Here is a 72,089-nt window from a genome sequence, read left to right as displayed (position 1 = left end):
ACAATTTTGTTTTGATTGCTATATATATAATATATAACAATGCGGTGATATGTTATAACTGTAGCCACCAATGCTGTCCGTTAATTTATAACCATTTTCCATTAGGTTTTCTCATCCGGAAACATTGTTGCAACCATTAGTTGTAATGTTGTTTACAATAGTCGGCCGCCGTTTAATATTAACAATGTTTTAAACTGCTTCCAATTAATTGTTGACAAAATAGTGAACTTCCAATGTGGGTTGACCAAGTCAATTTGGACAACCGTAGGGTGCCATGTGGCACCATTTGATTAGGCCACATGGCCCTATCCCATTGGGCCATTTGTCCCATCACTAACTTTGGTGGGGTGTTGCCATATTTGGCAGTGCTGTTAAATTTAGCACCAACTAAAATCCTCGCCAAACTTAGCCGAGGTCTACCAACTTTAGTTGCTAATTTGGCCTGATCTCCGAATTGGCATTGCACCAAATTTATTTGGCAACCTGCTAAATTTATCGCTTGGGCCAAGTTTGACTAAAACTTTGAATGCCCATAACTTCTACAGACAAATTCGGATTGAGGCACCATCTGCTTTGTTGGAAATATTGTGATGAGCTCTTCAATAAGGTACTAGTTTTGATACAATATAAGGAATTTGATTTTTTGGGCCATTAGGGATCCACTTAGATCATTCCTCCTCACTAAAGGACTTTTGGTCCTTATTGAGTGCAACCCAACTTGGTCCAAGGTTTTGGTCTAAACCCCGCATTTTAAGGAGCGGAGTGCACAATATCGCATAGCTATATATCGCGCAGTGTTTTAGGGGCTTCGGGGTGGGTTGAAGCCCCTTATTTTTGTAATATGTTTTAGGCAATAGTTGCTTTTTTTAGGAGAACCATGGTATATGGATCGTTGTATTTTTTTATGTAATTAGTATATAGAGAAAATATGTAAGTCGAAGTAATATGTGTAATAAGATAGTAACAAGTGAATATCTCTATTTGTTTTTGGGTCTTGAAGAAAAGGCTCCACAGCTAAGTGTGCAGAGGCCTAAAGTTTGCAACTGAGTGCGCATACAACTGCAGCTAGGTGCATAGACACCCGCAGTTGGGTGTGCAGGCTGAAGGGATTGCAATTTGTTTCAAAGGATTTATATAAAGAAGTACAATTCTGAAGGGCATATCTTGTGTATGATTATTATGTATCTTTGCTTTCTGTTCGGTATTTCAGTTATATTTTACTTCCGCGTAGTATTGTTTTAAGTTGTTTATGGCATGGTTAAGTAGATAAGTCAAGTACCATGAAGTAACGAATAAAGTATTAAGTGAAAATATGGTAAAAAGCCACATCATAGTATCCCTTGGGGCTCCAAAAACTTGGTTTTGCAACTTCCCATAGTTACTTCGGGTGAGACTGCGATATGCTTGTAGGTCACTGCTGAAAGGGCCAACGATTTAAGGGATTTGTTGGTGCATAATAAAGAATCAAACCTCGGTTAGCGCAACCTAAGCCAACAAATGGTTCCTTTTCCGGGACCAGGATCTGTATGAGGGATATGTTTATATGGAATTCGTCGAAGAAGGAGATCGAAGAGTGGGTAGAAAAGAAGGAATGAGAATTTTCATATCAGGGGAATAAAAACCCTCAGTTGTCATCTAAAAGGTGGTTACATAATTATATTTTTGAAGAATAGTACAAAATATTCTTCGATTTGTTTCATGTGGAGCTATACAAGTGGATTTCAAGGTTGACTGAGAGAAAAACTTGTTTTAAAGGAGACAAACCTAAGGAGTGGACTCCTGAATTGATACAACGAATCAAGAACACTGGCATAGGATCTCAAGAGTTGTTAATTTCTGGATTGATAGCATCTTGGGAGGATTCATTATTGAATTCGCGGTAGACTCGATTGTGTCATATAGCGAAGGAGAGGACCACGAGGTAAGATCTTAAGATATCTAAAACTCTTGATTAAGATGCTTTTGTGTGAAAAGGGGATTTTACGAATGTAGTTAGATTATTAATTACTTAAGTTTGGGAGAAGATCCGAAGAAGAAACCAGAACAATGTGAAGTGGAAAAATATATAGAATAGACACCAAGAAGAGATCTCATCACCAATATTCGAAGACTTTTATAGAAACTAACTATAACCCTCTTTTAAGTTAGTCTGAAAGTGAAGAAAACTGCCCTGAGAACCCTAAAGTAACTCCACAGTATTCACCCTTCTAGCCTAAAAGTTCTTCGAAGCCAGAATCAAGTAGTAATCAAGGTGCTTTCGGTTTTCCCTATCCCCCTACCCTCCCTACCCCGCATCCCCCGCCCCTTACAAATCTGCCTCCCCCCCCCATCGAGAAAAACTATAGCCGATGATATTAAGATACCTAGCTTTAAAGGGACTGGATCAGAGGATCCATATCAGTTCTGGTTTTTATGCGAAGTAGTATGGACAGCGAAGCAGGTCCATGATGAAAATATGAAGAAAGCGTAACTTATCATGACATTTCGAGATAGAGCGTTGACATGGTACATGAAGTATTCAAGCAATCAGATCAGATCATTTGCAGACATTAAAACAATGCCGGTAAAAGAATTTAAGAAACCGAAGTTTGAGTCGTAGTGTATCACAGAGTTAAAAGAAATCAAACAGAAGCCTACTGAGTCTATTTGGGAATTTAATCAAAGATTCAAGATATTATTGGATTAGGTGAGCTTTGAAATAGCTCCGTAGCAACATAAAGAATGGTTTATAGCTACGCTGCTTCCACATATAAGATTTCCTTTGTCGCAACAGAAGATAGAAACTCAAGTTGAAGCTCTGGGGCTTGCAATGAAATTAGAAGCTTCACCGATATGAGATACCAATGCAGGTATGCAGCAGATTCAGAGTTAGCTGGTAAATTTGACTCTGCAATTACAAGATATAAAGAAAAGTAAAGAAGTTCGCAAAGAGGTCTGGTGTACGACATGCAAATCAAAAGGCCACTCTAAAGTGAAATTCCCTTTCTTCAGAAATTACATGGCTACTGGAGCACTTCATCCTTTGAATGTCAGATCTAACCTACGGTGTGAGATATGCAAAACTAGAGGTGAACATCTCTCTGAAGATTGTTATTTGTTGCAAAAATATGTGTAGGCTCCAAAGAATTTATTTTGCAAGTTCGGTAAATCGGTGGGACATGATGAAAATAACTATTGAGCTTATGAATTGATGATGGATCGTGGTGTTGACACATATAGAATGCAAGCTGAAGAGAAAGGACATGAAGGAAGAGGATAATGCGATGGTCGCGGTGGCTATCAAGGACGAGGTTGACGTGGTGGAGTTGGTTGAGGTCGTGGACATATTATCTTCTACAACTGTGTCTAGGTAGATCACTTCACAAGAGGCTATTATAATCCTACCACGATGTGTAAGTATTGTAAATCATTTTATCATGTAATTGAGGAGTGTCTGGTACTTATAGAAAAAATTCAAGAAAAAAAATCAACAACTGACACAAAACATTCATATGATGAATGTGGAACTAAGGATAGATGAACCTCACATTAATATTGTAATACGGAGTGAAGTTGCAGCTGGAAATGATAAAGCAGATGGAAAGAAGGAAACTGAAGCCACATGGCTAAGAAATACTGTGGAGAAATCTCTTGCCTTTGATGTTCAGAAGGAAAAGGAAGTGTTAATAGAAGCATAACAAAGCTTTATGGATACTGGAGCTTCGACCTCTAGCGTGCAGCCAAAACAAAAGAATACCAACGACATAATAACATCTGCAACGCAATATCAAGAGCCTGAAATCAACAGACGTCCTGCAATCGAAAGAATCATACACAATGTGCCAAAATTAATCACAGCGGAGCACAATGAACTCCTCCTCCGTCCAATTCAAATACAGGAAGTGGACATTGCTATGGCTCAGCTTAAAGAAGGAAAAGCTCCCGGCCCAGACGGCTTCACCACCACTTTCTTTCACAAGTTCTGGGAATTGATAAAGTTGGAAGTCTAGGAAGTGGTAGAGGAATCACGAGCATATCACTGGCTGCTTCCCTCACTTAACTCCACTTTTATAGCCCTAATCCCAAAAGAGGAGGACTCAATCAAACCGGACAAATTCAGGCCGATTGCTCTCTGCAACGTAATATACAAAGTCATCTCTAAAGTCATTGCAAACAGGCTAAAGCCCCTCTTGCCAATGCTCATTTCTCCGGAACAGTCAGGATATGTGGAAGGGAGACAGATTATGGACGGCATCATCCTCTCGCATGAGATCACACACACTCTCAAGCATTCAAAACAGGCAGGTATGCTCCTAAAACTTGATCTTTCCAAAGCATTTGATAAGCTCAGCTGGAATTATATACAGCAAATGCTAATTGCTTTCGGATTCAGTCCCACATGGATCCGCTGGATTATGAGCCTAATTTCCTCCACTAGCTTCTCCATTCTCGTGAATGGGATCCCCTCTCGCCCCTTCTCCCCCTCCCGAGGTATAAGGCAAGGTGACCCTCTATCCCCCTTCCTCTTTGTATTAATGGCTGAAGGACTGGGACGTCACATTAAAAATGCCCTTCACTCTCATCAGCTTAGAGGTCTCTCCATTCATCAGTTGCCTGCCATCTCCCATCAGCAATTTGTTGATGACACTATGCTCTTTGGTTACCCCTCCGTTCAAGAAGCCTCCAGATTTAAAGCCGTGCTCAATGACTTTGCCGAAGCCTCTGGAACCAGCATCAACTGTTCAAAATCGCAGATCTTCTTCTTTAATACCCCTCCGGTTGTCAAGTCTGCTATAATCCGCATTCTGGGGTTCCCTATCGCCACCCTTCCCTCCAAATACCTTGGAGCCCCCCTCACTGTCTCTGCCATCAAACATTCCTCATGGCGCAACCTTATTGAAAAGCTTGAATCCTGTCTCAACCAATGGATGCACAGAGCTCTGAACTTAGTCAGCGGCGCAGTGCTCATAAAGGCCGTTCTTCAAGCAATGCTGCTGTACTTATTCTCCATCCTGGCTGCGCCAAAGTGGGTCCTAAAAAGACTAAGGAACATTCAGAGAGGATTCCTATGGGGAAGCAATGCAACTAATCGCAAATGGGCACTGGTAAAGTGGAGCACAGTTTGCAAACCAAAAGCAAAAGGAGGCATCGGCCTAAGAGATCTTGAGCACAGCAACGCCATCATGGGAGCCAAAATATGGTGGCAATGGCTCACCAGTCCAGGTAAACCTTGGGTCACATTATGGACGGCCAAGTATGCCAATCACCGACCCCAGGAAGAACTCATCAGATTAAAGCCCAACGATAAAGGATCGCTAATTTGGAATGCAGCCAAAGAACACTATCAAATGATCCAGCAGCACAGTTTTTGGGAGGTAAGAAACGGCTACACCACTAGATTCTGGACAGATGCCTGGAATCAAATGCCTATTCTCAGCCATGTTCTTAACCTGCCACCGGACATCATTAGGGAGGAGACACAGCAAGCAAAGATTAGGCAGTATTGGACCCAGGAAACTGAGAAGGGCTTCAGGATTTGGAAACCGGGCAACCAAGTACTCACAAATGAAGATCACCAAATTTCCATGGATCTGGAAAGGGAACTAAGCAAAAGAAAAATCAGGTACGATGAAAGCAGAGACATTCTAAGATGGGGATATCAGCCAAAAGGAGCCTTCACCACGTCCGAGGCCTACAAAATCATCTGCAATGATTCTGATCCCCAGGACCCAATCTGGAGCAAAATCTGGAGCTCTGGCTCCTGGCCCAAAATCTGTCATTTTCTCTGGTTGGTAGGACATCAGAGAATTCTAACCTGGGACAAGCTTAGAAGAAGAAACTTTCATGGCCCCTCCATCTGTTTCAACTGCAATGCCCATGAGGAAACTCTCCAACATCTGCTGGACTCTTGCCCCTTGGCTAATTAGCTATGGGAAAAGGCAAGCTTTAGGTGTCAAAGAAGATGCAGACATGAGAACGAAATCACGAACTCTATACGTCAGTGGCAACGGGACCCTTACAAGAGTGAAATCCTCAATCATCTATGGAGACTAGTTCCCGGGCTAGTTCTATGGAGCATATGGAAGGAGCGAAATAAGCGCATATTTAAAAATCAACGCTCTTCGATAGACAATATTTGGAACCTGCTCTGCAGAAATCTTCAAGAGACTCTTATGCTAAGATCTTGGAAGGAGGAGGACTGGCCTACGCTAGACAACGAGAAAACCATTATGGAAAACTGGCAAATACATCTTACTCAAGGCTCTCACAAGCAGGACCACTCTGAAACCAGCACTAAAAATCAGGTCACATGGAAGCCCCCACCAAAGCATACATTCAGACTCAACTTTGATGGTGCCTCCAAAGGGAATCCTGGACTCGCAGGATTTGGAGGAATAATAAGGAATCATGAAGATGCTCCCCTGATACTGTATTTCAGAAACATTGGATGGGACACCAACAACTCAGCTGAGTTAGAGGGACTATGGCAGGGACTTCTACTTGCTGGGGGACACAACTTTCACCCTCTGGAGGTGGAAGGAGATTCTCAGATCCTCATAAACATGGCCAAAAAAATCCTAAATGGATCTCAGGCCAGGAAAATAGCCACCAGCTGGAGGCTTGAAGCAAGACTGGAGGCCATAGAACTTGAGCTCCACAGAAATAGAGCAATCACCTTCACACACACAAGACGGGAGGGCAACAAGGTTGCTGACTTCATGGCCAATGTGGGGGTGGAGAATGACCATTCTCTAATCACAGGGCAGTTGAATACTATTTTAACACATGACAAAGCTCAAGAATGCTCTCGACTGGTCCAAAAAGATGCAGTTCCCCTGGATGCGGGTGCTAGATAAGATGGGACAGGCGTGGACGGATGGCCACATGCCGGCCACTGGCCATCACGTGGCAGACGTTGAAAACGCAAGTAAGGGACGCAGCTGGTATAAGGTGAAGCTGCAGAGAATAGTTAATGCCCGGCACGGCAATTCGGCTCAGGCGGAGGTTGCAGTTATGGCGGGTGAGCTCCAAGGCAAAGCAGGTGAGGTTATAAGTGATGTTGCAGCGTATGATCAGAGAATGTTGGTGGCTCCTCCTTCAAGCAGGTCTCTGCAACTCCGGTTGCCCTGCCTCTCCGTCTCTGCCGGGATATCCTCTCTGTCTATCTGGCTCATTCCACAGTCAGTTCCGGTAGCTGGGTGTTTGGATTTCCCCGTGGTCTGTTGGAATTTCCTCCCCTTGCCCCCTGTGAGAATGGTGAGACCTCGACAACATCTGCTTAGCCGTCGAGGCACTTCCAGAGGGGGAACCTCTCGCAGTCATGAGGCGGATAATGTTGTCCATTGCTGCCATTGCAATATTGCACGCTCCACTGGAGCTAATCCCCTCCACTCCAGTCAATTCATGGATGCAGGGGCTTCGAGCTCGGCTGCCTTGCCTGCCTTCGGCTCTGCTATCTTCAATTTTAGCAGTTCCATGAATAACCCGCGGATTAGTGCGCATGTCTCGGTCCTGTTCATTGAAAATGCCCGAGAAGACAATGATTCCCTGGATGAGCATGGGCAGAGGAAAACTGATAACAAGATGCACGAAGCACAGGTTCCTGAAGCTGATCCGGAGCAGGAGGTTAAAGGTCCTGCCTTAGACCTGGAAAACGCATCGCAAAGCAAGCACGATCAGAGGGCGGGGACTGGTGAAGAGGAAGATACTTTTCCCACTACTGCTGAAAGGGAAGCCTACGGTTGGTGCCGGGTAGAGGAAGTGCAAATGGACGATTGATGACGCCCGAGCACAAGGTTCCTTTGGCTCTTCTGTCTGGTCTTCTGGTCTCTTTTGCTGTCTGTTTTGGCTTAGTTCTAGCATCAATGCTTCTGGTCTCTTTCGCTGTCTGTTTTGCTGTCTATGTTTCTGAAACTTTGTTAATGGGATGGGTAAGGTTAGTCTCCCCTGCGTGGGATAAAACGGTTGGTGCCCCTGCGTGGGCTTGCTCTTTTGGACAGTCTCGCTTATATGTTTGGCGCCCCTGCGTGGGCTAGTTTCCTGGTTGGCCTCAACTGCTCTCGGGTGACATACCCAGAGCCTGGTTCTTTCTTGATTTACCATGGTGTAATTTTTGACTCCTGTACATAATATAATAGTATAGTTTTTTACCGAGAAAAAAAAACATCTGCAACGCAATATATGGATCTAGGTATTTTAAAGTTTTTCCTACAAACTTGCATGAGTTGCTAAGAAACCAGAAAGTTGTAGAAGGGCTGTAGGAATTAATAGATTCCTATGCTTCTAAAGAAGTATCGTGGAGTGAGTTACACATAGTTAAAAATTTAAATCGACATAAGAGAAGCACTGGAAAAGAAATGAGACTCACTACGCAGATTGGAGAATATGACATGGATCATGTTATTCTGGATTTAGGATCTCATGCCAATGTTTTACCAAAGTAAACCTGGGAATTGATGGGTAAGCCGAAATTACAATTGTCACTAATTCAGTTGAGAATGGCCAACCAATAGAAGATCTTACCCTTAGGCAGACTATCTGTTGTGGTAGTAGACATTGAAGGAGATCACACTATTGCAGACTTTGAAGTGATAGAAATTATGGATGAAAACAACCCCTATCTAGCATTGCTTGGACTAGGTTGAGCATTTGATAATCTGGCGATAATGAATTTAAAGAAAAGACAAGTGGTATTTGAAAATGACAACATGATAGTCATTGTTCCACTAGATCTGTCAGAAGGGGCAAGATATAGAGAGCCTGTCAGAGATGAGCATTGCACAACAGATATAGATAATACGTATCAATTAACAATGAAAGAAGAGGAATTGATTAACCCCACTGCAGATGGAAAATTGAGTTGGGAACATGATAGTTCTTGTACCTCATATTCAGAAGAAGAATTGGAAAATTGGCAGAATATGCTACAGAAAGTGTCCACAAGGCGATGTGAAAGGATCACTAAATCACTTCGTTGTATAACTGTTGAGGTTTGTAATTTGCCTTACTATGATGGTTTGGGTAATGTAAGCACTTTCCTTGATGATTATGAAAGACAAATACTAGAAGAACAAAGGTTTTTAGCTTTGGATGTAGCTATGATGATCCAAGATGGATCTTGTTGAGTCTAGTCGTAGTTTGCTATGTAATGTTTGAAGACCAAGATGGTCCTAGATAAAAATAGTTATCGACATGCTTAGAATTTTGTAGTCTTAGATTCTTGAAAAATAAGTGCAAAGTCAAAGAGCTCATCGCGGTGATTCCAGTGGTATATTCGGTTTCAAAAATGGCCTCCGTATGAAGGATAAAATGTCCGCTAAAGTTTATGTCAAATAGGTAAAAAAAATTGGGCCTTGTTGGCCAAGTGGCAACATCATAGTTTGACACATGGCAGGTGGTCAAAGTCAAACATAGGTGCAGTGAACATAGTCAAAGGTCAATTGGAATGGGTCAGAGTCGAACCCATAACCTCCAATGCTATCTCACAAAACTTTGGCCAATATGCCATGCTAGTGCTTATTTACAAAGGGGCACATTAATCTGTATGGAATGAATGATGGTATGGTTAAAAACAATATGAGAAAACATATTACAATCCAAAAATATCATATCAACACTGCTCCAAAGAAATTGTCAGGGAATTAACATATATTTGTTACAATGTTTAAAACACTGGAGTAATGAGTCAACATGCCACAGGATATGCCATTGTACCGTCGGGGAACAGGTTAGGAGTAGGTCACATGCCACACGGAGCCGGGTGATGCCACCGCTAGTCAATCATATCTTTGTCGAGTTAACTAAAGTCTATGCCAAGTGTTTGAATGGTATTAAACCCATAGGTTGAAGAGCTATATCCGTCGGTCATTGTGAACTTATATGTCATTGAGGTTGTGCCACAGATCAACATGACATCACCAGTGAATAGTTCACTTGCCATAAATATGCCATCGAACCGTTGGGGAGAAGGTAAGGAGGAGGTATTGCCATGGTCAAGGTTGTTGATGTAACCACTGGGAGTAGGTCTAGTCACATGTAGTGACTATTCACAACAAATTCCACAGGTAGCAATGTTATTTCACCGTCGCTGCTCGAATTATAACGTCAAACTCTTAAGTTGATACATTGGGTATATCGATGCCACATGGATGTCAACCATAGACCACTAGGCTATTTATAAAGTTTGTTTAAAACTTTGGTATAAGATCATATCATATATGTAGCATGGTCCAATGCACCACCGGTCCAATACATTGAGACCTTATATGTTATATGGTTGTAACCATACGATATGGTTTTGATATATGGTTTCATTCAAATTAATTTGAATTTCTAAGTGTTACAACCAAACTCTAAAGTTAGAGTTCCAAAACCTTATAAAATATTTTTAATGCACCAAAGTGAGGGACAAGAAATTCAGAGGCAGAGTCGAGTGAAGTGTAGTGTTTGTGGGATAGATTTGTGAGAAAGTAGGTGTTGTACCATTGTGCCATCAGAACGAGAAGTGGATGATGAGCTAGCTTTTGAATATAAATTGAAGTTGGCATTCCAGAGTCATACAGAAGCCAAATTGGGCACTTGAAGAGCCGAAACAGGGGTTTTGGTGCACTCCGAACTCGTCGGTAGAGCTTGTTTGATATTTGCAGCAACTACATTCTTCAAAAGTCAATACATGAACCGTTGTCTCTCCAATTCAAGTTGAGACAAGTAATTGAATGATGTATTTTTGATGCATGAATTCTCAATTTCAGCATAGGTTTAGAGTCCTTATAGGAGACTCTTTATTTTTCTGTAGATGACATGCTGATTGCAGATTGTCAAGTATATTATGAGAGTTATCTATAGGAGAAAATTTACTTGTAGGGGAAGTAGCCACAATTGTAAACAACAAATTGATGTATCTCCTTTTAAATACAGAAATATGAGCAGCCTAGACTTTTGAGCAAGGCCCAGAGACGTAGCCCAGGAGGAGTGAACTCCGTCATCAATCTTGGTTTCATTGTTCCTAATGTTTGCATGATTATTTGTGTTATGTTCTTAATGGTTAAATTCAACATGTGAATTAATTCGTGCTTGAGGGAACACCAAATTAACATGATGTTTTGAAGACCCATTTTCAATCTTGTCAAGTGTTAGAGAATGATATTCTTCTGCAATTTTCAGATCATTTTTGGTATCAGAGTAGGTTCTCACCAAAGTGCAAGAATGGGTAAAAGAGTGAGGCAGATGCGATTGCAAGAACTAGAAGAGTTCAACCAATAATATCAACAGGAGAATGCTGCATTGCGATGCATTGTGCAAGATTTGCAGGAAGATAAACAAATACTGTAAGTGAAGATTGAAGCCTTGCAGAAGGGTCGAAATAGGAGAATTCCTTCAATTTGAAGTCAATCGACTGTAGGAGAGAATTAAGTACCCCCACTTCATCAGGAAGATGAAGAAAGTTCATCTCTATCTACCACTCCAAAAGCGCAATCAGTGGAAGAAGGCATTGGTACTTTTTCCTCACCTTCTAAGGAATTTCCTTATGTACCATCATCTCAGAAAATTGTTTTAGAAACAGAGTCTTCCAGTGATAATGAGATTGGAGCATTCGAGAAGCATACCAAAGGAATGGGTATGACGCTAATGAACAAGATGGGCTATCAGCAAGGACAAGGCCTCAGCAAGAATGACCAAGGCAGACTCCAACTGATCTTAGTGCAAGTAAGGCCTAAATACGAAGGATTGGGATATGACCAGCCAAGATGTGACTACTGTGAGAAAAGAGGTCACATAGCAGATTGGTGTTGGCCCTTACATCCTGAGTTAATGACGAAGAAGATTTAGGACCGCAAAGGTAAACCAACGAATCATTCTAGCAATGATTAAGAAGGTGAGTCATTGAATAAAAAATTTATGATGAAAGTTATTAAAAGGATATATCCATGTACTTTCTGTGGGAGCAACATACATTGTGTAGAGGAATGTTGGAAGCAGAAGGTTTACAAAAAAAATGGCGTGCTACAAGGATTAGGCCACAAAAAGATGACGCAGCACTACAAGTGAAGAAACGTTCGGGGAAGACTTTGCTTCAGTCAGACAAAGACTCGACACCATCAAAATAGAGCTAGGAAATATCTAGCAAAAAGATGACCAATACAAACTTAAGTGTAAGAGTTTGTCTACAATGCAAGCTGAGAGGAAATTTGAAGAGAAAATGTTTGATTTTACCATGTGAGTCAACACCAACAAGACAAGGGGAAGAAAAACAAACTGGGGAGGAAACATGTAAGTCTCCATAAATGTCTCCTACTTGGAACTGGTAAGATTTCATGCCAATGTGTAATTATGTGTCTGTGAATTGTTGTTGCATCAGTAGGCCTAGTTAAGTCTTTAATAGGGTCTAGATGGTTTTTATACTGATGCTTGAATGTAATAAATTCATGATTGTAATAAAATTTTGGAGGTCCAAAAGTTCTTTTGTTTGTTAAGAGGTATGATCCAGGATGGATCTTGTTGACGTTTTCTATGTAATGTTTGAAGAGAAAGATGATCCTAGATAGAAATAGTTCTCGACATGCTCATAATTTTGCAGTCTCAGATGCTTGTGAAATTAGAGCCAAGTCGAAGATCTTGTCGTGATGATTCTGGTGGTATATCCAGTTTTTAAAATGGCCTTCGTATGAAGGCAAAAATGCATGCTGAAGTTTATATCAAACATGTAAAACAATTGGGCCTTGCTGGCCAAGTGGAAACCTCACAGTTTGACATGTGGTAGGTGGTCAAAGTCAAACATAGGTACAATCAACGAAATCAAAGGTCAATTGGAATGGGTCGGAGTCAAACCCATAACCTCCAACATTATCTCACAAAACTTTGGCCAATATACTATGCTAGTGATTATTTACAAGGGGGAGCATTAATATGTATGGAATGAATTATGGTATGGTTAAAAACCATATGAAAAAACATATTACAATCCAAAAATTATGGTATTGGCGCTACTCCAAATTAATCGGTGGGGAATTAACATATATTTGTTACAATGTTTAAAACACCGAAGTATTGAGTCAGCATGCCATGGGATATGCCATCGGACAATCAGGGAACATGTAAGGAGTAGGTCACATGCCATGCGGAGCCGGGTGATGCCACTGCTAGTCAACCATATATCTGTCGAATTAACCAAGGTTTATGCCAAGTGTTTGAATGGTATTAAACCCATAGTTTGAAGAGTTATATCCATTGGTCATTGTGAACTTATATGGCATCACGGTTGTGCCACGGATAAACACGACAACATCGATGAACAGTTCACTTTCCACAGATATGCCATTGAACCGTCAGGGGACAGGTAAGGAGGAGGTATTGTGACAGTCAAGGTTGTCGATGGAACCATTGGGAGTAGGTCCGATCACATGCAGTGACAGTTTACAACAAATGCCATGGGTAGCAATTTTATTTCACCGTTGGGGTTCGAATTATAACGTCTAACACTTAAGTTGATACATTGGGTTTGCTGATTCCACGGGGATGTCAAACATAGACTGTCAGGCTATCTATAAAGTTTGTTTAAAACTTTGGTATAAGATCATATCATATATGTAGTGTGGTCCAATGCACCACTGGTCCAATACTTTGAGACCATAGATGTTATATGGTTGTAACCATTTGATATGGTTTTGATATATGGTTGCATTCAAATTAATTTGAATTGCTATGTGTTACAACCAAACTCTAAAATTAGAGTTCCAAAAGCTTATAAAAGGTTGTTAATGTACTAAAGTGAGGGATAAGCAATTCAGAGGCAGTGGCGAGTGAAGTGTAGTGTTTGTGGGCTAGCTTTGTGAGCAAGTAGGTGTTGTACCATTGCGCCATTAGAACGAGAAGTGGATGGTGAGCTAGCTTTTGAATACAAATTGAAGTTGGAATTCCAGAGTCATATAGAAGCCAAATTCAGCACTTGAAGAGCCGAAATGGGGGTTTTGGTGCACTCTGGACTCATCGGTAGAGCCTGTTCGATAGTTGCAGCAACTATATTCTTCAAAAGTCAATACATGAACCATTATCTCTCCAAGTCAAGTTGAGAAGGGTCATTGAATGATGTATTGTTGATACATGAATGCTCAATTTCATCATAGGTTTAGAGTCCTTGTAGGAGACTCTTTGTTTTGTTGTAGATGACATGCTAATTGTAGATTGTCAAGCATATTGTGAGAGTTCTCTGTAGGAGAACACTTCCTTGCAGGGGAAATAACCACAATTGTAAACAAAAAATTGATGTACCTCTTTTTAAATACTGAAATATGATTGACCTAGCCTTTTGAGCAGGGTCCGAACACGTAGCCTAGGAGGGGTGAACTTCATCATCAATCTTTGTGTCATTGTTCCAGATGTTTGCGTGATTATTTATGTTATGTTCTTAATGGTTATCTTACACTTGTGAATTAATTCATGCTTGAGGGAACACCAAATTAATATGATGTTTTAAAGACCCATTTTCAATCTTGTCAAGTGTCAAAGAACGATCTTCTTTCGCAATTTTCAGATCATCTGAGATCTACTCCTGCTAGATGGTGGGGTGCACATAAAAGAAATATAGCAGATTAGCAGCAGTGTCAAAGATTAATGTCGATTAGGTTTGGGTCAATAGATACAAAAATAGAGGTGAAGTATGATGGTAAAACTGACCCTAGGGAGAATATTCACCGATGCACTATAGTATGGGAAGAGATTCCACAACAGGAATGGGTACATGGGTTTTAACACACATTAGAGACAAATCCTATGAACTGGTACCTAGAAACATAACTACGCCATGGTACTACAAATTGGGTAGATTTGGTTGAAGGGTTTATATTGACATTCAGTTTTGAAGATGAATACCCATGCATCGACTGAGATCTTAAGATAGTCAGGGAAATGATCTTTGGGAATGCGACTTCACTGACATGGTAGAAACTAGATTGGACTGCACAACTAGAACATGCACTGGAATGCTATAACATTACTCCAGAAGAAGATGAAGATCCGTCCAATATCGTCACAAAAGAATCACAAGGACACTGCGAAGTCGCTGAACCTGAGCCAAAAATATTAGATATAGTGAAGCCAGTAAAGACTAAGAAGGTGAATATAGGGTTAGAAGAGGAACCAAAGTTCGCAAGGATTTGATACTATTGGGACAAAGATATAGTTAGTAAAGTTACAGACCTGCTACATGAATACTAGGAGCTATTACCTACAAAATTTTTAGAAATGAAGGACATATTATGGGATCTAGGAGTAATGAGGATTCCCCTTAAACCTGATGCAAAGCCTGTCAAGAAAAAAACCTATAGAATGAACCCAAAATATAAGGAAAAGGTGAAAGAGGAGCTAGATAAAATGATAATAGCAGGGATCATTGAACTTGTGGAAGAATTAGAGTGGGTAAGTCTTATGGTAGTCTAGGAAAATAAGACTAAAGGAGAAAACAAGATTTGTGTGGATATAAGAAAATTAAATGATGCATGTGTGCACACCTTCCCTACACTCTTTACAGATGATGTGTTGGATAATGTAGGAGGACACGAGGCCTATTCATTTACAGATAGATTTTCTGGCTATGATCAGATCAGGATTGTACTAGAGGATAGGCATAAGACCACATTTGCAATGGAGTGGGGCTCATATCAGTATACAATGATTCCTTTTGGATTGAAGAAATCCCCTACTATATTTTCAAGAGTTGTGGTCGCAACATTAAGGGAGTACATACAAAAATTCATGAAGGTATACTTTGATGATTGGACAATATTTGGACTTTTGAAAAAGAATGTTGTGATCTTAAGGCTTATCTTGGACATATGTAGGCCGCACCAGATCTCATTGAAATTAAATAAATGTATATTTTGTGTGCCTTTTGGCATACTATTGGGGCATGTTGTGTGCAAGAAAGGCTTGATGGTGGGTCTCACAAGGATAACTATTAATGGGAAATTACCTCCACCAAAAACAGTGAGACAACTGCACACTACATTGGGACACATTGGATACTATATAAGAATCATTAGGGTGTATGTGCAGATAACTGCACAAATGGAGAAACTATTGAAGAAAGATGTGACCTTCCAATGGAATGAAAAATGCCAGAAAAGTCTTGATGTATTGAAAGAGAATATGGTAACTGCACCTATCTTGGTTTTCCCAGACTGGAATAAGGAGTTTCATGTTCATATAGATGCATCTTGCATAGCTTTGGGAGTAGTATTGGTACATCCTAGTGCAAGAGAACTCGATCAGACTATAGATTTTGCAAGCAGGAATTTGTCTAAGGCAGAGAAGAATTACCTTACCACAAAAAGAGAAGTCTTGGCTATGGTATATCCATTACATAAATTTAGACATTATTTGTTGGGATCACATTTTAAGATGTTCATAGATCATTTTGCATTGAAATTTCTGGTGAAGAAACCTATCCTAAAAGGGAAAATTTGTAGATGGATGTTGTTGTTTCAGGAGTATGATTTTGAAGTAGTTGTTAAACCAGGAAGGTTGAATGCCGAGCCTGATCATCTATCAAGGTTGGAAATAGGTGAAGAACCAACGATCATCAAAGATAATCTTCCCGACACAGAGTTGTTTGTAATCATGATTGCAGATGATCATTTCACAGACGTTATTCAGTTTTTGGCTACATGAATGGCCCTTATAGAGTACACTACGTGGTAGAAGAAGGAGTTGGTGGTAAAAGAAACTGATTTTTCATTAATAGAAGGGAATTTGTATAATATGGGACCAGATGAAATACTGCATAGATATGTCCCTGAACATGAAATACATAATATTTTGGCAGAATCTCACAGATGCGTAGCTGGTGGACATTATGCATGGAAGGATACTGCACATAATATCTTAAGAGAAGGATTATGGTGGCCTACACTACACAAGGATGCAAAAGAGTATTGTCAAGTATGCAATGTATGTCAGAGAATAGGGAAGTCATCAAGGAGGGATGAAATTCCATTAGTACCACAAGTGACATTACAAGCCTTTGACAAATGGGCCATTTATTTCATTGGACCTATGAACCCACCTGGGAAGAAAACTGGTGCGAGGTATATAATCACAACAACTGATTATTTGAAAAGGTGGGCTGAGACACAAGCAGTAAAGGATTGCATTGTAGAAACTGCTGCGAAGTTCATTTTTGAATATATTTTGTCCAAATTTGGGTGTCCAAAGGTTTTGATGAGTGATCAAGGATCACATTTGTTGAATAAAACCATTGAGGCATTGAATTAAGAATTATAGGTGTATCATCAGAAGAGCACTCCATATCAACCTAAGGAAAATGGCACAATCAAAGATTTTAAGAAGATTTTGGAGAATGCACTAACCAAAGTATGCAATGTGAACAGAGATGATTGGGATTTGAGAATTCCAATGGTGTTATAGGCATATAGAACCACATGCAAGAAGCTGACAGGTCAGACACCTTTCAGATTGGTTTATGGGAAAGAAGTTGTGATGCCCATGGAGTATATGGTGCCGATCTTAAGAATTGCAGCCTTTACAGACATGGCCGACCGTGACATAATGAAGGAAAGAATGGTGCAATTTCTCATGTTAGAGGAATACATATTTATGGAAGGATTTCATCAGCAGGTGTAGAAAGCGAGAGAAAAATATTGGCATGACTACCATATCAAGCATAAGACGTTCCAGGAAGGAAATAGTATCCTTCTGTATGACAGTAAGTTCGTGAAGTTCCCAGGAAAGTTTAAGATGCATTGGTTGGGCCCCTATATCATCAAGCATATCACAGATAGAGGCACATTTCAGTTGGTGAATTTGAATGGAGAATTGATACTAGGAAGGGTGAATGGTAGAAGGTTGAAATTGTATAGGGACAACCCTGCATGGTAGATTCACTATGAAAAGAAAAGAGGAAAGTATTTGTGCCACCTGCAGTTAAAATTGGGGATTCGACTATAAACTACACTACAGAAAAGAGCTTCGATGTGGGAAGGTTATCTCGTGACAATTAGGAGTATGTTGAGGTTCGTAAGTTCACAACATTGAAAGATGCATCAAAGTTCACCAGAAATATGATAGTTAAAATAGAAACTGGTCATTGGAGGAGTGGAAAATTACATTTATGGAGACAAGTTGGCAAGGATCTACGGATGGATATGCAGTTAATAAACATAATCCGAGCAAGATCTAGGATAATGATGAGGTTAGAAGATCAGGAGCACTATAAAAGGCCGTGTCTTGCCAAGATTTTGGCATTTTGTTGTATGAGAGGTCGAAAATTGCTAAGTATTGAGAAATTGAAGTTGCGTCACTGTATGAACATTGAAGAGATCATTAGCTTATTCGAAGAGAGAGGTATAGAAGGGGTTATAGAAGCCACAAAACCATCTGGTACACTAGCAACATCGCCCATCTCGTAGCGAAGATAACCAAGGAAGAAGATGACTCTGGAGCAGAAACCAAGAAGAATCAAGATAAGAAGTCGAAGAATCCGGTTGAACCACAGACATAAGGCCAACCTATAAGGGAAAACAATGCAGAAGTAGAACACCAACACATGAAGACAAAGAGCACAATGATTCAATCCCTGCTTCCATGATATTTTCCATGAAGGAAATCCAATGTGAAACCAGTCAAAGATAGCAAGGGTGTAACGTATGGCACCTTTACACCACTGCTACCAGAAAACATACCATTTGAGCAAGAATTTCTTGGAAAAATCTTGCAGTTGAAGTTTGAGGATTACGACTTCAATGACTGAATAAAATACCTATAGTTTGCAACAAGAAGATACTTGAAGCAGGTTCATTACCCGGAAAGTAGAGTAACAAGATTGGAACCACATAAGTGGGCGAAAGGATTGGAGCGATTAGGATTATTGAACATGCTGAACATGCCGCACTTTAGCAGAAGGACACGAAACACAACCTGCATAAGACAATTGTTTGTGCTGGTGCATGACGAATGCCTTTGGATGGGAAAGAGGATCCCCATTGATGAGATCCTGATATGGCGAATTACCATATTTCCATACAAGGGAAGAGACCCCGTTGAAGAGTTCGTGAGTAAAGATCAACACAAAACAATAGCGTAGAACATGAAGGACAAGTTCAACTTAGTCAAGAAGATGTGAGGCTACGATATAAATTCCATCAGTGACCAAGGATTATGCTTCACTGCACATATATTAGCTGGGAAGATTATGCGAAAATGTAGAGCCAATGAAGTCCCTGAAGCAATTGTAGCCTTAGCTATGCAGTGCAACAATGGGGTCCAGTACAACTGGGCCAGATACCTATGCAGACAATTCTTAGAAGATTTCTGCGAAGCCCAGGAGGAGGGTAAGACATTTCACTATGCATGGCTCATATTGATCATAGCATTATTGGCATGGAAGGAGTAAGAGGATACATAGTTTCCTCTAGTAGAAGCATATGTATGTGAAGGCGCACAATATGCCTCACTCTGGTATACCAAGCAGGCATCATGATCTTAGGAGAACAAGATATTATTTGTTTTATATCACATGGATCTACACATGGTGGTAAATTAGTACCCAATACTATCACCAAGCTTGTACCGACAATATAAGTTTGTTGTGAGGTTCAAAGCATACTTTCATAGGATTTATATAGAGGCTCAAAAGGATGAAATGAAGACATGGCACCCTCTGCCATACTTTGTCACCGAAGATTATATGATGACATTAATACAACAATGGCCAAAAGAATGGATGATTGCAAAGGAGAAGGATGCAGGAGCCAATGAAACAAGGGAGGAGACTTCACATCATCTGGAACCAAGTGGAAAAGACAAAGACAAGGATGAACATGAGCCAGAATAGGAGCATGAGAACGACAAAGAGGAGCCTAAAGAGAAGACAAAGATAGAAAAAGGAAAGAGGAAGATGCAGAGTGGATCTTTGTTGAAGAATAGAAATAAGTATAAAGCAGATAAATCTAAGGGCACATAATCACTAGTCCTTACTGAAGGGGAAATAGATGAAATTGGGGACAAAATCCAAAAAGTTACAATGGAGTCCTAGAACAGAATAGAGGATTGCTACGACGTATTCTTGATAGGTGTTGAGTAGAGTATTCCAGAGCTAAATATTTTGGCACAAACATCTAGACCAACAGCATAAATAGGCCAAGTACTCCACCCACAAAGGCTAATAGAGACAAATTTTGGGATGAGGATAATGTAGATACCTGCCGGAGCTCTAAAGTTCGAGTCCAACAAAGTAAAGCAACAGGAAAAAGGTTTGGATCATGTTAATATGAAAATGGAAGCACTGCCCATTCTGGTATTACATGAACTACACCAAAGCGTCCTACATGAGTTAAAGGAGAAAGAACAACGCACAACATTGTTAAATATCCATGTTGAGAAAGAGTGTGCTGCACTGAAGAAACAACTGGACCAAGCCATCAAGGACAAGGAACAGGTAGAGCTACAACAACAGAGGTTGAAAGAAGTGGTCGAAGCCACTTGCAGGGAAGTTTTGAACATGGATGTCTGTGAGGAGGAATTAGTAGAAGATAAGGTCATGAAGCTCGACCTTGCAGTCAAGGAATAAAAGAATAAGGTCATAGATGTGCACTTCAAGTATGAAATAAAGATCAGTGAGCTTCAAATGAAGCTAAAACAATCCACACCACTAGAAGTGCGCGACTAGAGGGAGATTGACCTAAATACTACAATGAAAGGCATCTCCAAGATAGTGGCAGAGTGTGGAAAATTATTGGATGAGACAACGAAGATTTGGACTTCATTTCAGGAAGATCCAAACGTACAAAAGATAGAAGATGACATCCAGTAGAAGCAGAAGCAACTAGAAGAAATGCGTGCAACTGTGAAGACCCTACCAGTCTCACAGAAGCTCACCAGAATTAGTGAAGCAAAGGCACTTTAGAAGCAGATAGAGGAACTCAAAAGGGAAGAAGAAATTTTGATGGATAGATCTCAACAATGGTAGGATGATTCTCTCCAGTTGTCGCAAGAAGTGAATCAGAAGTTCCCGGAGCTTCGAAAAAAGGAAGAAGCATTGTTGTAGAAGACTACAGGATTAGTGATAGAGGCACTACTGGAAGAAGTGTGCAGAGAAGCGAAGAAGGCAACAAAGATACTAAATAAATATAATGTTGCCTACAACAACATGTAGCAAATGTTCGAGGCAAAGTAGCTGAGTGACTTGGGAGGACTCACATGTGAGTGTTGGGAACAACCCAACTTGGTCCAAAGTTTTGGTGAAAACTCCGCATTTTAAGGAGTGGAGTTCGTGGTACCAAGGAGCTATACACCACACATTGTTTTTGGGGATTTGGGGTGGGTCAAAGCCCCTTATTTTTGTAATAAGTTTTGGGAAATAATTTCTTGTTTTTAGGAGAACCATGGTATATGGACCCTGGTATTTTTGATGTAATTAGCATATAAAGAGAAAAGATGTAAGTCGAAGTCATATGTGTAATAATATAGTAACAAGTGAATATCTCTATCTGTTTTTTGGTCTTGAAGAAAAGGCTCCGAAACTGAGTGCGCAGAGGCCTAAAGTCTGCAGCTGAGTGCGTAGACACCTGCAACTGTGTGCGCAGGTCGAAGGGATAGTAATTTGTTTCAAAGAATTAATATAAAAAAGTATAGTTTTGATGGGCATATCTTGTGTATAATTATTATGTATCTTTGCTTTCAGTTCAATATTTTTGTTATATCTTACTTCTGCAAAGTATTGTTTTAAGTTGTTTATGGCATGGATAAGTAGATAAGTCAAGTACCGTGAAGTAAAGAATAAAGTATTAAGTGAAAATAAAGTAACATGCCACATCACAATATCCCTCAGGGCTGCATAAACCTGGTTCTGCAACCTCCCATAGTCACTTCAGGTGAGACTTCGATCTACTTGCAGGTCGTTGCCGAAAGGGCCGGTGATTTAAAGAATTTGTTGCTGCGCAATAAAGAATCGAACCTGGGTCAGCCCAACCTAAGCCAATAATCCTCCAAAAGTATAAACATGATATGTAATATAATATGCATAATAGGTGCCTCTGATTGGCCACACTTTCTTCTCCTTCACCTTTGTACTTCAAATCCAAAAGTGATGAAACCGTCACTTGTATCCATATGAAAATTTGTAGTTTCCAATACATTTCCAACTTGCAAGATTCCAAATAAGACCATACTTTCCAAGAGTTTATAGAACACTCACGGTCAAGTTTACGATAGAAACCATACCCCATGGTATCCAACTAAACACCAAAATATCACTATGTTGCATATACAAGTGATCTGGTACATTCATCATGTCTACAAACATTTTTACAACATGTGGTTTACAATGGTGGCCATGCCAAACTACTTAGAAAATCTACCCCTTTCTTACTTAACCAGGCTAATGTGATTTCGTTCTATAGCTGGATTCCTTGTTGAACTGTTTCATTGTTTGGATCCTTCTCAGCTACTTTCATATGATCTATGCCATTTTTTAGACGCTCTGGATGGAGCTTCCAACCTGTCGATTTATGATGTCCACCCTTCTTGCAATGGATGCAATGGCTTTTCCTCCTCCATACTTTCTTGACCTTCTTTTGTGTCTCCTAATGTGGAGAAGGGTATTCATGTCTTGTTTTTTTCCTGGTTGCTATAAAATTCCTATACAGGGCCTTTCTTTTCCAACACTTGGTAGCAACATGGTTATTCAAACCACAAAATGTACATGGTTTTCTATGCCATAAAATTTTCTTGCCAAATTTCTTATAATAAAATGGATTGTTGGAATAATTATACCTTAAATGGTTGCCTTTGGTGCAAATCTAGTGAGGATAACTTGCTTTAGGTCTTCCTTCGAAATTCTCACCTCCCTTTGGAGATGATTTGTAATCATGATCATTGAAATGGTGTGATGCACCCTTAGCGTGCATTGATTCAGACTCGTTTCTTGAAGATTGTATTGATTTTGTGGCTTTGGAGTCTCTTTCATTGATACAAAACTCTACCAAGGTCTATTTTGTGGCTTGTATCTGAAGCTTCAATCTTTGATTCTCCTTATCTGCTTCTTGTGGCAGTCTCCTCACTTCAACATTATTTTTTTAAAAGCTCTGGTGATGAAGAGAATATGAAAAAGAAGAACATTCACGTTAAGATGGAGATGGAGGTTCTGCTTCATTTAGGAAAAAAATTGTCCTCTTCTTTCTCTTTCTTCTTATTTTCCTTCTTTAACAATTTCTTCTCATAGTATGCAAAAAATATACCTACCATGTATTCCATCATATCCTAGTTCTGACTTGGTTTGGGTTGTGTGACCCTTTGACATTCTGCCTTGCGCTATTCTATCGACCTCCGCTCCTATGCTCACATCCAAATGGAAATGATGGTTTATAAATGTGGGTGATGATAGACTTTCCAACATTCACTAAACTAACACACCAGTTGGAATTATGTAATGAAAACTGTTGAACAATGGGTGTCTTGGGTTCAAACCTCTGCGACCCCCGAGCATTTTTGGTGACCCGTTATATAAATGTTGCAATTTAAATAATTAATCAACAACCTCCACCAATTATTGGTTTTGGTTGGTGGTTAGTTATATTTGCTAGTTGGTAAACCTAGAACTGCCACTAATGTAATATATATGACCCTCGTAAAAGACATTTTCCAACATTTCTCAACTACCCGGATTATTTTAATATACCAGTGGGTCAGTGTTGGAACTCTGCGTGACCGTTGAGTTAAGGTTGGAGCCATTACAAACCACCATGAAATTTTCGAATCGAAATATGTAACAATTTTGATTTTACTCATATATATATATATATATATATATATATATATATATATATATATATATCTATATATCTATATATATATATATATATATATATATATATATATATATATATATATATATATATATATATATATATAGATAGATAGATAGATAGATAGATAGATATATAACAATGAAGTGATATGTTACAACTGTAACCACCAATGATGCTAGTTAATTTATAATTGTTTTCCATTTGGTTTTCCCATGAGTTAACATTGTTGCAACTGTTGGTTGTATTGTTGTTTAAAATAGCCATCTCTCGTTTAATATTAACAATATTTTAAACCATTTCCAACTGACTATCGAAAAAAATTGTGAACCTCCATTTGTGGGCTAACTAGGCCAATTTGGCCATCCATAGGGTGCCACATGGCACCTTTTGATTAGGCCACGTCAGCCCATACCATTGGGGCATTTGTCCTGCAACTAACTTTGGCAGTGCCACTAAATTTAGTCCCAGCTAAAATCTTCACCAAACTTAGCCGAGGTTTGCCAAATTTAGTTGCTGATTTGGCCAAACTACCAAATTGACGTTGCTCCAAATTTATCTAGCAACCTGTTAAATTTATCCCTGGGCCAAGTTTGACCAAAACATTGACTGGCCATAACTTCTGCATATGAAGTCAGATTGAGGCATCGTTTGCGTCATTGGAAATCTTATGACAGTCTCTTTGATTTGGTCCTAGTTTCACCACAATATAAAGGCTTTGATTTTTGGGCCATTAGGGATCTACCTAGATCACCTAGATGTTAAGTCACCAGTTCAATTCCCCACCCTATTCAGGTGTTATTCTTGGACATGACCATGATGTAGCCTCACCAATGTGAAACTTATAAAAAAAAATTATATGGCTATGCTAGCTATTATTAATGATATTTTTTTTAATATATAAGTTAACATATATACATCTAAAATAGAACATGTAACAATGTTCTTAACCATGGAGATTCATCCCCCACCACTTTATCATCAAGATTCTTAATCTATAAAATAGTCTTTGTTAAAATTCCATGGGCTAATACTATGGAAATGCCCAAAATATCATAATTAAATTCAAAGGACAAATCTTCATATGAATTTTTTTTAATTAAAAGGGTAAAGAAGACATAACTACATTGGAAATAAATCTCAACATTCGATTTGTGGATACTATTAAAAATATTCTAGAATATATTGAGGAGTTCACCTAGTAATTTTTGATAGTTAAATTAAAATTCTAGAAGCCTTATTCCAAAAGAAACATATCTATGGGAAAAACTATTTTTTCTATTTATCTGTGGCACGGAGGTTGCGTTATATCTAGAAACATATTAATTTTATTTTTAAATACTATATATGTAAAGACTATTTTTGATGTTAAAATAAAACTTAAAACAACTTTGTAATTTAAGGACACTATTAGATCATTTCAAATGGCTTGATGTCCTTTGAATAATAGCTTTAATGGGTAGTAACTAGCTTATCCTTACTCTCTAAAAGAAGTAATTATTATTTTCATTCACTAATAGTAACCGAGTAAAACTAAATAATGATAAGTTTTAGGTACTAGTATTATGAAGTTTATTGTTCAAAAAAAATAAAAAAATAGGATGAGTTAAAGTATAAAGAAAATTTAAATGCCCAGAATATGTCTTTAGAACTTTATTTCAGTGAAAGGATTTATTTGCATAAGATTAATGAAGTCAAATTTAGAGATCGTTGAGCTAAAATGTAACATTAGAGTTACTTATATTTAGTCTGTTAAGGTATCTGTAGAAATTATGGTGTATATTTGCAACTTCTCATGAAATTTTAATTAAAATCACAAGACACAAACCTACTCAACTACTTTGCAGAATTCAATTCACAATTTAGAATGTCATTCACAAATAGTCAATGAGAAATAAAAAACATGAATACAATATTTTTCTAGGGGAATTTTTTTTTCTAAAAACCTTATGTCTGCTTGTATTAATATGATGAATAGAGATGTATTACAATTGCTAGCTCAATATGAGCTCAACCTGCAAGTGAATAACTTATCTCTCTGCTCATTGAGAATATCTGACGCAGACTTAGTCAGTTTCTGCCTCTGTTTGAGACCCAATTTCCTTGCACAATTGTTGAGGAAATTAGGCCCCTATTATGTAAGATTTTCCTCCAAAATGATTTTGCAATTCCAAAGGTTGATCATCTAACTACATGCAACAGATGTACACTCAAGACTAGTCTACAACTGATGTTACAGTACCTTGGAATCTTCACCACAACTGGGGAACTCAAATTCTCTACATGCACTAGATATTTTGGGCTAATTGATCATTTAACTAGATGATCACTGAGTTAGACTGAAGTCTTACTACACAACTGAACTTCCACTAGTTCCTACAATAGTTGGAACTAGTTTAACTGAAAATAACTTGAAATAATTGACCTTGATTACTACAAATTAGCAATCACAAATGATTAACTGAACTCCAAGCCCTCTAACTCAATTTTACTTAGTAAAATGGGTGACACAAGACATGTCATACAATTTAACTACATCCAAGATGTTTGCTAATGTGGAAATTCAAATTTTCTCAATTTGACCAAGGCAAAATCAAATTGAGACTTTCTTGTTGCATTTTTCAACACTCCCACTCCACAAGAAAGGGATTATCAACCACCTCTATCCTGCACCCATGGAACTCGAACTTCCCTCTAAACAAAGCATTTGTCAAAATGTTAGCATCTTGTTCCTTTGTTGGAATGTATTGTAGCAACATTATTTGCCTTTGCACACAGTCCCGTAAATTATGATACCAGATATCTATATGCTTGGATCGATCATGAAAAACTGGATTATCAAAGAGCTTAATGCAACTCTAATTATCACAATAGATCAGAGTTGGATCCATCATATGGACAAATAGTCCCACAAGTATCTTTCTCATCCATATTGCCTCACATGTTGCTTGACTTGCAGCCATGTATTTTTCTTTTGCTGACTTGAGCACCACAGATCTTTACTTCTTGCTGTACCAGGAAACCGCTATGGACCCAACACTGAAAATTCCACATGATGTACTCTTTTGGTCAGATGGACTCCCTACCCAATCTGGATATGTGAATACACATAGCTTCACTCCCTCTGTCCATCTGTACCATAATCCATACTTGGTAGTGCCTCTAATGTACCGTAAAACATGCTTAGCTCCATTCCAATACAATTTGGTTGGCCTAACCGTAGCTTTGCTCAACTAGTTGAATAGATAGCACATATCTGGTTGTGTGTTCACAAGATATCAATGATCCTAGTAACTGCCGTAAATTGTAGCATCCACCTCTTCACCTAAAGTGGCAGTCTCCTTCCCCCATTTGGTCACTAGAGGTGTCTCCAAGGGGTGGAAATCTCCATGCGAAATCTCTGTAGTATCTCATTGCCATACTTTCCTTGAGACACAAATAATTCCCCATCTCCTTGCCATACTTCCCACCCGAGGAAGTAGTGCATGAGAACGTGTCCTTAATTTCAAATAACCTTGCTAGGTCCTCCTTGGAAGATTTGATTAATTGCTCATCACCAGTCAATATTAAATCATCAACATATAAGAGACTAACAAGAAATTTACCTTCTACCAATATATGATAGAGGTTTGAATCTGCTTCACTTTTGGTGAAGCTCAAATGAGTGAGATAGTTGTTGATCCTGGTGTACCAAGCACGAGGTGCTTGTTTGAGATCGTACAATGCTCTCTTGAGTCTGCACACATGAGACTCTCGATTAAATGTCTCAAAACCTTTTGGTTACTTGATGTACACCTCCTCCTCAATAATACCATTGATAAATGTTGTTTTTACATCCATCAAGTGGATCTTCCACCCCATATGCGTATCCAGTGCAAAAATTGATCTAATGGATGATTATCTTGCTACATGAGTAAAGGCCTTCTCATAGTCAATCCCCTCAACTTGAGAGTATCCCTTAGCAAAACATCTAGCCTTATACTTCTCTATGCTTCCATCTATTACATGCTTAACCTTGAAGATCCATATCAAACCACATCTGATTTATCTGCTGGTCTTGGGACCACTTCCTAGACACTGTTCTTTATAATGGATTCATATTGCTCCACCATTTCATCAACCCAAACAAGTTTCTCTATTGTTTCCTTGAAAGAGGATGGCTTAGTCTCTACAAGCTCATTCATTAGATATGTCATTAGATCCATGTAGCCAGTGTACCATTCAGTTGACCTTCTCTGCTTGCAAAGATTTGAAGGAGCTCCAATAGTCTCCCTCACATCCTGTACAAGTCTATCAGCTTCCTTGGTTCTTTTTTTGCCTTCTATGGATGGTTCTGCTTAAGTGGATGTCTCCACTCTCTACTCCTCAATTTATGGTTGCTCCACAACTTCTTGAGGCTCTTCCTATGGAGATAGATCCTCCTTTGGTGGGATCTGAAGCTCCCTCTCAAGAGAGTAGTGCATATATTTATCCTCATCAAACTAAACATCCCTTAACACAACTATCATTTTGAGGGTAGGTAAGTACATATGGAAGTTGTGTGGAGTTTCTGCGTAACCCACAAATACCCCCAATTTTGTTGCCGGCTCAAGTTTCTTCCTTGATTCTTTGGAGACATGGAAGTAAACAGAGGCTACAAAAATCTTGAAGTACGACAAATCTGGTTTTCTCCCCAAGAAGGCCTCTTCTGGTGTAATCATACCAAGAATTGACGAGGACTCCAGTTATGCAAGTAAACTGCTGTGTTGCATGCCTCTACCCACAAATTCAGTGGTAGGCCTTGGTCATGCAACATAGCCCTTGAAACTCCCACAATGATACGATTATTTCTCTCACCCACCGCATTTTGCTGTGGGTTATGGGGTGTTGTCAGCTCTCTTTGAATGCCTTCTTTCATAGAACAATTCTTGAATTCATTTCATACCTCCATTATCACTGCTGAGAGCCTTCACCTTCTTTCCAACTTCTTTCTCAACCAATTCCTTCAATTACAAAGACTTGGAGAATGTTTCATCTTTCCTTCAGATGAAGAAGATCCAACACTTCCTTGAGAAGTCATCAATAAAATGACAAAATATTTGTGTTTGATAGTGGAGGATGTCGAGAAAGGTCCATAGACATTAAAGTGGACTCTTTCTAGGACTGCATGTTCTTTGTTTTCCTGATCATGGAACATGGATTTTGCATAATTCCCTAAAGTACAACCATTACAGACATCCTTCTACTTAAGTGCCCCTTTAGGAAGGCCAATGGTTATTTTATACATAATCTTCAAGGCATCATGATGCAAATGGCCCAGTATTTTGTGCCAAAGTTCACAAACAGCATGACTATGCACTTTATCTGGCTTACTGCATAATGCAACATAATCTTCCACATCTAGATTATACAGGTTCTTCACACAAACCTCGATCTTCTTTGTTAGTGTCAATATTTGCATCTTGCCATCAGTGATCGAAAATCCACTTTTCATATCATTTTAGGGGTCCAATTCAGCAATTTTTTATCATTCCACTAGGTCATGCAAAAAATTAGTCACTGATGGTAGTCCTAGTCCAAAAACATCACTCTTCCCTAAATGTGATTACTTGCTAGCATAGTTTCATATCTTGTTGACTGTACATCATCCATAAAGTTATTTTTATCATACCATTTGTATCAGTCATGAGGTCATTATGTCATCTTGAATTTCAGTCCTTCAAGGTCTCATTAGGTCTTTAGGGATTTTCAATGTTTCATTAGGTCATTAGGGTTGCCAAGGTTCCATTCCATTGCATAAGACCAGCAATTAAAGGGTGATCAAATAACATCCCTTCTCCATGTGAAGATGATTTGTAAATAGAAATGCTTATTTCATTATGTAATTTTATGTCTTTCAAATGTAATAATTTCACCGTCCCAAGCTGTTAACTTAGTGTTCAAAAGATGCCAGACCATAAAAAGATCAATTTTTCAAAGGAAATAGTCAAGTGAATGGGTAAAGTTTCAAAGGGTTAAGTGCATGCCAAAGGGAGTTGTTTTTTCCCAAGGGTGTCCAAATCATCATTTTTCACAAGCACTAAACCCTAATTTTCTCACCCATTGAGCTAGGGTTGTCTATGGAATCAGAGACATCTGAGTATATGAGGCATAAGATAGGTCATTTCAGCGAGTATGAGGCCATTCTAACTCATACACATCATGTCTTCATCATTTTTCAATAAGTCATTCCAAGGGACAAATCATTTGCCACACATAGGGCTGATTTTTCTTCAAACTATGTTTTAGACCAAACAGGGAAGAATTTGGAAAATGTGAGAGAGGTTTTTTACCATAATAGGCCAGTGAAGAAAAAACTCCTTCACGTTTTACACAGATGTCATGGTTTTAGAGAAATGTCAAAAATAAAGTTGCTTCAGAAGAGTTGCTGCACTTTTGGAGTGACTTTGGGAAAATCAATATTTCTCCTAGCTGGAATGTCCAACAGACCTTCTTGATGAGTCAAATGATAACTAGACACAAAGAGCTTTCCAATGAGCTATGATGAGCTCAATTTGGAGTTGAGTAAGACCTCAAAAAGTTCACTGTAACAACACTCTGCATTTTGGCAGCCTCATTCTGCACATTTTGACCAGTCTTGGAAGATTGGGCTTTTGACAAGGAAAATGAGCTCCAAATTGAAAAATTCAAGATTTCTGGAAAGTACACTTGACAAGACTACCAATGAGCTATCCCACGCTCAATTTGGACAATGGGAAGGCACTCAAACGTTGGTTTGAAGTCAGCGCTGCACGTTTCCTTAAGGCACTGCGTGTTTGTCCAAGAGAGCTAAAATTGCCTCCTCAGCTCTACTAAAGTGCTTTCAACCTCAAGACAAGTAAGTAGTAGCTAAGGGATGTGCCTTTTCCTCCTCAAGTCAATTGCTAAGTGTTTGAAAGGTTTTATTGAAGATTTGGTTTAATTTCACATCTAAACCCTAGATTCCCCAACACTATCCTTGTATTCACAATCCCTTTCATATACTCCCCTATACCTTCCTTCCCTCTCCCTAAACCTTTACATCCAACACTCTCTAAACCTTTGTCCCAAAACCCTAAACCCTAGGTGCTACAATTACCTAGGCTCCCAAACCCCAACCCTCATATCCATCATACTAATACTCCCTATCCCCTCCTCCGTTACATAAATTCCAACAACCTAATACCTCCCTAGGGTTTGACATTAAAACACCATGGCAGAAGAAGAAAATAGACCATACAATGAGGCAGACCTAGAACCAGAGGTTTGAAAAAAGCCTTGGAACTTAAAGGGCAAAGGCAAAGAGAGATAGTTGATGAAGCTATGCTTGATGATCATATGATCAAAGAAGACAAGGAAGGTTGGCTTCAGGCCATCAATGATCACTTGGAGAAGTTATTGAAGAAATGTAAAAAGGAAAAACTTGACACACTTGCAGAGGCTTCACTCCATGCCTAGATACACCAAACATCAGCTCCTTGACCAATTTTGAAGACTCTTGGCACATTTTAGCAAATATTGTCTTTTTCTGTGTTTTTTGAGGCAATTTTATATCAGCAGCTTGGTCAAACGCGCAACGCCCTAGGCGCTGCACACTTTTTGGAGGAATGGGCACCACCATTGGATTTAGAAGGTCCAAGATAGTCAAGAAAACCATGTTTCCAGCCTTGGGAGGCAAAGCTGGTTGGTGGAAAAGGCAAAAGAATAGCAAAAAATCACATTTTTGCCTCATTTTTGGACTAGGCGCTGCGCGTTTGACCAGTCTTGGGAGAATCCATTTTTGGAGGGTCAAATCAAGTTCATTTTGAAAAATAAAGATAGATCTGGAAACTAGATAGGATACGATTTCCAATGAGCTATCTTGGGCTCAATTTGGACATCGGGAAGGTAGTAAAAAGTGGATTTGAACATGGCGCTACGCACTTCCTTCAAGCATTGCACATTTGACACTAGCACTGCGCACTTGACAGGTAGCCAAATTTTTCACTGTTTCTCTAAGAAAATACTTTTCACCTGTGGGATTTTGAGCTTTTACTGATGTAATTCATAATGATGATGTAATTAAAGTGTATTTTTGTTACCTAGGGTAGATACATCAGATGAATGGCCTAAGTGGCATGTAATGAATCAATTTGGTTCATATTAGGGATGAGTCAGTTTGATCACCCTAGTCTTTAGCTTTCAGTTTAGTATTTTGTGAAACTACTCCTCCTCTCATGGATTCGACCCCTGAGGCTAGGATTAGTTGTTTTGAGGCCTATATCATGTATTTTCTTAGTCATTTTCTTGGTTGGACTCAATGCGGATGCTCAGAGCTTGATTGTACATCTTTGTAAGTAGTTTGGCAGGAAATTAATAAGATTTGCAGTTATTTTTATGGGATCCCTGTGATATGGAGTTCTAGTACAATTTCTTCTTTTCTGATTATATGTTTATATGTTTTATGTATGCCACCAATCATTTCATTTCTTCTTGTTGAATGTTTTCAAGTTTGATAGGTAGAATCCATTGCATCAGTGCTCTGCCTTGGGAAACCATTCACCATTTCATGTTTTCTGCAGTCCAGGAAGGATCCATGATTGTCACATGCCCTTCTTAGCTTCTCACCAGTCTAAAACATCTCACCCCATCAAGCCCTAGAGTGCTAAAGCCTATGCCTACCTTGCCCCATAGAACACCCTGCATTTCTGACCTAATTTCCTAGACCTAAACTGCCCATCTCCTCCTGATCCAGAAAACCCCTACAAAATCCAATCAAAAATTTCGTGCTACTATACCTAGCCTAAAATCCTTTACCTGATCTAGTCATCTTGATTGAGATCCTTACGGAGAGAGCCCTCTCCCGGCCTAGTAGGGCTAGCTACTTGGCTAAGATTGGTTTGTGGTTACCCTGGCATTGCCTCCCTTTAGCTCGAGGTCAATCTAGGTGATTAACATACTTCACCTATCTCATGGATGTGTCTCAAGAATACTTTCCCTTTGCTGAAGTTCACATCATAACCACGGTCTTCCAAAACTGCAACAAAGGTGATATTTTTCTTTAGGCCTGGCATAAACATGACATCCTTGAGTATTAGAGGGGAGCCCAACTCCCTCTTAAAGTTGACTATACCAATCCCAGTCGCAATGTACCTTTCGTCGTCCCCCATATCAATATGCAAATGAAGATATTTCACCTCTAGGTCAATGACAAACTCTCTACACCTTGTCATGTGGAACGAGGCAAAGTCCAAGTACCACATGCTCCCCATCACTGTGCTAGCCATGCATATGATAAGGGTGAATTCAAGCTTGAACTTTGAAGTTAAGGCTTCACCTTCTACTCTCCCGAGTTCTTCTTGCTTAGCATTTTGTGTGAACACTTCATGTCATAATGCCTCAATTCATGACAATTCAAGCATTTAATTTGGACAAATATTTCTTCTTTCCCCTTGGGTGGAAATTTTTGCTTTGGATTGAGATTTCTTCCATTTCCCTTCTTTTCCTTTCCCACTAATGCAAATTTTTCTTCATTATTGTCCTTGGATGAAGTCCCATCTCTGGTATTCCACCTTATTTCCTCCTGTACTAAATCAGACCATAATTTTTCCCAATTTGGTAGTTTCTTCCTCTCGTTCACTAAATCTTGGTAACTATGCCAGCTTTTGGGAAGGCCTAGAAGGGATAAGCTTACCAAATCATCTTCTACAACATTTACACCAACCCCACCAAGTTCATCACGAATGCGTGTGTACATGCTTAGATACTGTGGAGTAATGTCATTCTTCTGTATCTTGATATTTCGATCATTGCTGCTATTATGGAATAGATCTATGTGTTCCTGTCACATTGCATAAGGATTTTCTTTCCCATGGATTTTTGAGACAATGTGGTCTCACACTCCCTCCAAGGTTATTCTCCTTGCCTTGGCTACATCTTTCTTCCATTGGGCTAGGTTTTGTGCATTAGATGGCCGTGGTTTTGCAGTGTCTGTCTTGACATATTTTATGAATCCATTGTCATCCAATACCTCCTCCATGCGATCCTTCCATGCAATGAAATTAGAGTTGCCTTCCAAGGCATACTCTAGTCTCAACCCATTGAAAGTCATCTTACCAAATCCAAAGAGATCCTGTTACACTGAACTGCAAATTCAAAGCTCATGAGAAAAAAAATTCAAAATTCATTTTCTAATGTGAATCTTGATCCTATACCATGTAGAAATTGTGGTATATATTTTCAACTTCTCATGAAATTTTAATCAAAATCACAAGACACAAACCCATTCTATTGCTCTATGGAATTGAGTCCACAATTTAGAACATCAATCACAAACATGCAATGAGAAATAATGCACATGCACACAACATTTTTCCAGGGGAAAGTAATCTACTAAAAACCCTTATTCCTGCTTGCACTAATATGATGAATTGAGATGTATTACAATTGCTAGCTCAATCTGAGCTCAACCTGCAAGTGAAAAACCTACCTCTTTTCTCACTAAGAAGATTTGACCCAGACTTAGTCAATTTCTGCCTTTGCTTGAGCCCCTAATTCCTTGCATAATTATTGAGGAAATTAGGCCCCTATTGTTTATGAATTTCCTCCAAAATTATTGCGCAAATCCCAAGGTTGATAATTAGATTGCATGCAACACTCGTACACTCAATACTAGTCTACAACTGATGTTGCACTACCTTGAAATCTCCACCACAGCTTGGGAACTCGAATTCTATGCATGTGTTAACTACTTTTGGCTGATTGATTAGTTAACTAGATGATCACTAAGTTAGATTAAAGTTTCACTGCACAACTAACCTTCCACTAGTTCCTCCAACAGTTGGAGCTCGTTTAACTGAAAACAACTTGAAATAACTAACCTTGATTGCTACAAATTAGCAATCACACATGCTTAACTAAACTCCAAGCCATCTAACTCGAATTTAGTGAGTAAACTGGGTTACACACACCATGTCACACAAGTTAACTGCATCCAAGTTGTCTATTGATGTGGAAATTCCAATTTTCTCAATTTAGCCAAGGCAAAATCAAATTGAGACTTTCTTGCTGCATTTTTCAACAATATCATGGGATTTTGTTTATGTTTTAATGAACCCATATATTTTATTTGTAAGCTTAGTTGGCTATTCATGACATATTATTGGTTTAGTTGTTAGTGAGTTGTGTCTTAGTCAGTTTGGGGTTAAGTGGTTATGGGTTAACATTAGTTGAAAAATGATTAATGGGTTTATTATGATGCGAGATTTATTTGTTTATTTTAGTTGGATAAGAGTTAATGGGTTTATTTATTCCATGTTCATTTGTTTGTGTATATGGAAGATTTTATGCCTAAGGAATTACCCATTATCATATATTAATAATGTAATATATAAAGAATAAAATTATAAAAAATGACCAAGTTGTCTATTGGGGATCAAAGTGAAACCATGTGATTGATTAAATACATGTGCTATGTAAATTTCAAGAATAATCCCTTAATATCGATACAAGGTTCCTATATTTGATTGACACAATAAAATCCACAATTCAACAAGTGCCATATTGTTTCTATGTAAAATTTCACTATGGGAATACATAGTGCAAGTGGTTTTTGACAATTATGATGAGGTATTTGAGTTATTAAAGGTACTTGCATGGTAATTTACTTTATTTCATTAGAAATTTACTAGAAAATTTATATGTACATGCTTCTCTTATGGGTTAAGAAAGTTGAATGAATCTAACGTTATGACGAGTCTGTTGTTACAATTATTTCACTATCACACCTAAAAGGTGTTTGATTTTACTTGTTCATTTACATTATCTTCCATTTACATGAATAATAGAGTGTTTTCCCAACCCTTTCTAGCTCAAAAGGAACATCAAAAAGTAAAGTTCCCTCCTAATGATAATTCTTGGAGATCAATTCCATAGCTTGCAATTTCATTTCTATTAATACAAAGAGAATTGGTTTCCTCCCTTCCAATAAATGCATGTTCAAATGGTAATATTTTACCCAACCCATTCAATGCTGATTTTTTGAACTAATAGTACTACGCAATATTTGTACTCCTAGTTTTATGTTGTCATCATGTATGGTTTCACAATGAAGGTTTTTATAGTGGTACCCACCTTCTCTTGCTACATTGAAACAATTTTTAAAAAGTTAGCTAATTTATAATTCTACGTCAAGGTTGTGCTTCTTACTTCTTTTAGGTTTTTTTATTAATTTCATATTAAGAGGTAATTAATTTAGCTTTTGCTTATTCACACATTTTGTATATTGAAATTTCTACCTAAAATAGTAGTTTTAACATGTTTTCCAAGTGCATTTGGTACATTTTTACACCAAATCACACGAAAAAAAATGATGTCTCCTTTGGGAAAGAAATCCAATTGCTCCTCCTTTTAAATTTAAGACATTGTCAAACAATTCAATACAAGTAATGGCTTACCATAATAGAGATGATTCTTTGTTTACCTATGCACCTTGTTATGAGAAAAAAATACCTTTAATTATTTCATTTCAATAATATCCAACATTTCTCTTTATACAATGTGTAATCATGTCCTTCATTAGTTGCACGTCACACAAGGTTGTTCTACCCATATTCGATCCTTGATTTCCATGTCTAGTCATATGAAATTGATTGGAAATTGTATTTTTGTATGGGATTTCTAATCATATATCTTTTTGAAATTTAAGAGATAGTTTTAAATTGAAGTTATACTTTTTCTTGGGCATTAGAAAATGTGATGCTAACTTGTAAAGTTTAATTAATTAATTTATAATTTAATTTAATTGATAAGGTTTATGTGCTTTATGTGGACTGGTTATTTTTAATTAGTTGGAAGTAATTTGTTTCACCATTTAGTGTATACCTATTACTTATAATTTTTTATGATCTAAGAAAATTACTTATAATTTCTTATGATCTAAGAAAATTAGAAATAAATAAGGAGGTTATGTTGAGGTCCTTCACTTTCTTCTCAAATTTACTTTTTGAATTTTCATGTTCTAACACCATAACACCATTTGTCTTCCTACCTCACACCCAATGATATGGAACCACATTCAATCTAACTTATTTTTTTTTATATATAAAATGGATGTACATATTTATTAGGTGTGCAAACTTGTTGTTTATATGAGAAGGAAAATAATAAGTCTTATGTACTATTTTGGACATTTATTATCTATATACCTATGTGATTTTATCTCATGATGAGATGTTATATGTCTTTAGCTTTTTTGAGTTGATTAGAATATATAAAATGATGTCTCCAGGTTGGTTATATGATTATTAATAAAATAAGTTCCAATTGTTAGATTTTATGTTGTGATCATATGGAATTGATGTAGTGACTATTGATGTTATTAATAAAGTTTAAGTTATGGTTGACAACATATGGAATTGATGTAGTGACTATTGATGTTATTAAGAAAGTTTAAGTTATGGTTGATTGGATAGATTTGTAAGATCCTTGATTGGATATTTTGTTGTTTATATAGGATAGAGGCCAAGTTTCTTTGTAGAATAATGGAATTGGAATTTTTTATTATTCTGTATGAACAATAGAAAAGTACAAAAGTATTACTTCGTGAATGCAATAAGCTAATATATGAATGTTGTAGAACCATAATAGATCTTAAATAGCTCGTGTCGCTACTCAAACTCTAAGTAAAAAGAAAGTATAATCATACATTTAAGATCCTAAAGGAAAATACTAGGAAAATCATCCATTATCACCTTCATGACCTTGGATCTCACTTTAAGGCTATAGGAGGATATCCTAGACCTAAGGTAGGCAATCCTTAACATTTGAATTAGAGAAAGGTTTTCTAGAAATTATAGGACAGGAAAAATGCCTAGTTAAATGAGTGATAAGATAACTCACTCACCCTTGAGGTAAAGGAAACATGCACTAAGAGTATAGGAGTATAAGATAGGTTTGATGTAATGTTGGCACTCATCAACAAAACATAATCAATAGTCTTATGAAGAATTCATCCCTATGTCCAAGAGAATAACTCCATATATCTTTCCAATATTTATACACAAAATTGATATACCATTCAATAGATTCATCGATAACTAGCCCTAAAGAATATTTAATTGATAAGGAAAGAGATGATATTTATGGTTACATACCTTGTCCCTAAATTCTAAAAATTTCCCTCATTGATGTTGCTAGAAAGGATACTCCTCTAGCTCTTAGATATCTTTCCTCCATTGCTCATAGCTCTATCTTAAACAAAATACTATAAGAGAAAACGAATGTACTCTTATAAAAAAAATTCATCAGGGATATAAGCTAGATATATTCTATATTATTCAAGCTAATATAGACCCAATCCAATTCACATATAAAAGAACTAGAGTTGGGAAAAATCATGAAATCTATATTAGACAACAAAGGATCAAATACAAATATACCTTGAATTTAGAGATCCATCCTGGTTCCTTGGTCTAAGCTTCTCCTTGGTTGAAAATCACTAGTAAGGATACCCATTGAATGGGAGAAATTTCCATTATAAATTTTTTATCATTTCATTACCAATGCCTTCCTCCTCCCTTCCTATAGAAATGGTATCCTTATATATATTTGAAAAGAATATAAGTGGATGATTGTAGGTAGCAAGAGGTAAATAAGTGATCCGTCACTCTTTTCCAATGTGGTAATAGTGATGGAGCTCCAAACGTTTCCTTCCAAGGATTAAGAATTAATATTTTAGCTACTTAAGAAGGGTAGGTATCTCATATGATCTAGGGGATGATAATCAAGGTTGTAGCATATGCTAGCTAATGTTTGATGTCAAAAGGGAAATTGATGGATAAAACAAATTATAATACTGCAACTATCATGATTGATTAAGGAATGAGATAGAAGATAAGAAACAAGTCAGGACCTACAATATTCATCAACCAATCATATAGATCATCCTTGAGGTAGGAATACCAATTCTCGGTACACGAGATAACAAAGCATGGACACCAACAAAATATCAATGGCATGAAATGATACTACATGTCCATGAAGGAATACATTATGGATCCATTCCATTAATAAATAGATCACAACCATGAGAAATTACATTCGTAAGACTTTGGACACAATTCAGAGTGTCCGTATTAGTCTTCAAAGTACATAATATAGTGAAATACTCCATTGTATTTTGGGATGGATGGAATGTATGAAGGGGATGCCACCAACCCCAATTTATTCATCCCAATTCCAATGGTACAAATTTACATCATGAAAATATATGAGCTTATGTCAAGCATGGTTGAAATTATCTAAATACTAGTCAGTGAGCGGTATTGTTACTTAATGTGATGGGACCTACCAATGATGAGAATGGACCTTGGGGTACCTAGCACAATATAGCAAGTGTATATAGAATGGATGATGTTGGAATCTTGTAGACTTAATTAATGAGGAGTAAATGAAGTAAACCCACTATTAATAAAAAGAAAACCTGTCACTGATGGCTGCAAGATCTAAGGTATAAGTTGGTTTCCAGACGCACTTAATAGATAATGAGCTAACATAAATATGAAATTATCCATTAGAGGAGGGATTTCATCAATCAACATAAAACATGCATCGAGTGATGATGTGAAGAGATAGAATAATTAAGTATAGTTGACATAGGGTGGCTAAAATGGAAGGTCAACAAGGCTATAGATGGACAATTAAGTTATACTCCCATTAAACATATAAGGAACGATAGAAACGTGACTTGGAAACATTGACTTATAAGCACCACATGATATCATGCAACAATACATGCGGCATTTTTTCATGCTCCATAATCACTAGAAGAGTAACGAACTTAAAGAGTATATGAATCATATGCATGGTATGAATCCTATAAAATTTACAAGCCAACTGTAGGATAATGACACAAACAAGTGCCATGTTCATAGGTGACGTGACTAATAGATGCCACTTCTTGATGAGAAATCCAATTATTCCCTTCTATCATTTTTAATATCTCCTTCATAGATTAATATGCACAAAAGAGAATATGAGTAAAATTAACAATGTCATTTTCATTCAATTTTAATGAGCCCAAAAATGAGTTAAAAGTATTCTCAATAGGGCACAGTTTCCATGAGGCTTTAATGAGCTTGACAAGAGGTATAAGTATGATTAAAATCCTTCTCAAGGTTTTACGAGTATGATAAATGGAGAAGACTGAACTCATCATCTATAAATTTTTAATGAGCATGGATATACATAAGGGAAGCTCTTCCTAGATAAATGAATGGTATAAATGGGTAAAAATATAGTTCCAAGCTAGTGGAATCACCCTAATCAAAGTGAAGCAAAGAGGTTAATGACTTAGATGGGCCCATTATAGTAATATCTCCTAGAAATATAAAGTCACCAAGAAAATGAAAAAGAGACACAAATTGGAAGAGGTCAAGTGTGACTACAATGACATTAATTTTTTCAAAAGGTTCAAGGGAACCACCCTGCTAATGCTCTTGCTTCCTTGATAACTCTAGCTGCAAATTAACATTTTGATGGTTTTAGGCTTTATGGGGAATTCTCCTCTACCACTCCCTTATTGCTAACATTACAACTTTCAATGTGTTGGTCTTTAGAAACCCACAATATTCATGTCTATATCAGGGACACGCTGCTTAGTCAAGAACAATGGTGCTTAGACTAGTAGACTGATGGCTAGTTTCCCAATTTACAAGAATTCGGCCCTCTTCCAAATTACTGAATATGTGGATTGGTAAAAATTGGAAATTGCTCATAGTAGGCCACCTTTCTGTTTCATTTTGTGGATGAGGTTTGTTCACATTTGTATTTGAAAAGAAGAAGATCAAGATTTGGTCTTTCAAAGAGGTCCATATTTTATGCGTACGCAAGGTTTATAATTGGACAGTTGGAATCCCAACTTTAATAATAAAAATATTGATTCCCTCAATAGTTCTAGTGGGTGTAAAACTTCCATTATTTCCTCTCCATTGTTGGAATGATAAACTATTTAGATCTACTTGGAATGCATTATTAGGATATTATATATATCAAGCTAAACCATGGAAAGGAATACATTCCCATGCTCAATTCTATGTTGAAGTGGATTTGGATAAGGATCTCCTTATAGTATTCTCCTCTTTTTAGACAATTGGTCTTTTTTTTAGGAGGTTGACTATGATTAGTTGTCATTTAAGTGAAAACTTTGTCATGAATATGGGAATTTTCCAAGAAATTGGGGAAAAAATGAGGAACAACAAAATTAGGTAGAAGAGGGGGGTCAGTGGTAGATACCAAAAAGAAGAAGACAATTGGGATGCAAAAACATAGCTCCAAAAGGATAAGAAAAAAAATGCAAAAATGAAATCTCCATCATTCTCTAAAACAATTCCACCTCCGAAAGGAGTTCATGCATATTCTACAAGAAAAAAATAAACCATCTTACTTTAGAAACAAATTTGAAACGTTGAGCAACCGGGACAAGAGGGAGAAAATTGTGAGGAAAGGGATCAAGCTAAACCAAGAGAGAATAATAATAAATATCAAGGGAATGAAAATGTTGGGATCCCTCCATTAGAAGACTTTCCAACATTAGAAAGGAACGAGGAGGTTTGTAAGTAGAAGAACAGGAAATGTTTCATTCCCAGAAAATGAAATTCACTAATCAAGGACCATTCGTTTTGGTGTCAATGGATGAAGGATATTTAGAGGAATGGGAAAAAGAGTAGGGACAAAATCACCCTCCTAAGAAAGTAGAGAGGAAATCAAATAATATAATGATGGACAAGTTGATAAAGACAATTAGTTATGGGTTCAATAGAGGATTGATGTGGCCATCTCTAATGGGATAGAAACATCTAGAAAATGAAGATACCCTCCCTATATTCATTGGGGTTCAGAATCACATAGTAAATAATGAACATGATCTACTAGAATTGTATGGGATTAGGTTCAAAAAAAATATCTCAGAAGTAAAAGGCCTAATAAAACATGAAAGACATTAACCCTCTTGCTATGGGAGACAAAAATAGGGGATCAAGAGATTCTCTAAACAATAAAAACTATTTGGTGATGTAATAGTACCTAAGTAGTGGGAACATAAGGTGCTTCTGGTGGCCATGTACTAGACTGGTAGGAATCCCTATTTAATCTTATTTTGGTTGATTGCACACCTCATTGGTTAGAAATCCACATTCTCCATATTCTCAACCAATAGGTATGTTCTATTATGAATGTATACATGCTAGTGTTATATAAGGAAAATGTCACTTGTTGCACCTCTATTTCCAATATTAAAGATTCAGAATTTAATTAACATGTTATTTTCAAGGGATATTTTAATTTCACTCTTCATGCTTGGGAAAAAAGGGGTGATACTCCTTTTTCAAGATCTATATATGAAATATATGAAATATTTATATTCCTTAGATTGGGTGGATATCAAACCAACTTTTGGAAAAATACACCTTGAGCAATAAAAGAGTAGGGCCTAGACATATTACAACAAAACATGATTGATTCTGAGTGAATAGCTCCTACCTAAAACAACGAATCTCATTTTCCTCCAATATCATAGTTTGGAGAGGATCAGATCATAAACTTATTTCCCTACATATACCCCCAAATGAGGATTATGAACATCTACCATTTCAAATCAACCCATTATGGTTGCAATGTACATAAATAATGGAGGTGATTTCATCTACTTGGAATAAATGGGTTATTGACTCCCCCATGTACAGTTGGGAATATAGAATTAAAAAGCTCAACGATAGAGCTTAAGAAATGGAAACAAAAATAAGTTAGAAGGAGGTAGAGTAGTAAACTTGGATAATTTGTTTTTTGGAAATCATCTAAAATAAAATGGAATAGGAAAACATTTCCCTGGAAATTTTTCAAGATGAAGAAAAGGATCTTCATTTGTTTCACAAAGCTTTGAAACAAGAGGAGGCACTATGGTGAATAAAATCAAGAATTGTAGACTCAAAGTAGGTGAAAAGAATAAAAAATTTATCCATAACCAAGAAAATTTGTGGTAATGGAGGAATAATATCAAATCGATATTATTTGGTGGAGAAACCATAATAGAATACCCAAAAATTAAGGAAGAAACAAAAGAACATTTCAACTCTCTCTATAAACCTATGGGTAAAACAATTTAGAGGTGATTCAATATATGATGGAGCATGTCCCTCATCAAGTGTCTGCTAAAGATAATGAGGAAATCCTAAAACCCATAATTGAGGGGGAAGTATGGAATGTATGAATCTCTTTTGGATTAAACAAAGTTACAGGACCAAATGGATTTTCTACTGATCTTTATAAAAAAACTTTAGGGATCATAAAGATTGATTTCTGATTTTTACCTTGAAGCATGGTTGTAGAGGAGGAATCAAATTTTCCTTCCAATGCTTCCTATAATATGAGCTAAAAAATTATAGCATTCATAATAAAGCCTATCATTCCTAGTATAGTATCAAAAAATCAAATGGGATTTCTCAAGGATAGAAAACTAATGGATAATTTTGTTTTGGTTCAAAAATAAATTCATTCTAGTAAACGTAGGGTGAATAATGGATGATAATTAAGTTGGATGCAGTCAACAAATTTGACTTAGTGGATCATCATTTCCTTTATGAAGTCCTTTGTAAGATGGGATTGAGAGACCAAGTTCTTAAATGGATGTTGGAATATGTTTATAGTATTTGGATTGCTCCCTTGGTGAATGGGAGACCTGTTAACTTCTTGAAAGATTCAATATGATTAAGACAAGGTTTCCCCCTATCTCCTATGGTATATGTTATAATGGCAAACCCTTTACATACAAGATGATCATGAAAAAAAAATAAAAGAATTGCCTTGGGTTAGATTAGTAGGAAACATAAAAACCATTTATCACTTGTAATCACAAATGATTCCATGTTACTTGGAGGAGCATAAAATATAATAACTGATCATTTTAAACATGATCTAAAGGAATTTGTATATGTTTCCAAAGGTCTTATCAATTCAAAAAAGTGTCAAATTTACTCTTGGAATGTAGGTAAATTGAAATAAGGATAGATCAATCAATTGTTGAGGTTTTGAGTGGTTGAAAAATGGTTATAATTTAAATACTATGGCATGCCACTTTTGTCTTAAAATATTTCTACAACCATCTTTGTTTCCAATCCATTCAAAAATATATAGGAAATATGAGGATTGGAGAGTTGTATTGCTAAGGTAACATTGATTAAGTTGATGCTATCTCTCACTCTATTCAAATTATCTGCAATGTTGGATCCCTTTGGGATTTGTTGGGACAAAGTCCTGTAGGGTTAATTTTGGGGCTAAAAGCCCAAGTTTTGGCACAGAAAGCCCAAGTTTTTGTATGTAAAGTGTAAAGTCTCTACAATTTGTGGTCACAGAGTGCGTATATGTAAAAAATCATAAAGGGTTTTACCCTTCTATTTTATGTAAGTTGTGTCGGATTGAAAATATCTACCCATGGTTCGCAGACCATGGTATTGTATTAAAAGGAGAGCCTTAGAAGAGTCTAAGGTAGTAGTTTGATGATGATGAATGTAATGGGTCATTAGCACAAAAAGAGAATGGTTTTAGAATAGAAGAAAGGCTCCACAACTATGTGCGCAGAGGCCTAGGGTAGAAGTCTGCAGCTAAGTGCGTGGAACCCTGTAGCTGAGTGTATAGGGTAGTTTGAGTCTGTAAGAAGATCTAAAGAATTAATAAAGAATATTACTCTGGAAATACTTGCGTTTGATCTATTTAATTTTGTTATGAATGAATGCGATTATGTAATGATGAATACTGGGTTTATGATTTAATGCTATATTGATGTGTGAATCTATATGTTTTACGTTGTTATATGAACGCAAGTAATAATATATGGTTACACAAAGAATATCTTAATGTATGCTAAAAATATCAGACACTTAAGCCGATCTGGATAATAACAGACTTAGGAGTGATTACAGAGGCACGTAAGTGGTTGAGTCACCTGTGTAGGGTCTGTGAAAGATAGTCATAGACCTTCGCGAAGGTCTAGAGGATGGTAACATGAAGTTATATCGATAAGACTCGAGCACTTATAGATCTGCGTGAAGATAGATAGAGGGTTGTAAAATGACATCATAACCATCTCTGGGTGTGGAAACTTGGTTCCAGCATCCCCCCATACTGCTCCGGGTGAGACTTCAGTCCGCGCTTCATGGATTGATGCCAAAAGGGCCAATATTGTAGGGATTTGCTTGCCTAACTTAACGCTAAACCTGGGTCAAGGCCCACTAAGCCAACAAATGGTTCTGTTTCCGAGACTGGGATCTACATAAAGAGATGTGTGATGTCGCATCACTAAAATCCAATTAAGAAGGAAATTGAAGATTGGTTGGATAGAAAGATCCACAAATTCGCGATGCAAGAGAACAGGAATCCACAATTGACGAAAGAATAGTGGTTGGACAGGTATCTGTACACAAATATACATGAAATTTTCTTTTGTTCCTTCCCGGTCGAATTATACGAGTGGATCGCTAAATTGGTAGACGACCAAGGAAGGTGGAGGCTTGACAATCTGATAGTGTGGACCCCAGAGTTAATGCGGAGATTGGAAGCCTTTGAAGATAAGTTCACACATGATGTCAATCACTGGCTTGATCGTATCATAGGAGGATTTTTGATAGAGTTCGTAGTTGACACCTCGGTTAGCTATAGCGAAGCAGAACGACGCTTCTTCAAAGGACTGTGAGGTAAGTATTTAAGGTCTTTGAATACTTGGATTAAAATGCTCTTGTGTGAAAAGTGGGTTATGCAATTACCTTGATGTTCGGAGCTACACGAAGTGGAAAGTTATTCAGGGATAGAAAAGGAATAGGACTTGAATATAGCCTGTTGATTGAGCCTCCTCTGAGTGACGATGAAGAAGCAGCACAAGCTTCTCTGCAGAGCGTTGTTCAGTTAATAAGGTGAGGGTTCCCGTGAATACCACATCCACCCACACCACCTCCATCTTCGCCTCCACCGCATACACTGTCACCCACACTGCCACCACCTCCACCACCATTCAATATGGCAAATTCAATGAAATTTCCCGTTTTCAAGGGCTTGGGGAATGAGGAACCGAACCAGTTTTGGATAGTCATGAAGGTTGTGTGGGAAGCCCAGGGCATTACAGATAATAAAATGAAGAAATAAATGTTGGTTACTGCTTTACAGGAATGAACGCTAACATTGTACATTAAATATTGCACTCATAACCCGATGGCTGCATTGGTGGACATTCAGGCTGCGCTAAATAAGGAATTCAGCAGGCCCAAATCTGAAGTGCAATCAATCATTGGATTCAAGGAGATCATGATGAAGCCTGGCGAGACACACTAGGAGCAAGAGTAGAGATTGAAGTTCAAGATCCACGAAGCTAACATGAATCTTACGGATGGGCAGCACTGCGAGTGGTTTTTGGATTCACTCTTGCTGCATCTAAGGGTTGCTTTATCACAACAAAAGATTGGGACCTAGGCGGAGGCCCTGGAGATTGTGATGAGATTGCATGAGACACCAATTCAAGATGTTGCTTTAGGAGTTTAGCAGTTTCACGCGGAGTTGCAGAACCTTTGCCTATAATTCCAATGTCTGAAGAAGGATAGAGCGGCTCAGCTAGAGGTGCGTGAAGAGGTTTGATGCTTGAAATGTAAGAGTCAAGGGCATGATAAAGATCACTGCCCTGTGTTTGTGAATTATGTTGCAGGAGGAGGGTTGATGGCTCTGAGGCCGGAAGCTCAAGCAGGGCCAAGTACAGGGCCCGCGCTGTGGTGTGCTATCTGTTAGGTAGTTGGAAAGCATCTGACAGATAATTACCACTTGTTGCAGAAATTTGTACAGACACCGCAACAACTCTTCTTCAACTTCTGCCAATCAGTAAGTCACAATGAGCCTAATTGCCGAAGTTATGAGTTAATGATGGAGAGAACACTTGTGTATCGAATGCAGACAAAAGATCAGCCTCTAGATCAAGGCCCTAGGGGGCTGTGAGGAGGATATTGGGGCGTGAATGAGGCCAAGGTGAAGGAGGACCTACGAGAGGTTGGGGGAAAGTTATTTGCTACAATTGTGGAGGTCCATGACACTATGCGTGATAATGCATGAACCCAAAGCGCCTTTCGTGCTGATACTGCACTTAGTTTGACCATGTGATAGAAGACTGCCTTGTACTTATAACTAAGATGTGCGAAAAGGGGATGCAGCCTTAGCGGCCTACGCAGAACCTACAGATGATGAGGCCTGAACCCCGTGAAGAGGACCCCAATGTGAATATTGTGTTGCGAAGTGGAATGACAATTGGTGAAGATAAGGGAAAGCAGTTTGAAGAAGGTGAATGGGTCTACAAAGCTCCATAGAATGAGTTTGGATTTGATTTGGAGCATGTGAATGAAACCTTCATGGAAGTAGAGAAAAGCTTCACTAGGGCTTCTACCTCAGGAAGTCAGGATAAGCAGTATGAAGAAATGGACCCATCCATGCTTACTATCTTTTTGGAGACCTGTATGAAGCTGCTACATGATAGCAAGGCCGTAAAGGGATTACAGGAGTTGATCAATAAATGTGATGGTAATGCTCCTGAGGGACTATAAGTGGTCAGAAAAATTGGTAAGCATAAGGCAAGAATAGGGCATGAGATGAGGCTCACTGCGTAAATAAGATATTATGAAATGGACCAAGTTATTCTGGATCTAGGGTCCGACGTGAATGTGTTGACTAAACAGACATGGGAGAGAATGGGGAGACCTGCGCTACAGTGCTCTCCTATTCAATTGAGGATGGTGAATCAACAAAAGATTATCCCCATGGGAAGATTACAGGGAGTGATAGTCGATATTGAAGGTGCAAGCGCGCTGTCCGATTTTGAAGTGATAGAGATTGTGGATGATAGAAATCCCTACCCTACGCTCCTTGGGATCGACTAGGCTATCGACATGAACAAGGTGATCAATTTGAAGAAGCAGACGATGTCATTTGAAAGAAAATCGCTCTGCATAGTAGTACCATTGGACCCTGCAGAAGGACCACGCTACACTGAACCAGTCCACAATTATGAAAGTGACGATGATTTGGACCATATTGATAAGATAACGATGCGAGATCAAGGATGGGTGAATCTAACAACTGATGGACATATTGCATGGGACCGCAAGAGCTCCTACACCTCAGATTTAGATGAGGAATTGGAACACTAGCAGAATCCATTGCACGAAGTGTCTACGCTACGCTGTAACATGATGACCAAATCACTGCACTGCGTATCATCGGAGGTAAGAAGTCTGCCTTACTATGATGTTTTAACTAACATTGATAAATTTTTGAATGCATTTGAAAGGGAAGTGCCAGAGAAGCATCACTTCCAAGCCTTGGAGTTGGCGCTACGCGCTACGCCTACAAGACGGTGGGGTATGCATAAAGACAACTTTTATGGATGGTGCGAATATATAAGACTAATGAAGGTGCGGTTTGGTCACCCAAAGGTGTGATTGACTGAGAAATATGATGGGAGGAGTGATCCGCACAATCAATTAGCCAAATGGACCGATGCTTATGGAGCAGAACTACAACCAGAGTGGGTGCATCTATTTTGTCACACCTTGGATGTAATACCTATGAATTGGTACTTAGAGATAGAGCTCCGCCATGGCATGGATGAATGGGATATTTTGAGATAGAGATTCTTGATGAAATTCAACCTTGAAGATGGATTCAAGTGCATTGATGAAGCACCGCAGGAGGTCAAAGTAGCAATCTTCAGAATCCTGCAGGATCCCTTGGATTTGATTCAACCAGATTGGACCACCCAGCCACGGCATGCGCTGGAGTGCTACAATGTGACTACTAAAGAGGAAGACGAGGATTCGAGGAATATAAATATCTTGGAAATAGAAGGTCACCACAAAGTCGAGGGGCCACAGATAGAAAATCAAGATATCACCACGCCACTAAAAACGAGACAAGTGAACATTGGGACAGAGGCGGAGCCAAAGTTTGCAAAGATAGGGGACTACTGGGATGATTCTACGGTGGATAAGGTTGCTGAGTTGCTCCGCGAATAATAGGACTTGTTCCCTACAAATGGTTTATACTTGAAAGGGATAATAAGCGATTTAGGAGTAATGAGGATAACATTGAAACCAGATGCAAAGCCTGTGAAATAGAGGCCATATCACCTCAATCCTAAGTACAAAGAAAGGGTCTACTTAGAATTGGATAAAATGTTAGCGGCAGGAATCATTGAACCAATGGAGGAGTCCGACTGGGTAAGTCCAATGGTAGTCCAGGAAAAGAAGAAGAAGGATGAAATAATGATATGCATAGATCTCAGAAAGTTGAATGATGCTTGCGTGCATGATCCTTTTCCAACTCTGTTCACCGATGAAGTGTTGGATAATCTAGGAGGACATGAAGCATATTCATTCATTGATGGGTTCTTAGGGTACCATCAGATCAAGATCACACTGGAAGATAGGAGTAAGATGACCTCCATGACTGAATGGGGATGATTCTAGTATACTATGATGCCTTTTGGACTGAAGAATTCATCGATGATCTTTTCGCGCATAGTCATTGCAGCGTTCAAGGGCTTCATTCACAAGTTCTTGGAGTTATACTTTGACTATTGGACGGTGTTTGGGCTGGTGAAGAACCATGTAGCTAGTCTACGCTTGATGCTGGATACATGTCGGAGGTATCAGATCATGCTAAACTTGAAGAAGTGTCTATTTTGCGTCCCTTTCAGAATCTTTCTAGGTCACGTAGTATGCAGACAAGGATTAATGGTGGATCTAGCTAAGATCGCGGTTATAATCAATTTGGAGGCACCAAGAAGTGTCAAATAGTTGTGCGCAATGCTGGGGCATACTAGTTATTACCGAAAGTTCATCAAGAGTTATGCCTAGATTACCGCACCAATGGAAAAATTGTTGAAGAAGGATGCTACATTATGTTGGAATGAAGAATGTCAGTGGAGCTTGGATGTGTTAAAAGAAAAGATGGTCATCGCATCAATCCTAGTCTTCCCAGATTGGAAGAAGGAATTTCATGTGCATGTGGATGCGTCATGTATTGCGCTGGGAGCAGTACTAACACATGCCGGTGAAGGAGAATTAGATCACCCTATAGCATTTGCAAGTAGGAAGTTGTATAAGGTTGAGAATAATTATTCAATGACAGAGCACGAAGGTTTGGCTATGGTGTACGTGCTCCAGAAGTTTAGAAACTACTTGCTAGGTGCACACTTTAAGATTTATACAAACCATTTTGCATTAAAGTACCTGGTCAAAAAGCCTGTGTTGGGGGGGACAATATGTAGATGGCTATTGTTGTTTCAAGAATATGATTTTGAGGTCGTTGTGAAGCCAGGTTGATTGAATGTAGGACTAGATCATCTATCGCGTATTTAAACAGGTGAGGAACCCACTAATTTGGAGGAAGGATTGCCTGACGCACAACTCTTTGTAGTGCACGTAGAAGATAATCATTTTACAGACATCATGCACTTTCTGACTACTGGAATGGCTCTAGAAGGGTACACCAACCAACAAAAGAAGGAATTGGTGGTGCGCGTGACAAATTTTTCTCTTATTGCAGGCCACTTGTATAAGATGGGAACGGATGAGATATTGTGATGTTATGTGCCTAAGTTCGAACGAAGCAGCATCCTAGCTGAAGCTCATGGAGGGGCTGCGAGAGGCCATTATGTAGGAAAAACAACAATGCAAAAGATTTTATGTGCTGGGTTCTGGTGGCCGACATTGCATAAAGATTCCAAAGCTTATTGTAGGGCATGCGATGCATGTCAGAGGATGGGTAGGCCATCGTGGAGGTATGAGCTACCTTTGAATCCACAAGTGTCATTGTAGCCATTTGAGAAATGGGTAATTGATTTTGTAGGACCAATTCAACCTCCAGGAAAGAAGACGGGTGTGTGGTATATCATCACCGCGACTGAGTATTTGACTAGATGGGTAGAGGCGCAGCCTGTAAAGGATTGTACAGGGGAAACAATAGCGAAGTTCCTCTTTGAATATGTGCTGACTAGGTTTGGTTGCCTGAAGATTTTGATGAGCGATCGCGTTACACATTTCCTTAATGAAATGATCAGTGCGTTGACGAAGGAATTCCAAGTTTATCAGCAGAAGAGTACACCGTATCACCCATAGGCTGATGGGATGGTTGAAGCATTTAATAAGATATTGGAGAACATGCTGAAAAAAGTTTGCAATGCACAGAGGAATGATTGGTACGTGTGCGTACCCACGGTGCTATGGGCTTATAGAACTACTTGTAAGAAGATGACTGGATAGACACCTTTCAGGGTGGTTTATGGCGTAGAAGTTGTGATGCCAATGGAGTATATTGTACCTAGTCTACACATAGTGACGTTCACAGGAATGGTGGATTGCGGAGCCCTGGAAGAGAGGCTCGTGTAGCTGACAGAGCTTGAAGAAGACAAATGTTTGGTCAGATTCCATTAGCAAGTTCAGAAGAAGTGCGAAAAGGCATGGCACGATCGACACATCAAACTGTGCACCTTCAAGGTAAATGATTTGGTTTTATTATATGACAACAAGTTTGATAAATTTCTAGCAAAATTCCACATGCATTGGCTAGGGCCATATGTCATCAAAGAGATTACCAATGGTGGAGCAGTTCAACTGGTGAAATTGAATGGAGATCCATTTCACGGGAAGGTAAATGGTAGCTAATTGAAGCCATACATTGGGGATCTGGCCAGATGACTATATGACGATAGCACAGTCTTAGCACTCCAGGCAACTGAAAAGAGGTGCGGGACTATAAACTACACTGCCTGGGTTGTAGAGCTGCATGACTGGGGGAGTGCGCAGGATGGAAGAAGGTCACAACATCAACATAAGTGCAAAGAGAGCTACGCTATAGAAGGAGAGACTGCGCAACACTGCTAGAAAGTGACAATTAATGTCATTGTTTATGATATGACAGTGAGGAAATGACTAAAAGGAGCGAGGGGGCAACATTTAAGGATGAAATTAAGAGAAAGATCTTTGAAAATATGTCACCAATCTAGCATTTATAATTGGATTTTGGGGGGAATGGTTAGATTTGAATTCGAATTTACCTATAAATTATAGATGGCCGCCCAATGAAAAACACTTTTCATTTTGAGAGTTTATGTATTGTGCTATCAGTTGTGCACGAACCTTGTGTTGTTTGAGGATTTGGTGGCCAGTTTAGTGTTTGACAAGTTACCTAAGGAAACTCAGGAGCTCCTTAATAGCCTCATGTCTGCACCCGTAGAAACCACAAGTGCAGAAGGTGCTATGACCTCTTAGGGATTTGCCTCTGAGGTCATAAGCATGGAGGTGCCTGCAGCGGTGCCAAAATCATCGAGGTCACCTAGGCTGAAGCTAATGCTAGCAGGAGAGGTTCCCAAGACAAAGAAAGACAAATAGAAGAATACATAGCTAGTGCGCAAGTTGCCAAGAAAACATTAGAGAAAAGAGAAGCCCATCGCGTGGGAGAAAGGCAAGGTGGTAGACATAGAGGCCGACGAGGGAACATAGGAAACTGATATGGGCACAGAGGACATTGATATTGAGGGGGTATACCCTATCTCAAAGCTGCCAGAATACATCCCTCCATGCCAGGGCAAGGTGAAGGTCCTGAAAGACACAAATGAGGGAAAGTTTCTTCTTAACACACCCTATTTCCAAGAAAACATAACATTTGAAGGTCCACACTTAGCGTGCGTCCCACATATGAAGTTAGAGGATTGGGACTTGGGGGGCACTGAGCGGTTCTCCCACTTGGCTATTGATAATTTCATGCAGAGAGTATTCTACAAGGAATTGGGTGTCACCGCGCTAGAGTCGATGAAGTGGATTCATGGGGGGAAAAGGACAGATTGTTGAATCTGTTATGGGTGCCGCATTACCACCGCACTCCTATAAATTTGATTGTTATCAAACAGTTGTTGTGCCTGGTGCACGACATGTGTTTGTGGTTGGGAGAGCCCATCCCTATAACTGACATGCTGTTTCATAGGATCACCCTACTACCACATTTAGGGCTAAATTTGGCCAAGGCATTTGGTGGAAAGACGGGTGAGCGTGACCTCACCGAAAGGATGAAGGACAAGTTTAAGATTGTCAAGAAGTCATGTAGATATTCAATTTCAAGTATTATGGACCCTGCGGTGAAGGTGGCCACCCAGATCTTGGTTGGCAAGGTGATGAGGAAGTGTCGTGCAGACAAGGTGTCATCACCTGTGGTTTCATTAGTGGCCCAATGCGCGGAGGGAGTACAATTCAACTGGGCGCACTACCTGTGTAGCGAGTTCCTCGTGAACTGCAGGGAGGCACAAGAACATAGCGAAACGCTCCACTACTCATGGCTGTTATTGTTGATTGTGCTAGTCACATGGGAACTATAGGAAGACAACCAATTTCCTCTAATCGCGGAATATATGCCAAAAGCAGCGAAGTTTGCTTCACTATGGGTCATGAAGGATGCTGGCTGCGTCTGGGAGAGTAAAATATTTTGGGTGCTGATGGAGTCAAGCATCCATGCAACCATCAATCACAAGCCATGGCTCTCACCAACTATCTTTGAGAAGTTGTCGGGATATGCAGAGTTCAAGGTGGAATTCCACTGTATCTCCATCCTGGCGCGAAAGGACCCATATTAGAAGTGGTATGATTTACCATACCTAGGGACAGATGATGCCATCATAGCGGTCCTCGAGCGTTGGACAGCAGATTGGCACACAATGTAAGACTTGGCATCTAGGTCAAGTAATTCCATGGGAAAGTAGAAAAAGGAAGAGGCCTGGTCGAAGATTCAGCAGTTGGCTGAAAAGAGAAAGAAGGAGGCTAAGGAGAAGGCACGCACAGAAGCAGAGTACGTTGCCAAGGAACAAGGGGAAGAGTGTGACTCTGACAGAATTTAGAGATCTCCTTTGCCACAGACCGAGGAAGAGGAACAATCAGAGCAGGGTGGTGGAGACCAGGAAAGCACTCCCTTCCTGGTGAAGCAGAATAGGGAGCAGGAGAAGGAAGGGCCATGCAAAAAGACCAAGGCCACTAAGTCGTCCATAGACCCGATCAGCTTGACAAAAGGCGACTTGGATGACACTGCGGACAAGGTCATGGATACAATAGTGGAACTGCTGCAACATTTTGAGTAGCAGCAGAAGCAAGCTTTAGTCACCATACAAACGGGTCTGTGTGAGCTGCAGATCCAAACTATTTGACTACAAGCCGGTGTAGGGCATAGCAATGCTGCATTGACCAGCTTAACACTAGGAACAACTAAAGCAGCAGAGTTGGTTCGCTCTTTGGATCCCCTAGCCATTGCGCTTCCATATGGAGCTTTGAGCGTGGAGGTGGAGGCTAATGAGGCCACTGTCAGCGCTCTAAAGAATATTCGATTGAACTTGTCCATGCTCCCAAGTGAAGTCCTTCACACACTGCAAGAAGGTGTGATTGTAGAACTTAGGGCCCGAGAGGAGTGCGCGCTGAGCATGATGAGTGAGAAGAAGGTTAACAACGAACATATGTTCGTTGAGAAAACAATAGTGATAGACACCTGGAAGAAGGTTCAGGAGAAGAATGAGTGAACTGCAACAGTAGTAGCAGGAGCCTGCAGAACCATTCCGGAACTGCACATCCCAAAAGAGGCGTCGTTGGAGGCCAAGATTTAGAAGTTGGTTGTAGGTGTGTGCGATGATAGGAATGAGATGGCCAAGGTTCAATTTGAGTTGAACCTAAAGATCATAGAGCTTGAGTTGAGGGCACAACATTCAACTCTGTTGGAGGTTAGAGAATAGCGCGAGACGGTTGTCAAGGATGGAGTCACTACAGTAGATGTTGCGGTGGCCAAATGCACTGTGCTCTTTGAGCAATCAATGGAGGTCCTCATGAGTATGCAAGAAGATCTCAACTTGTAGAGGTTAAATACCGAGGCAAGGGAATTGCAGCAGTAGTATGATGAAGTCAAAGCGACGATGTGCACTGTCGCTATCACATAAAGATTGACTAAGCTACAGGAGGCAAAGCTATGAAAAGAGCAGGTGGAAGCAGGACAGTGAAAAGAGGTTGTCCTCAAGGATATATTAGGGCCTTGGATGGATGAGGCCTATGTGCTCTCAAACACCATCAAGGAGAAGTTGGCCAGCCTGCAGAATACACAACAGAAGATCCAGGTAGATAGCGTAGGACCAGCAACGGAGTAGCTAGTGGAGAAGGTCAAGAAGGTAGCTATGTAGTCTACAACTGAAGTTGCAGTGGCGCAAGTGGAGTTGGGAGGTCTTTGCACTAAGATCTCTACACTGGCAAAGTGACTCGGGGTGAGTCACCATATTTGTGTTGGGGACTTGTTGGGACAAAGTCCCCTAGGGTCAATTTTGGGGTTAAAAGCCCAAGTTTTTGTATGTAAAGTGTAAAGTCTCCACAATTTGTGGTCACGAAGCACGTAGATGTAAAGGGTCATAAAGGTTTTTACCCTTCTATTTTATGTAAGTTGTGTCAGCTTCAGAATAGCTACCCATGGTCCGCGGACCATGGGATTGTATAAAATAGAGAGTCTTAGAAGAGTCTAAGGTAGTAGTTAGTTGACGATGATGAATGTAATGGGTCATTAGCAGAAATAGCGAAGGGTTTTAGAGTAGAAGAGAGGCTTTGCAACTGTGTGCACAAAGGCCTAGGGTAGAAGTTCGCAGCTGAGTGCGCAGGGTAGTTTGAGTCTGTAAGAAGTTATGAAGCATTAATAAAGAAGATTACTCTGGAAATACCTACATTTGATATATTTACTTATGTTATGAATGAATGTGATTATGTTATGATGAATACTGGGTTTATGATTTAATGCTATATTGATGCAGGAATCTATATGTTTTTGATCCAAATTAGATCCAAGAAATATTATCAGAGTTCTATGACTGTATCAAATCATTGCAGACTTCAAGAAACTTGTGAACAATGAGCCATCAGGAAGACCTCTGGATGGTGGCAGTTTGTAGCTGGCAAGGAACGACGAGGACCTCGGTCAAAGTGCGTTGACTGAAGCCCATGGAGACTTCGCAGGACGCAAACTAGCAGTTAGGAAGTCCGGATCAGAAAACAGAGGCCATTTCTGATGTACGATTAGCTAATCGCACATCGCTAGGAAAAACCCCTCGAGAAGGAAATATCCCCGAGAACTTAGTCACAAGGAAAGCCGAAAACCATGGGAAAAGCGTTGAAATGACAGGTGGGTCCCGCGCTCCAAAACCAGTGAAATATTGGAGGTGTTTTGAGTGGTAAGTGGAATTGTCAGGAGACCCAGTGATGCCATACAGTGAACGATGCGTGTCCGGTGGATGAGAGAGAAAATCGCCTCTCATCGAAGGATAGCGTCCAAGCAAGTCAACTGCGCGATAAGAGCTAACACCATAGGATTTGGGGGCTCTAGATCTAACAGCAGAGATTGCACCCAATGTATGACCAGATCTGGAGGGAGAATTAAGCTATGGCATATAAAAGATTGAAGTTTGATTTGACCGTTGAGTTGGTAGATGAATCATTACATAGAGTAACCGAAATACTGAACCGTTTGAGGAAAGAGCTGGCACAGTTCATAAGAGGACAAGTGGGCACTTCCTTGTAAGACATTACACAGTGGCGATGACGCAAAGGTAGGGAACTCCAAGTGAAAAATAACAGGTGATCCAAAGAGATGGAAGAGGAAGCGAACAGTCATGATACAGATTGGCTTTAAGCCATGAAAAGATGGAGAACAAAAGACAAGTGAAGCAAAAAGCGAAGACGGTGGAAAATGAGAAGACAATAGAGAGAGAAATAGAAGCAGAGAACAGAAAGCTGTGCTGACTTGCAGATTTAAGGCAACATCGAGCAGACAGAACCAGGATTGAGAGGTTCAAGCAATCGCTGTGAGGATATCTGTCAGGAATGGAATACCAAGTTGGACTCATCCCATTAAGACCAGTTGAGGTCGAGACTTGGTAAGGGGGAGTCTGTGCACTCTAGTGGCTTGGGGAATCCTAGAACCACCCTACTAAGCATCATCTGTTCTAGGAAACTCAATTCGATCTTGTCATTGTAAAAACTCTACTCAAAGGCACAATAAAATAAGGCCACCACTAAAAGCTGGATCGAAGATGTAGCCCAGGAGGATTGGATGAACTCCTTATTAAATTTTTTTGTGTTCTATTTTGCTTGCTGTTTTTCTCTTACTATTTTCCAGTGTCTATGTATTTTGCAATATTATTGATCCGTTGCCTAAGATGACATAGATACACACTAGCACATGAGTCTGTAATACCTTCATTCAGTAATTGATTAACTGTGATCACTCATGAGTGATTTTCAGATCAAGTGGTATCAGAGCTCTTGGCTGTTAAGGTTAGAAAAGCTTGTGTTGGATTTAGTTGTTGAATGCTAACTAGGTCAAAGCTCAAATTAGGAGAAGGAGAGTTGGTCGAAACTAATCCCGAAATTGGGAGAGTCTATCCTCAGAAGACAATGTTAGAAGAAGGTTTTGTGGGGCCAGACCCTCAATTCATAGATAGTTTCCTAGCCATAAGATCCATGGTAGAGGAAATATATAAGGATTTTAGAAAACACAAGGATGAAAATGCATCAGGCTCCAAACAAGACAAAGGAGAAGATGAGTCTTTCCTCTATGACCACTCAAAAGGCAAAGGGAAAGAAGAAATCTTTCTCACACCTCCTAATAGCCCTAAACATAAAAAGAAGGCATCTTTGATTAAGTTAGATGTTAAATTTTATTTACCTATATATGACGGAGAGTTGAATGCAGAAAACCTGGACAATTGGATCAGACAAATTGATGTTTATTGCAGAGTGCAGAGTATCAATTCAGACAAGAGCAAGATTCAGCTGGAAAGCCTATGCCTTGGAGGCACTACCTTGGTTTGGTGGGAAGGCAGGACCCAAGCTGACATGAAGAGACATGGTAAGGCTATTTCTATCCGGAGTGAATTTGTTTCTGCAATCAAAAAGCAGTTCTATCCATTGGCCTACATGCAACAAGCCATGATGAGCTGGCAAACTCTTCAATAGTTGAAAGGACAAAGTGTACAAGGATACACCCAAGAATTTAGGAAGAGAGCATTGATTCTAGGAATCTCATTAGACTCACCTGAGACTCTGTTGAAGTACATCGGTGGTCTACATAGCTACATGATGCATACTATCCTCATGTTTAATCCCACTAGTATAGATGAGGTATCTGTACAAGCTACTCATCTAGAAGCTACAGGAAAGAATGGAAATCCAAAACTTGGGGGATCATCCCAACCCATTGCAAGCAAGAATAAGGAGAAAAGAAAATAGAAATGGAAAGCAAGGAAGGCTAACACTGCACAGAAGAGCAAGTCTTCATGCACTCACTGTAAGAAGGATGGGCATGATGATGAGCACTGTTGGATTCTACATCCGGAGCTGAGGCCTAAGAAGTTCGAGGGCAAGAAGAAGAAGGCTGTAGCTATTTAGAAATATTTGGGGTCAAACTTAGGAGATGAAACAAGTATTGTAGCCACAGGTATAAAAGGTAAGAATCCTAAAGCATCTATTAGTAATTTTGCACAATCTAATATTGATGAAGAAAATGAGAGAAAAATACATGAGCTTTTCCATATTCGAGTTATGTCCAAATATCCAAAGATTGATACTTTGTTTGATAGTGGCTCACAAGTAAATTTAATTTCTAAAGCAATTGTAAAGAAGTTGGGATTACTAACCACACCTCACAAGAAACCATACCCATCAGGATGGTTAAATGATAAAGCACAACTACAAGTGACTAGACAATGCAAACTCAAGTTTTCTTTTGGGTCAGCATTTGTAGATGAGGTTAAGTTAGACATAATTCCTTTGGATATATGTGGAATTGATTTGGGAAGTCATTACTTGTATGACATAAAAGCTATTTTCTATAGAGCTGAGAACAAGTATTTACTTGTTAAAGATGGAATCAAATACTTTGTAAGAGCTCATAAGCTCAAGAATAATTATACTCTCATAAACTCAGGGCAAATGAAACAAATGATAAATTCATGCAAACAATTCTTACTGATGGTTGTAAAGGAAAAGAAACCTGATAAAACCAATGTATTCGAGGGTTGTGATGCTAAAAAAGAAGCTGATTTAGAAAAAATTGTTTCAGAGTATGATATCTTGTTTCAAGAACCTAAAGGTCTACCACCCAAAAAGGAAATAGTGCATGATATTATTTTGCAGCAAGATTCTCCATTGCCTAACATTGGAATGTACAGGTTGTCCGCTTTAGAGAATGATGAAATCAAGAAGCGTGGGTAGGAGTTGCTCGAGAAGGGGTTCATCAGACCTAGCACATCACCGTGTGGATCTCCAATTGTTTTGGTGAGAAAGAAAGATGGCTTGTGGAGAATGTGCATTGATTATCGAGCACTGAATAAGATAACCATCAAAAATCGTTATCCCATTCCTCGCATAGATGATCTGTTGGATCAATTGAAAGAAGCTGTTTATTTTTCCAAGTTAGACTTGCATAGTGGATATCATTAGGTCAGAGTTGCAGAACAAGATGCATGGAAGACTGCTTTCAAAACAAAGTAGGGATTGTATGAGTGGCTGGTTATGCCTTTTGGCTTAACTAATGCTCCTGCTACTTTCATGAGAATAATGACTGATGTACTCAGACCTTTTCTTGATGATTTTGTTATTGTGTATCTAGATGACATTTTGATATTTAGAAAAACATGGGAAGAACATTTAAAGCATGTTAAGCAGACACTAGATGTTTTGAAAAGAGAAAAACTTTATGTTAAACTCTCAAAATGTGAATTTGGCAAAACATCTTTGAATTATTTGGGACATATAGTAGGGAGTAGTGAATTGAATATCGATCCCTCTAAGGTGGCAGTCATTGTAAACTGGCCTAAACTCAAATCTGCTACAAAAGTTAGGAGCTTCTTAGGAGCAGCACAATATTGGAAAAAGTTCATTTCTAACTTTTCCTTAATTGCAGCTCCCTTACATGCGTTAATAGGATTGAACAAGTTGTTTTAGTGGGGAGGCAAACAGCAGAAAGCCTTCAACACCTTGAAAGAAAAGATTAGTATAGCACTAGTACTAGCACTACCTGATCTTCAAAGACCATTTGAGATCCAAACAGATGCCAGTGACTATGCCATGGGAGCAGTGTTGACACAGCACAGTAAACCCATATGTTATCATTCTGAGACATTTAATTCTGCAGTAGTTAACTATCCTACATATGATAAAGAATTGTATGCATTAGTACAGAGTGTGAAAAAGTGGAAACATTACTTAATGGGAAAAGAGACAATAATACATACTGATCATCAACCACTTCAATATCTACACTCCCAAACTAAGTTGCAACAATCAAGACACTATAGATGGATGGGTTTTCTACAACAGTTTCATTTAGTCATCAGATATAAAAAGGGCATACACAATAAAGTTGCAGATATGTTATCTAGACCCATTATAAATGCATCTACTATACTTAAGCATAATTTTGTGTTACATGAGAGCTACATTGAACAATATGCTCAAGATATAGATTTCAAATATGTATATGCAACTTTAAGTCAAGGAAAACAAATAGAAGAATTGGACTATCATGTAAAGGACTGACTCTTATATCATTGTGGGAAGCTATGCATTCCACAAACTGAAAGAGTAAAGATAATTTGAGAAGCAGACACTTCTCTAATATCAAGTCACTTTGGGGTAAGTAAAACAGTTGCACAGCTGGAAAGGTTTTGTTATTGGCCAAAAATGAATGAGACAGTTTCTAGATATGTAAGAGGGTGTACTATGTGTTCTAAAAGCAAGCCCAACAACAGAAAACTAGGCTTTTACACTCCATTACCAGTACCTTCTCATCCTTGGGAAAGTATTTCCATGGATTTTGTTGGAGGATTACCCAAATATAGGAAAGGTCATGATTATTTGTATGTTGTTGTGGATAGGTTCAGCAAAATGTGTAGTTTGATACCTTGTAGTAAATAGATTACAGTTGAACAAACTGCAAAATTGTTCTTTCAACATGTATGGGTTCATTTTGGATTACCCACTTCCATTGTATTTGATCAAGACACCCGATTTGTGGGGAAGTTTTGGTCAAGTCTGTGGGAATTGATGGACACCAAACTGAAGAAAAGCACAACTTTCCATCCACAAACCGATGGCCAGACAGAAGTGGTAAACAGGATAGTAATCTAGTTACTCAGAGGATATTACAGCAAGCATCCTAAGCTTTGGGATGAACATTTGTGTTATGTGCAGCATGCTTACAACCGAGAAAAACATTATTCTACACAGAGATCTCCTTTTGAGACCTGTTTTGGTTTCACACCAAGGTCTCCTTTGGATTTTGTCTTTGGTAAGGACACAACAGTTGATGGACACAGTGATGTGGACAAGGCAACTAGGTTCATTGAACAAATCCAAGAGATCCACCAGGCAGTACAGGAACAACTGGAAAAGAGCCAAGCCAAATATAAGGCAAGGCATGAAAGCATTGGATGGAGCATAGTTTCCAAGTTGGTGATCAAGTTTGGCTATATATCAGCAAGGATAGAATGCAAGGTGAAGGTAAAAAGCTAAAACCTATTAAGTATGGACCTTTGAAGATACTTGAGAAAATTGGTGAGAACGTTTTTCACCTTGATTTACGAGCTTACATGCACATCTACTTAGTTGTAAATGCAGACAACTTAAGACTATTTGAACCTTCATTAATTGAGGATCCTGAAGAGCAGAGTCAATTGCCTTCTATTGATGACCTGTTACCTGAATATCTTAATGAATTGCAGGAAGACATAGTTCTGGACAGGAAGGTCAGAACGACACGCATGGGAGATGTTGAGTACCTTAGAGTGGGGCTCAATGGTTCAAAGCCAAGCAGTGCAAAATGGATAGAGATTGGACAAGTGAGATAATTGTACTCTCAGTCAATGCTTGAAAAACAACTTTTGGTGGTCCAAAAGCTTTTTCAGTGGGAAGGCTGTGATCAGAATTAGATCCAAGAAAGATTATCATAGTTCTATGACTGTATCAAATCATGACAAACTTCAAGAAACTTGTGAACAATGAGCCATTAGGAAGACCTCTAGATGGTGGCAGTTTGTAGCCAGCAAGGAATGACGATGACCTCGGTCAAAGCGCGCTGACCGAGGCCCTTAGAGATCGCGCAGGACGCAAACTAGTAGTTAGGAAGTCTGGATCAGAAAACGGAGGCCGTTTCTGATGCGCGATTAGCACTAAGCGCTAAGCACTAATAGCACATCACTGGGAAAAACCCCTCGAGAAGGAAATAGCCCCAAGCGCTCGGTCACAATGAAAGCCAAAAACTATGGGAAAAGCGCTAAAATGACAGGTGGGTCCCGTGCTCTAGAACCGGCGGAATATCGGAGGCATTTTGAGTGGTAAGCAGAATTGTCAGGAGACCCAATGATGCCATACAATGAACGATGCGTGTCCGGCAGATGAGAGAGAAAACTACCTCTCATTGCGGGCTAATGTCCGAGCAAGTCAACCACACGATAAGAGCGAACACTGTAGGATCTGGGGGCTCCAGATCTAATGGCGGAGATTGCACCCGATGTATGACTGGATCTTGAGGGAGAATTAAGCTGTGGCATATAAAAGATTGAAGTCTGATTTGACCACTGAGTTGGTGGATGAATCATTACACAGAGTAACCGAAATACCAAACCGTTTGAGGAAAGAGCTGGCGCAGTTCGTAAGAGGACAAGTGGCCACTTCCTTGTAAGATGTTACACAGTGGTGATGACGCAGAGGCAGGGAACTCCAAGCAAACAACAGCAGGCGATCCAAAGAGATGGAAGAGGAAGCGAACAATCATGATACAGATTGGCTTTAAGCCATGAATAGACGGAGAACAAAAGACGAGTGAAGCGAAAAGCGAAGATGGTGGAAAAAGAGAAGACAGTCGAGAGAGAAACAGAAGCAGAGAACAGAGAGCCGAGCTGACCTGCAGAGTTAAGGCAACATCGAGCAGACAGAACCAGGCTTGAGAGGTTCAAGCAATCCTTGTGAGGATATCTGTCGGGAATGGAGTACCAAGTTGGACTTGTCCCATTAAGACCAGTTGAGGTTGAAACTTGGTAAGGGGGAGTCTGTGAACTCTAGTGGCTTGGGGAATCCAAGAACCACCCTACTAAGAATCATCTGTTCCAAGAGACTCAATTCGAGCTCCTCATTGTAAAAACTCTGCTCAAAGGCACAATAAAAGAAGGCCACCACTGAAAGCTGGACCAGAGACGTAGCCCAGGAGGATTGGGTGAACTCCTTATTAAATTTTGTTGTGTTCTGTTTTGCTTGTTGTGTTTCTCTTATTGTTAACCAGTGTCTGTGTATTTTGCAATCTTATCGATCCATTGCCTAAGATGACATAGACACACACCAAAAAATGAGTTTGTAATACCTTCCTTCATTAATTAATTAACTGTGATCACTCACGAGTTATTTTCAGATCAATTTTACATTGTTATATGAACGCAAGTAATAATATCTGACTACGCGAAGAATATTTTAATGTATGCTAAAAATATTAGACACTTAAGCCGATATGGATAATAACAGACTTAGGAGTGATTACAGAGGCATGTAATTGGTTGAGTCATTTGTTTAGGGTCCATGAAAGATAGTCGTAGACCTTCGCGAAGGTCTAGAGGCTGGTAAGAGGAAGTTATATCGATAAGCCTCGAGGGCTTATCAATCTATGTGAAGATAGATAGAGGGGTTCAAAACGGCATCATAACCATCTTTGGGTGTGGAAACTTGGTTCTAGCATCTCCCCATACTACTTCGGGTGAGACTTCAGTCCGTGTTCCATGGATTGACGCCGAAAGGGCTAGTAGTGTAGGGATTTGCTTGGCTAACTTAATGCTGAACTTGGGTCATGACCCACTAAGCCAACATGATTATTCAAAAAAAATATCAAAATATCATCAATTTTATTTGGCAAGGGGGGAAATTGAATTAAACAAATTCCATCTAGTTAAATGGGAATTTTTTTGAATATGGAGGGCCAGAATTCAAGACCCTTTCAAGATGAGATAACTATGGGTGAAAATTTGGTTTGGATACTGATCTCTCCACAAGAAGAATGGTGGAAATTAGTTATCTGTCATAAATATTCCATGGGGATTATAGTGAAAGGCGTTGATTCTCTAAGATTAGTTAGAGGAGGATCATCAATTTGGGAACTAATATCTTCATCAATTCCCCTAGTAACGGAGTATTTAACTTGGATCCCTAACAATGGAAAATAAATTAATATTTAGAGCATTGGTATCATGGGTCATCCTCCTTTAGGAGACATTTTTTCCCTCTCTCCTCTTAGTACTTATCTATCTTAATAGGAAAGGTTCTCATTTGCTAAAATCTCGATCTGAGACGAATATGGAAGGTAGAAAATATGATATTTTCAAGGAGTACTTGATTATATTACTTAATCAATATCCACTCTCTAAGAAATGATCTCATGGTTTTATTCTAATAATTAGGATGGGGAGTACTCCTAGGGCTGGAAATGGATAGAATATTCAGTGAAAGAAGGATATTTAGCTTTATTGTTCACTCAATGAGAATGACCCAAATATTTGGTTTGGAGAAACACTTGGCATGCTAATGGTGATACTAAAGATAACTTATTTTGGTTGTCCCTTGTCTATTGGAAAATACTCACAAGAAAAAGTGTTTTAAAGTGGAACATTCTTGGTCCTTCTTGATGCCCTATGTGCCGGTCTTAGAAATAAAATATTCCCTATTATTTTTAGAATGTAATTTCAAAAAAGTGGTTTGGAATAATAGTCTCTAGTCTTTAGTTCTAAAAGTAATTTAGCCATCTTGTAAACAAATTTTCTTGGAGTCTTGAAACAGAAATTGCATGGGATATTTTCAAGGTAAATCCTCTAAATAGATTTGGACATCTCTTCCAAAATTTATTTGTTGGAAAATTTCACTGGCCTATAATATAATTATTTTTGAAGAAAATATCTATAAGGTCCAAGAAGTGTCTTTGAGGTAAATATCCATGATGAAAAAGCATTGGAACTCAATAATGTACTCCCTTTGTTTAAAGGCTTTCGATGAATATGAAAAAAGTGGTTTCTTCAACCCTCGCCTTACCCTGTTTCTCCTCATGTAAGAAAATGTCTCCCAAAACTACTCGGAAAATTCAATGTTCACAGATGGAATTCAAACAATGTTCTTCCAGGTCTTGTCACATTTTATGTTTTGATGGAGCATAAAAAAAAGAATAGGGGTGGAAAGAGTTTCTGGTGGGAGGATATTTTATATCCTAGTGAATTGGTAGATATAAAATTTTCATGGGGCCTACTAGAGAGATCCAAAATCAAGACGAATATTATGCTCTAATATATAGTTTGAGGCTAGCCAAAATGAGGATATAAAAAATATCAGTTATTCAAAATTATAGGATAATTATTCAAATATTGATTAGGAAAAAAATCCCAAAACATTTTTTCTTGAAGGCTATTGTGAATTGATTTTTTTTATGGATTCTTAAAAAGTTCATAATACAAATTTCACCATGTCTTGAGACATAAAAATAAATTAGTTTATTTCTTGGCTAATGTGGGAGTTTCAGACAATTAAATTTAATAGATAAACCCTCATTATTCCCCATTCCATAAGTAAGGGAAAAAGGGATATTATTAGATGTTAAGAAAGTTGGTGTTTCCACATGACATCCAGCATAATCCAAGGTATATTAACAACATATAATCATGTGTGGGGTGGGGGGCGGGGCGGGGTGGGGTGTGGGGTGGTGGTTGACATGCCCACTCTTTCATTTGGTTCTATCCATAGGAGAGTGCACAGGGTACAAATCCCTATGGTTTTGAGGGTGTTTTACATTTGCACACCCTGGTATGATAACATTTGATGTTTGAGAAGTCATATCCTCTATGGTGCAAGAGGTAATAATGTTTTTAGGAAAGAAAACATTACAAGAAAACCATGCTCATACCTAGTTTAGGGTTTGGAAATTAAGCTCTAAGGAGTGGTGTAATGATAGAGTGTATACAGGGGATATGCGATATATTATGGACATTGACCATGTTAATCCTAACCATATATTTAATTGAGGATTTTTAGTTTTAGCAAGTTGAATTTTGGTTATGAGAAGGTTTTGTAAGAGCTATCAATACACCACTTCTTATTTGGAAATCCTTTGTATTTCTCTTATCAACCTTGGGAAATAGGTACCATGGGGCATAATTTTCTCTGCAGATAACCTTAACCTTAATAGGTTTCATTGTGTTTGTTAATAAAGTCCATTATTTGGATTGGAATCGCTATATTTTCTTATATTTTATTTGGTGTATATAAATAATGGGGGAGGGCTCATAAAGGTCTTCCTACCACTCCCTATTATTCACTCTCTAGGTTAATAGGTGAATATTTCTCTAGTAGCATAATATGGAAATATGAAAGTGCTAACATAAACTCAAGGATTCTGAGCACTCAAAGACTACTGACAAAGAAAGAGATACTTGTCGAAGGTGTAGTGTACAAGCAAAGGATTTAATCAAATACTCTATTTTATGGATTGGTTCAAGTGATGAAGCAATAATTTATGCCATCTTAATTTAATATTAGAAATTTTGTGGGGGATTTCCTCTTTTTTGACACAAGTTAGGTAATTCCATTCAAGACTAGGCAGTGCACGGTGAGCAACAAAATACTGAGATCCCATTTGGGGAAATTTCGGCATAAAAGTGCCCATGAAATTTTCACGTAATGTCATAATATGTAAATCAATCAAAATACTTTAAATTTAAAAAGAAGTACATGTAAATATTTTGGAGGGAAAAGAATAAAAACTACATTTTTTAATTGTATTTTTGGCTTATCTCCTTATAGGTTTAGTCAAATTTCAAGTGTAGACACTTGTTAGATGCGGAATTAAATTCCACATCCAAAGAGTACCCATTATGCATACTTTTGAGATGACCCACATTGATAAAAAATGAAGATAAATTAAAAAATTCTTGTTCAACACCTTGTTTTAATGTATCTTCAATTTTTATCAATGTGGGTCTTCTCAAAAGTATGCATAATGGGTACTCATTGGATGTGGAATTTAATTCCACATCCAAAAATTGTATAAAATTTAAATTTGACTAGACCTATAAGGAAATAAACAAAAAATACAATTAATAAACAAAATAGTTTTTTCTTTTCCCTCTAAAATTCATAACTCTTATTTTATTATTTTTTCTTAGGAGGTCACTTTTAGGCTGAAATTTCCTCAAATGCACTAGTGCGAAATTTAAGAATCTAATGGAGAGAATTCATCAACTATAGGAGGAAATTGTTCCTATCCAACTGTGAAATAATCAATTGGTACGTAGTATGACCATTGCTTGTAGGAGTTTACAGGGTAATTTCCTTAGATATAACACTAAAGGACAGTGCTCACAAACAAATCACAGATCAGTACACAAGTATTCTGGACGTGGTTAAAACCCTCAAAGAGGGAAATGGTTCATGTCCTGAGCCAACGTGGCCACTTCAGGAAGTTTATTAATGTAAAAGAAAGAAAATTTACATAAGCTTCTCTCATGAACGGTCACCATACAAATGATCCTCCATGCTCTTTAAATAGAGATCATGGACCAATCGGGTGTTAAGCCAGGGATCAAGTGTCAGTGATACTGAGGAGAGAATGAATCATCGGAAAAATTCATGTCTAGAAAATATCATGTCTACTAGATTGTAAGTTAAAAAAATACATACTAAATAAACACACTTTACCTAACTATACACTAGACCAAGTTATACTTAATTATTTCCCATGTGTGGGAATATCATAACATCTTCCCTTAAGAAAAACTTGGGATAGGATTGAAGGATGTATAAAGATGACACAATAGGAGAAGGAAGGAAGCATTGGAGCCTATCCCCCCTTAGTGACAACTTCCTGAACTCCAACCATAAATCGAAATTTAGTAAACTTCACCTCTATGACAGCCTTTGTAAAGATGTCTGCAACTTGATCATCTGTTGAACAATATTGCACTTCAAGAACATGGTCATGAGTGAAATTTATGATGAAGTTCATGTGTACTTAAATGTGTTTGTTGTGCTAATGTTGGAATGGATATTTGAATAGTTGAATGGAACTTTGATTATAACACCAAAGTGTAGTTAGATGCTACTGCTGAAAGCCAAAATCTGACAGGATCTCACGAAGCCACAGGGCTTCCTTACTAGCTTCAACGATGCCACGATACTCTACTTCTGCTAAAGAAAGAGAAATGGCACTTTGTTTCTTGCAAGCCCATGTAATAGGTCAAGAAATAAGAGTGAAGACATAACTCGCAGTAGACTTTCGATCATCAAGGTCACTAGCCCAATCAAAATCAGTGAAACCAACCAATAAAGGAGATGCTTTTGCATTGTAATGAATCCCAAACTGAACTGTACCTCAAACATAACATGTATTATTTTAGCTTCTTTCCAATGCCTTTCATGTGTTTTTCACATAAACCGAGCAACAAGGCCAACAACAAAGGAAAGGTGAGGAAGGGTATGGGTCAAATACAAATTTTTTCCAACAAGCTGACGGTATAAGGTAGCATCAACTTTAGAGGAGCTACAAGTGACTGAAAGTTTGACTCTAGACTGAAAGGGAAAAGGGGATGGCTTATAGTCTTGCATGTGAAAGTGGTGTAGAAGATCACATGCATACTTGGATTGGGAAAGGGAAATACCTTCTTTGGATTGCTAGATTTGAAGACCAAGAAAATAATGCAAGTGTCCTAAGCATGTCATTTCAAACTGATTTTTAAGGCTAGAATTCACATTGTTTTTAAGGTTGGGATCCCTACCAGTAAGGATAAGATCATCAACATAAAGAACAAGAATGATAAGAGATTTACCCACTTTCTTTGTGTAGACAGTATTGTAAGAATGACACCTAGAAAAGCCAGTATCTAAAAGAAAGCTATCCATTTTGGCATACCAATCCCGAGGGGCTTTCTTGAGACCATAAAGGGATTTATTAAGCCGACATACAAGGCTATAGTCTTTTTGTATAAAGCTGGGAGGTTGTTCCATATAGATTTCCAAATGCAAGTCCCCATGCAAGAAAGAAAATTTGACATCCATCTGATGGAATTCCCATTTGAAAGAGGCAATAAGGGAAAGAACAAGGCATATAGAGTTCATTTTGGAAACAGGGGAGAATGTTTCAGTATAGTCAATGCCTTAAATTTGTGAAAAACCCTTAGTAATAAGATGAGCTTTATGTTTATCAACTTTTCCATCGGGTCCAAAATTGCTTATGTAAACCCATTTGCATCTAATAAGTTTTTGTCCCTTTGGAAGAGGAACGAGGTCCCATGTATCATTTTCCAATAATGAACGATATTCTTCATTCATAGTTGCGTCCCAATCTGGATTACCTAAAGCTTCTACAAGGGCGTAAAGATCATAATGTTAGGTCACTATACTTCTACTGTAGCCCCTTATTTATTATTAGTGCAACCCCATTATTGTATTTTTGTGCCCATGTAGTCCCCATGTTGTTATTATTGTGCCCTATAGAAGCCCACTATTGTTATTGTTGTGCCCCTACAATATTATTGTATTGCTCTAATTATATTGGGACCACTTAGACTCCTATATATAGAAAGGATGTATTGTCATTCGTATCATCCAATAATTGTTCATTTGTGTAATGTAAAAGAGGTTTCCCCCTCAAAGAGGCTAATTTTGAGTCGTTGATCTATCTTTTCTATCTTTTTGTGAGCTAGTTTCATAACATTTGGTATCAAAGCTTTGGATTCTAGGGTTTCGCTACTCCAAACAGGTCATCATGGAATTTTCACTATACCCTTTTATCTACGAAGTTTCAGATGCTAAAAAAAAACCCATTTGAGCTGAAATAGTTATGCATACTGGGTCCCATTTTCAGATCTTGTCATGCTAGATTTTCAGAGATATGATATGAGGACTTTAGGGTTATTTGGAAGCTCTAGAATTCCATCACAAACAGGTGTTCGTGAAAGTTTTCACTATAATTATTTTTTATGAAGGTTCAGACTCTAAAATTAAAACCCATTTGAACTGAAAGCCCGATGAAGCTCGGTTCCAAATTTTAGATCTTGTCTCACTATATTTGCGGAGATATGATCCAAAGAAGTTATGATTTTAGCAAGATCCCGAATTATATCACAAACATGTGACCATGGGAAAATTGCCATAACTTTGTTTCTGAGCATAAGATTGAAATTTCGTAAGACGTTACAGAAATAAGATGGCCTATAGTTTTATGTGTATCGGCTTTAGGTCCTAAGGTTGAACCCGGGACACGTGGAGTTTCGTACAAGTTCACTCTACTGAACCAATCTATAATCAGGTCATCGTGGGATATTTGACATAACTCTTTCTTGGAGAATCTGATTTTGTTTATACTTGTGGGGTTAGAAATAGGACTCAGAGGGCTACCATAGGACATGATTTCAGACCTTGGAGATCTAAAATTACATATATACAATAAATTCAATATCGAGCTCCTACAAAGTGAAAAAAATGTGCAATTTTTTTTTTTAAATTTTGCATAAATTTGGTTTGAAAAATTAGTTTGAAGGAATTCAAAGGGCATAGTGAAACATTATTATCATTAATTGATGCCTTGAAAAAAGAAAATGGAAACATCTAGTAAGAAACTTGAAATTTCTAGCATGAATCATGAATAAGAGGAAGAAATGCAGCATGATATATCAAAATTACCAGACCAAGTGCAACAAATTTCACTCTCACAAAAAGTAATATAAGCTAAGATGGATGGTTTAAAGAAAGGTGTGGAAGCTAAAATGGATGGTATGAAATACAACATTGAATATTGGAAGAAAGACATGGAAGGTTGGAAGGAACGTTTTACAAAGTTGCTACAATAAAGGCTTCCTAATGGCAAAAAGGTAGTAGAGGAAACTCATAATGAGAACAAAAGAAATGTTAATCATGATTCGAAGAATGAAAACATTGAAGATTTGAAGAAAGAAATGGAAGGTTTGACAAAGTTGATACAAGAAAGGCTTCTTAATGATGAAAAGGTGGTATATGAAACTCATGATGAGAACAAAAGAAATGTTAATCATGATTTCATAGACTCTAACGTTGGAACAAAGACCCACCATGTTTCAAAGATCGATATGAGGAAGTTTGATGGCAAGGATACTGTAACATGGATACTACAGATGGAGCATTATTTTGATCTCCATAATGTGCAAAACACACAAAAGGTACACATTGCAACTTTATATTTGAAACCCAATCAGTTTGTGGTATCGATGGATTTTCTCTCGTAAACAAATTGTCACTTGGGAAATTTTTATGGAAGAAATGATAGCACATTATGAGGATACAAAAAGCAACAATTTTTTTAGTCAATTGATAAATCTCAAACAAAAGGGTTCAATGGTGGAGCACATTGAGGATTTCCAAAAATTGAATATAAGGGTAAAAGATATTACAGAGGAGCATATGATTGATGTGTTCATAGGGACATTAAATGATAATAGCCAACATGAGGTTCAGATTCCCGAACCTGATTCATTGGAGAGGGCATTCAGGTTGGCAAGAAAAATTGATAGAAAAATTATGGCAACAAGGAAGCCTACCAATCACAACTATAAAAATGGATGTGTTGTTGCCCCTAGCCTTCCACAACTTACAAGGTTGACACCACAACAATTGGAAGAAAAAAGAGAAAAAGGGCTTTGTTACAGTTGTGATAGCAAATACACTAAAGGTCATAAGTGTGTTGAGAAGAAATTATTTTACATAGATTGTGAATAGGAAGAAGAAAAGGAACAAGAAACATCAAAAGAAGAGGATACAAACTAGGAACAAAGCCTAGAGAAATAAGAAATGAATCCAACCATATCTTGTAATGCATTGGCTGGAATAACCACTCCTCAAACTATCAAGATAGAAGGACATATCAAGAAGAAAAAGGTAATAGTGTTGATTGATTCAGGCAATACCCATAATTTTATTCATTGTAAGATATCAAAGGAATTGAATTTCTTCCTATATCCAAAACCAGAGTGTCAAGTGATGGTTGCAAATGGAAGAACCATAAATTTCTCTGGAAAGTACCATAATATCAAGCTATCCATGGGAGAATATGTGTTGAATAGTCCAATGCTTTCCATTACAATGGGTGGTGTTGATGTTGTACTAGGATTCCAATGGCTACAATCTT

This window comes from Pinus tabuliformis, chromosome J (assembly GCF_031772625.1).
Source record: "Pinus tabuliformis cultivar Carrire ecotype Pingquan chromosome J, CPIR1, whole genome shotgun sequence".
Taxonomy (NCBI): domain Eukaryota; kingdom Viridiplantae; phylum Streptophyta; class Pinopsida; order Pinales; family Pinaceae; genus Pinus; species Pinus tabuliformis.
The sequence above is the reverse complement of the archived record's forward strand: the minus strand, read 5'-3'. Positions refer to the sequence as shown.